At 32.5% G+C, this 72,089-nt stretch overlaps 3 protein-coding genes, 2 long non-coding RNA genes and 1 pseudogene across 5 annotated transcripts; all 6 read right to left on the reverse strand.

Moving 5' to 3' along the window:
* Window positions 1-12,582: 12,582 nt before the first annotated feature.
* On the reverse strand, window positions 12,583-14,022 carry LOC138339086 (uncharacterized). Its single transcript, XM_069290399.1, has one exon. The coding sequence runs from the start codon at window positions 13,663-13,665 to the stop codon at window positions 12,658-12,660; it is 1,008 nt and encodes a 335-aa protein (XP_069146500.1). The 5' UTR covers window positions 13,666-14,022; the 3' UTR covers window positions 12,583-12,657.
* Window positions 14,023-27,676: 13,654 nt separating this feature from the next.
* On the reverse strand, window positions 27,677-28,820 carry LOC101261280 (endochitinase-like; annotated as a pseudogene).
* Window positions 28,821-31,135: 2,315 nt separating this feature from the next.
* LOC138338950 (uncharacterized) lies at window positions 31,136-31,921 on the reverse strand. The gene is made up of 2 exons (XM_069290046.1): window positions 31,628-31,921; window positions 31,136-31,537 (listed from the first exon to the last, which is right to left on the reverse strand). Exons 1-2 carry the CDS (start codon window positions 31,919-31,921, stop codon window positions 31,136-31,138), a joined length of 696 nt encoding a protein of 231 aa, XP_069146147.1.
* Window positions 31,922-36,639: 4,718 nt separating this feature from the next.
* On the reverse strand, window positions 36,640-39,295 carry LOC138339070 (uncharacterized). The gene is made up of 2 exons (XR_011212100.1): window positions 38,277-39,295; window positions 36,640-36,919 (listed from the first exon to the last, which is right to left on the reverse strand). It is a non-coding gene; the product is annotated as an uncharacterized lncRNA (long non-coding RNA).
* A 17,293-nt stretch (window positions 39,296-56,588) lies between these two features.
* On the reverse strand, window positions 56,589-57,047 carry LOC109121300 (uncharacterized mitochondrial protein AtMg00810-like). The gene has a single exon (XM_019215978.2). It carries the CDS (start codon window positions 57,045-57,047, stop codon window positions 56,589-56,591), a length of 459 nt encoding a protein of 152 aa, XP_019071523.2.
* Window positions 57,048-62,728: 5,681 nt separating this feature from the next.
* On the reverse strand, window positions 62,729-63,361 carry LOC104649822 (uncharacterized). The gene is made up of 2 exons (XR_011211926.1): window positions 63,284-63,361; window positions 62,729-63,030 (listed from the first exon to the last, which is right to left on the reverse strand). It is a non-coding gene; the product is annotated as an uncharacterized lncRNA (long non-coding RNA).
* Between the last annotated feature and the right edge of the window lie 8,728 nt (window positions 63,362-72,089).

The raw sequence follows: 72,089 nt of genomic DNA on the forward strand, positions 1-72,089 counted from the left end.
TTAACAGCAACTCAAGCTCAGAATGACAATGAATTTTCCAACTAATGCTACTGGGAGCATATTTTGGCATTAGTAGTATAAAATATACTTCAATCTATTGGTTTTCTCATGCCCAAATCCATTGATCAATCATGTATCTTGGTTCTCATAAATAGATAGAAAATATATATGATTTATCTGTTTGTACAACCTTTGTTGTCAAACTATTAGCCTTCAGTATTTAGATTTCAACAAACTACAGTGAAATACCTACCTAATAATCTTGGAGAGGCTGTAGGAAAAGAAAAGCAAAAAGGATTTACCTCGAACCTGAAAGCGAAACCTTCGAATAAGTCTCTTTCTCCTTCTCCCTCGCCCTTTCATTCTTTCTTCTCTTTCATGGTCCTTCGCTGGAAACAGAAACGCAACAGCTCTATTTTTCTTCTCTCTCTTTTTCAACGCTGAAAGTTACAGCGTGGTTGCCTAGGGCATTTTTCCCAATCCTTTTTTTCCCTTTTAAGCAAATAGCTGATTTAATTCTATTTTTCTTAACCTAATGATATATATACCCTTATTTAATTATAGGGTATTATAATGAAACATGTCCATGTGATCACAAACACACATATTTGATTTTCTCATTAAATCCACACACAAACTATTAATGTATCAACACGGGACCTTGTCCCGATCAAATACTTGATATATAAAGGCTTTGTGGGAATATTATTTTGGATTATTTTTATTTTAAGTGTCCAATCTTGTCGGCTTTGTATGTGTATATGTCTCGAGATACGTTGGATAGCCAGTTTTAACCATTGATTTGTCTTGATGTCCCTATCATTATATCATTCTTACTTTATTTCTTTTCAATTTTATAAAACTAAAATTGTTATTATCTAGAAATATATAAATATGCCAAAATATATATATATATATATATATATATATAGCAAGGAGTGAGACGCTTGCTCAAATAATAATACTTAACCACAACCATTTTAATGAGATACAAGTCAGAAAACATGCTAGTATGATAATCAAATGTTGAAGTAATGCTTTTTAAAAAATCATATTAATATTCATCTCATGTGCCTCATATAAGTAAAATCAATGTAAATACTTAATAGTAAACTTAGAAAACATTTATATATCAAATCTTATGGTTGGGAGGTTTCCAAGGATGAATCATATAATTAGTGTGACTTTTATTTATGAAGCAACCTATAATAGTGAACTCCTCAGAAAAGACTTAAATACTCATATCGGTACATCCCTACTCGAGGGATATTGGTAACGGTAGAATAGTTCTACCTTCCCATTAGCAAGGGCTTTATCAGTAATCGGTGTGTAATTACAAGGTGCACCTCCCAATAATGTTCTTCTTGTGATTCAGTAGAAGCATTTCAAAATCGAAAAAATTATTTAAATCTTACCATATCATATCCTTTCAAAGTTTAACAATCACCTGTCAAACTACTATTTCTCAAATAAGTATAAAATCTTTTCAATAACAGTAATCATATCTTTTATGAATGAGATCATCTCAAATAATCTTCAGTATTATATTCAGTAATAGACTTGTCCCACATGCAAGTTCAAAATAGTCGGTAAGACATTTACTTTATAAACCATATAAAAATCATGACATTTATAAAACATCAACTTTGGTAAGATTACTACTCACAGTACTGGTGCTGAAATACCAAGTTCACAACTCGAGTAATATGAATCTCTTTGGTAAATCTATAATCATATTCATATAAATTTCTAGTTAGATGCTATGTTTAAGATAATTCTGTAACTATTTAAAATACCCAACCCTCAAGTTTCAGGTTTGATTCTCAATGTGTCAAAGTATCTTATTCCGTAACGAATATAACTTCAATTTCAGCAGCAACAATTTAAAAGCTCTAAATATTTATATCTTGTGGTTGCTTATACAATTTTCTTAGATATTACTACGTTTAACAACAACTCAAGGTCAGCATGAATATATAATTTCCAACTAATTCTACTAGGAGCATATTTTGGCATTAGTAGTATAAAATATACTTCAATCTATTGGTTTTCTCATGCCCAAATCCATTGATCAATCATGTATCTTAATACTCATAAATATATAGAAAATATATATGATTTATCTGTTCGTACAACCCTTGTTGCCAACTATTAGCCTTTAGTATTTAAATTTCAAAACCTATAGTGAAATACCTAACTAATAATCTCGGAAAGGCTATAGGATAAGAAAAGCAAAAAGTATTTACCTCGAACCTGAAAGTGAAACCTTTGAATAAGTCTCTTTCTCCTTCTCCCTCGCCCTTTCATTCTTTCCTCTCTTTCCTGGTCCTTCGGTGGAAACAGAAACACAACGGCTCTGTTTTTCTTCTCTTTTTTTTTGACGTTGAAAGTTGCAATGTGGTTGCCTAGGGCTTTTTTCCCAATTCTTTTTTTTCCTTTTAAGCAAATATCTGATTAATTTTCTTTTTCATAACCTAATGATATATATACCCTTGTTTAATTATAGGGTATTACAATGAAACATGTTCACGTAATTACAAACAGACATATTCGATTTTCTCTTGAAACTCACACACAAATTATTAATATATCGACGCGGGACCTTGACCTGATCGAGTACTTGATGTATAAACACTTTGTGAAAATATTATTTTGGAATATTTTTACTTTCAGTTTCCAATCTTGTCGTCTTGGTATGCATATATGCCTCGAGATGCGTTTGATAGCATATATGTAAATTATCTCTTATTGCACGATCATAACACTATACTATTCACTAACCTTCTATCCTTATCATCAAACTTCATTCACATGAAGGGTTAATTGGTAATTTTTTAGCCAATTAGTGGATGAGTTTATTTCCCACAAAAGGATTTGTAAATTATTTATTAGAATATATGTAAATTAAAACCTTGAAAAACGTTGTATGCAATGAGAAATGAAATGATATGATGATTTAATAGTTTTAGTTAATTATTACTCACTTTTATCCTATAACAATCTATTTTATCGTGATTTAAGAGAGGGTCAAAATCTAAAATAGAAAATATATTTTTGAAATCTTATTAGGGCTTCACTATAGCAAAGGATGCTGAGTTTGTGAGGTTTACCATAGCGAACAAATGATTTGCTATGATATAGGATCTTAAATCAAAGAGTGTCTTGAACCAAATCATCATAGTGACAACTATAGTTACCCTATGATTGCAGAACAAATTACTAGCCCATCAAACCATTTTAAGAATCCAAATCATTAAAACCATTTTGGTAACGGTATAATAGTTCTACCTTTCCACTAGCAGGGGCTTTATCAGTAATCAATGTGTGATTACCATTCAAACCATTTTGGTAACGGTATAATATTTCCTTTGATGCAAAAGTATTCCTTCTAAATTTCTTGCAAACTCTATACCAAGGAAATATCTGAGATCTCCTAGGTCGTTGATTTTTGAAATTACTCTTTAGAACCTGTTTGGATTGTCTATTAACCTTTTGCTACTTCCTGTAATCAATATATCATCTACATAAATCAATACTATCACAATTCCTTCTATTGTCCTTTTTGTCATCAATGAGTAATCCAGATAACTTTGATGAAACCCTGCTTTAATCAAAGCATTTATGAGTTTCACATTTTATTGCCTAGAAGCTTGTTTCAATCCATAAAGTGATTTAAGTAGTCTAGAAAATTGTGACCCCTCACTGTTATCACTGTTGAGTCCTAGTGGTAATTGCATATATACTTCTTCCTATAGATCTCCATGTCAAAAAGCATTATTTACATCGATTTGTTGAATGCTCCATCCATTTGTTGCAGCAAAAGAAATTACAGATCTCACAATCACCATTTTTACAACTGGAAAAAACGTTTCTTGATAGTCAAGACCCTCCTTTTGATTGTAACCTTTTGCTACAAATTTGGCTTTAAACCTTTCTATAGCACCATTAGCCTTATAATTTATCTTGAACCCATTTGAAACCAATTTCCTTCTTACCTGGTGGCAAAGGAACTACTTTCCAAGTCCCATTACTTTGTAGAGTTTCAATTTCAAAATTCATTGCTTCAACCCATCTTTTATCCAAAATAGCATGTGCATAAGATTGTGGCTCAATCTCTAGAGGCATTTGAGTTATAAAACTCTGATAGGGGACAACAAGATTATCATAAGTAACATTATCTTCAATGGGTTATAAACAAGAGTTTGCAGACTTGGAACATGGTTTTGTGATGAAATATTTCTGCCAGATAGGTGGTCTACTAACTCTTGTTGATGTTCTCCTTACTAGTGGTTGTCCAACTGGATCTATAGAGCTTGCAGCTTTAATCACTGTCTCAGTTCCAATTGAATCAATAAGTGGTGCAATATCATATTCTCCAAGCCTTGCAATTGGTAACTCTTCAGCAATTTTAGTTGGATAAAAAATAGGCATTAACACAGTATCATCTGCATCTATTTTATTTAGATCATCCATAGTGCATGAATGAAAAGGAAATAGGTTCTCATGGAAACATACATCTCTACTTGTAAATAAGACTTTATTTTGTAGATCATAGAGCCTATAACCTTTTTGAGTAGTTCCATGTCCCATCAATACAGCTTCGATAGCTCTTGCCTCTAATTGTCTTCCTTAACCAAGGTTGTTGCATAATACAAACATCCAATCACTCTCATGTGTGATAAGCTGGCCTGATATCATATCAAAATATATACTAAAATAGAGAGAATTGAAAATTTTTATTTATTGTATAAAACGTGTATTGAACTATGCATAGTACATCTGTATATATACAAGTATTAACTGGGTTAAGCTTAACTAACTAATAATAACAGAATTAGTATCTAGCCACTAACTCTATGACACCTGTACAAAGTGTAACCACTTGGACAGCTCAGCTCATCATCCACTTTTTTCCATATGCTCAATAACCCCCTTCGAGCTAGGTGGTATGAAGATGTTCTTCGTTCCTAGCTTGGATACTAAATAATCATGTTGCATCTTTCTCAGGCCTTTGGTAAGTATGTCTGTAGCTTGTTCAACAGAAGACAAATGCCAAAGTATGTACAAGCCCACTTTGTATCTTCTTCATAATGAAATGATAATCTATGTCAATATGCTTTATTCTCTCGTGGAACACAGGGTTTGCTGCTATTTGTAAAGCAGCCTTACTGTCACAGTATAGTTTCACTGGCAATTTCAGTTCAATACCTAATTCTCTGAACATTCCAATCAACTAAATAACTTCAGCTACTATAGATGCTAATCTTATGTACTCAGCCTCAGTTGAGCTTCTAGACACAGTAGGTTTTTTCTTGGACATCAAAGAAATCAATTAATTAACAAACATAATCATGTTCCAGGTGACGGATCTTCTTGAATTAATACAAGACCCCAATCAGCATCACAAAATTCCTAAAGAGTGTTGGTTGGTTTAGCAGACATCAAGATACCAAAACCACGTGTTTGTTTTACATATCTTACTACTCTAAGAGCTGCCTCCATATGTGATGACTTAGGAGCATGCATAAACTGAGTAAGACTTTGCACAGCAAAGGAAATATCAAGCATGATAATTGTAAGGTACAATAATCCTCCGACAAGTCTTTGATATTCACCTGGATCCAACAGAACATTACCATTATCAAGCTTTAAATTATCATCAAACTCTGAGGTGATCAGTTTCTGGTTGACCTCGACTGGTGTAGCACATGATTTTGATCCATTCATTCCAGAGTCTGATATGAGTTCCATGGCATATTTCCTTTGATGCATAAGTATTCCTTCTGAATTTCTTGCAAACTATATACCAAGGAAATATCTGAGATCTCCTAGGTCTTTGATTTTGAAATTACTCTTCAGAACCTGTTTGGCATTGTCTATTAACCTTTTGCTACTTTATGTAATAAATATATAATCTACATAAATCAATACTATCACAATTCCTTCTACTATCCTTTTTGTCATCAATGAGTTATCCAAATGACTTTGATGAAACCCTGCTTTAATCAAAGCATTTGTGAGTTTCATATTTTATTGCCTAGAAACTGGTTTCAATCCATAAAGTGATTTAAGTAGTCTACAAACTTGTGACCCCTCACAGTTATCACTGTTGACTCCTAGTGGTAATTGCATATATACTTCTTCTTGTAGATATCCCTGTTAAAAACCATTATCTACATCCATTTGTTGAATTCTCCATCTATTTGTTGCAGAAAAAGAAATTACAGATCTCACAGTCACAATTTTTACAACTGGAGAAAAATTTTCTTGATAGTCAAGACCCTCATTTTGATTGTAACCTTTTGTTACCAATTTGGCTATAAACCTTTCTATAGCACCATTAGCCTTATAATTTATCTTGAAGACCCATTTACAACCAATTGCCTTCTAACCTAGTGGCAAAGGAACTACTTTCCTAGTCCCATTACTCTGTAGAGCTTCGATTTCAAAATTCATTGCTTCAACCCATCTTTTATCCAAAATAGCCTGTGTATAAGATTGTGGCTTAGTCTCTAGAGACTTCTGAGCTATAAAACTCTGATAGGGGACAGCCAGATTATCATAAGTAACATTATCTTCAATAGGCTATAAACAAGAGTTTGCAGACTTGGAACATGGTTTTGTTATGAAATCTTTCTGCCAGATAGGTGGTCTACTAACTCTTGTTGATGCTCTCCTTACTGGTAGTTGTCTAACTGATTCTATAGAGCTTACTGTTTCATCTAATGTCTCGGTTCCAATTGAATCAATAAGTGGTGCAATATCACATCCTCCAAGCCTTGCAATTTGAAATTCATCAGCAATTTTAGTTGGATGAAAAATAGGCATTAACACAGTATCATCTGCATCTATTTTATTTAGATCATCCACAGTGCATGAATGAAAAGGAAATAGGTGCTCATGGAAACATACATCTCTACTTGTAAAGAAGACTTTATTTTGTAGATCATAGAGCCTACAACCTTTTTGAGTAGTTCCATATCCCATCAATACAGATTTGATAGCTCTTGCCCCTAACTTGTCTCCCTTAACCAAGTTTGTTGCATAACACAAACATCCAATGACTCTCATGTGTGATAAGATGGCTTGTACTTGATACAACATGAAAAAGGAGTTTTATTCCCTAAAACAGTAGATTGCACTCTGTTAATGATATAGATAGCAGCTGTGATGCATTCACCCCAAAATCTAGTAGGCAAATGACCTTGAAATCGAATAGCCTTGGCAGTTTCAAGAATATGCCTATGCTTCCTTTCCACCACTCCATTTTGTTGTGGAATCTGTGGGCAGGAACTTTGATGACAATACCATCATAATCAAATAACTCCTTACATTAAGTATTAAAGAATTCTCCCCCATTATCAGATTTAAGTACCTTCACTTGCCTTCCAAATTGAGTTTTTATCAAAGTCAAAAAAAATTTAAGTAATGTGCAAACATCAGATTTAAGGTACATCAAGAATGTCCACGTCCATCTAGAATGATCATCAACTAAAGTGAGAAAATATCTCATATTATTATGAGTAGCAACTTTGTAAGGTCCCCAAACATCTATATGGATCAAATATAAAACAAAGAGAAGCTCTAGTGTCACTATTAGGAAAAGGAAGTCTAGCTTGTCTGGACAATGGCCATATATCACAGTGTTGGAAAGAAAATGCTTGTTTATTCTTTACTATGTCTAATCTCCTAATCACAGACATGGGTGCATGACCCATCCTCTTGTGCCACAACTCAGCTGTTTCCTTGCATTCTGCTACATTTAGAGACTTTATTCTTTCAGATTCCTTCTTAATCTTGGTGTTCAGTATGTACAAACCATCCCGTTCCTCACCAATCCCCTTCACTTTCCCATTGAAGAGGTCCTGAATAATGAAGAAATCAGGGAAAAATGAAACACAACATTTTAACTCTTTTGTCAACCTAGCTACAGATAACAGATTGAATTGGAACTCAGGCACACATAATACATCAGTAATCACATCACCTCCTTCAAACTGACATTTCCCAGAGTGAGTTATCATAGCTGACTCACCTGTGGGTATTTAAACCTTCCCTATTCTAGCAAATGTTAATCCAATATTAAAGAATAAGTTGTCATTCACCATATGGTTTATGGATCCACTATCAACTATCCATTGTAAATCTGTAGGATGTGTATGGATTAAACTAGAAGAGCTAGCAAGTATACCTGTCATGTTTGCATTTGCACAAGTCTCATTCAACTAAGGTTTGTTTAAAAACCTCAGAATTTGATTGTATTGATCCATTGTGAAGTGAGGTTGTTGGACATGGTGTGGGTGTGGAGTGATTCCATTGTCTCCAGTGTGTTGATTTTGGACATTAGCTGCAGAGATCTTCTTCTTTCCTTTTAAATCACCAGGGTAACCAATGAGTTTATAACAATTGTCCCTAGTATGACCCCTCATGTTGCAATAGTTGCATTGCATTGCCTTAAAACAAGCTTCCTTAGTATGTCATCTGAAATTACAAATTTCGCAGTAAAGAGAAGGCCTTCTAGACCTAGAGCTACTTGCTCCTGAGCTACCATCTCCTCCACCAGATCCAGAACCACCAAAACCGCTAGATCCAGAACCATTGCCTCCATAATATCCACTATAATATCCAAATCCACTTGTATTACCAACTCCAAACTACTTCTTGTGTTACCTGAATAACCACCTCCTTCTAGGCTTACCAGTTCCTTCAATTTTGTTGGACAGTAAGGTTGTGTGATCAATTGCACTGTTATTACTAAGTTGCTCCCAATATAAAACCTTTTGACTCTCCTCCTGGATGATCATAGCATAACATTGGTTCACAGTAGGAACATGTACCATCATGAGAATTTGGCTACGAGCTTGACTGTACTTATCATTCAATCCCATGAGAAATTGGAGAAGTCGTTGTCTTATCAAACCATCATCATAATCCTTCGATATTGGACACTCACAACAAGGAGGAGGTACAATTGAATCAAATTCATCTCAGAGGTCTTTCAATTTTGAAAAATACACAGCAACAGAAGAAACACCTTGAGTTAAGGTAGTTATTGTTTTGTGAAGATGATATATCCTAGACATGTTAACTTTGTCAAATCATTCCTTTAAGTCTCTCCATACCACACTAGCATTAGAGCATTAAAGGATTCCACTTACAAGTTCCTTGCTGACATTATTGACGATCCATGAAATCACCATTGTGTTACATCGATCCCAATCCTGCTTCTCAGAATTAACTGTACAAGCATCTGGTGTGATTGTACATCGATAAATCCCAATTTGTTTTCTGGTAAGCAAGTTGAATCGCATCGCACAACTCCATAAGGTGTAGTTCTCCATGCCTGTTAACTGAATCCCAATCTGCATCAATCCAGCAACATCTGAAGAAGATAAGAACAAAGGATAATTGTGATCATTCCTTCTCGCCATTGAAATTAATTTTCAGATTTCTGTTTTCTACTTGATGAATCTCTCAATCCTTCATTAATTGCATATGAAGAATTCCTAGATCCAACCAGAAAAACTCTGATACCAGATAAAAATATCTACAAAAACAGAGAGGATTGAAAATTTTTGTTTATTGTTTAAAACGTGTATTGAACTATGCATAGTACATCTGTATATATACAAGTATTAACTGACTTAATCTTAATTAACTAATAATAACAAAATTAGTATCTAGCCACTAACTGTATGACACTTGTACAAACTGTAACAACTTGGACAGCTCAGCTCATTATCCACTTTCTTCCATATGCTCAATACATATACTTACAACAAATTAATCAAATTCTAAAAGTAGAGTTGCAATGTGTTACGCTAGTGGCCTGATCCGCTATAACGGCATCACCATCGTAGTTTCCCCCTCTATAGTGCATGTACAACCTCTATAGCTCCTGCACAGATGTTCTGCTATAGTGGTGTGATGCCCGCTATAGTTGATTGCACAAAATTAGAGACTCGGAAACCTCCCAAAATGCCCTCATTTCGCAACATACCTTCGACCCTTGACGTCCCACAAAAATCCTTTCATGTCAGCATCAGTTTTCAGAGTTTTTATCACGTTAATTCGGTTCTTGAGTTTCTTAATGTTTTAGATGCTTGAAAAAATAAATCAAGCTTTAGACATATTGTCACACTCTTTTTTTATACCACACTTAACACAGTTTAGGAAAAGTTTTTTCTATTAAAATGATGTTTTGATAAGGGATTATTTATTTACAAAGTCGTCATCTGTCACACCTCTTTTTTTACCACCTTACACGGCTTTAAAAAAAATTCAATTAAAGTGATGTATTGATAAGAGATTTTTTTTTACGAAATCATCACTAGAATTCGAGTTTTGATATATTGACTTGTACTTAACTTTTATTATATTATTCAATATTTTATATGTACAGGCCTAATGTGCTACATGTATGTTTATTAATTGTTTTAATATTATTGAACTGTGATATAAATGTTTTTCCTCGTGTAACTCTCTGAGTTTTCAAAAATAGAATTTCAGAAATTGTAATTGTGCCAACACTTCTGTCAAGATTAGCCAGTAGGTCTTTGATCCATGGTAAATGATTATTATTCACACATGTTTTGGATGGAGAGTTTCCACGCACAAAATTGAATAACATTGTTATCGGTACGTCGCTACTCCCTGAATCAAGTTGTTTGCTCGTTTTGCAACAAGTCTAGATATGTTTCTCTGCCAAGTTTAATAATAGTAGAACTAAAATGCAAACATGTATCCCTAGTTGGTTCCCCATTGTTTGCACTTTGCATCACGTGCATTCAATTTAGTCTTGCTCAACACAAAGGACGGGCATATCTAAAACAGAAATCATTTTTCAGACCAAACATGTTCAACACTAAATATTTTTCCATTTATTGGTCAAACATATTTTAAGCGTTATGAATTACGTACACATGATTTTGATCACTTTGATGAAATGCATAGGAATCCTTCCTCGGATTCAGTGATTTTTATTCAAAAATCAAAATAATTTTTATCTTCCTTTTCCAAAATTTTCCAAATTCAAAATTGTTACTGTATATTGTTATTAGGTATGATTGGAACGAGCATATATCCCGATATATAATTATTTAGAAGCCCCATAACCTATTATATGGAAGGTAAGTGAGGCGCAAAACCGTTTGCCATCAGATATTAGCTAGAGCAAAAAGTTATGATCATTTTACCATGGTTAGAGTAGAATCTTTTGGGTTCTGTCTAGTCAGTCTTCTTTTAATTGTGATCAAATGACTTAACTTAGTCGTATAAGCCATTGAGTGCCAATTGTGATCCCTTCATTTGAGGTGTGCCAAATTTATAACGACATCGAGTTATTTTGTAGGTTAGAAATTTTATAAAAATGCATCAAGAAAATAATGAACCATACCAAATAAATATTTATATGTAAAATATATAATATTGTACTATTAAATTTATAATAATGAGATATGAAGGTAAATCCCTTGGAAAGGAAAAAACTTGATTATGATAGATTAGGCAATACATGACATAACACACTTACAAAAGTTGAGAATTCATTTGTAAATCATTTTGTGTTTGAATGAGAATTTTCACAATCATAAGTACAAGCACAAGCAAATTGGCCAGTACCAGAACTGCCTACGCAAAGTCCATTTCCATTGTGTTTTTGAATGCATTGATTTTTGCAATCATCGGGAACACAATTATTTGGATCCAAAATTTCAGTACATCTTCGTTGTGCTTTCACTGGATTGACATCCATCGCAACTGCAATTAAATTCACGAAAATAACATTTCAATATACACAAGCAAAAAAAAGTTAAAAAAAATTAACTCCCTATATCACTTAAAGATGGATACTTGAAAAACAAAGAAATAACCTATTACAATCGATTAAATTACACATATATATCATATAAATAGTCATTACATTATCATATATATGTCACAAAAATGAAGAGGTTAAATTTCAAATTATAAAAAAAAAAAGTGACTGAAGAAGATAATTAAAAGAAAAAAAACCTGAAACAATGAGAAGGAAACCAATTAAAGCAAAGTTCAAAAGCTTGGCCATTTTTATTAAAATAATTTGAATGAGATACTTTGGAGCAAGGTGCAAAGGCTTTTTATAGTGGAAAGTAAAATGAGATTCATTTATTATTTTTTTCCATTTATAAATAGTTTTTTTCCTGGATGAAAAGTTATATATGAAAAAAGGGTTAAAGGTTGACTAAGATGATATCTTATAAAATTTATAAGATAAACGTAATTATTATATTATAATTCAAAGGCATCTATATATAATATTTTGGAATAATATAAAAAATGTGTATGTATACATTTCTTAAACTCTTTAAAACATCCAACCAAAATGAAGTGATGATTTTTTTAATTTTAAAAATTATTTTGTATTTTAGTTTTGTACGACAAATTATTAGTATCTAAAAAATATTGAGAAAGAGATCAATTGTATATCATAAATGTTGTAAACAAATAAATTCAGTAATATTGCAGTATTAATTTACAAAAAATTGCTTTTCATTCACATTAATAATAATATATACAGTGTATTCAACCAGTGAAATCCTGAGAGAGTAGAAGGTACACAAACTTTATCCGAATTCAAAGCTAAAAGAGCAATTTTTTTCTTTCTAAAAACATAAATACTCAACAAATATTTTTACTGCAGCCTGTGTCCAAATACCAAACGTCCTCCACGAGTTTTTCTTCTGCTTGTATTGCCATCAACAAGGTCTCGGTTTCGTTGCTTTCAACAAAATTTGACCTCTCATCCTTGTCACTAGGCAGCCTAGTATAGCAATCGGACTGATAATGACCAAATTTATGACATCGATAGCATTCTACCTTTGATTTGTCAAAATTCTTTCCCCTGCCTTTGCCGTCATCATTGGCTCTAAAATTTCTGCTGCCATATTTGTTGCCTCCGTCTCTATTTCCTCGATCTCCTCTCCCTCTTCCTCTACCTCTACCTCTACCCTTTCCTCTAGTATTGGAAGAAATAAAAGTAGATGTCTTCAAGGCCTGCTCCTCAGAAGTTGAACTGCGGTTCATCTTCTGTTCATGCACCAATAGGGAGCTTTGCAGTTCGTCCAGCGACAACTCATCTATATCTTTTGACTCCTCAATGGAGCAAACGACATAGTCATACTTTGGCGTCAAAAAGCGCAATATTTTCTCAACAATTGTGACATCATTCATCTTCTCTCCATGGAATCGCATTTTGTTGCTGATCTCCATTGTTCTAACACAGTAACTCATTACAGACTCTCCTTCCTTAATTTGCAAAGTCTCAAAATCTCTTCTCAAGGCTTGAAGCTGTGCACGCTTCACTCTGGCAGTTCCCTGATATTTTTTCTTCATGGAGTCCCAAATATCCTTAGAAGTTTCTTTGCAAAGAATAGTTTCTAGGATGGGACGATCGATAGCCTGAAAGAGATAATTCTTCGCCTTTAGATCTTTCAACTTTTTCGCTTCCAATTCTGCCTTTTGAGCATTCGTCAAAATTTCGCCTTCCGCCGGAGTGTTAACGCCGTCCTCCACAATTGGCCAATACTCCTTTGACCGTAAGAAATTCTCCATCAGCATGCTCCAATGGTCGTAGTGACCATCAAAGCGAGGAATTGCTGCTTGTACAAAGTTACTATCTGATGCCATGAGTGGAAAAGAAAAGAGAAGAGAGGTTTAGCTGCTGCTATATTTTTTTTTATTGTACTTTATTTTTCACTCCAGGATCTCACACTGGCTCTGATACCACTGTGAACAGATGCACAAGAAGGAAGAATACGCAGAAAGCAAAAACTGATATAGAGGCAACACGCTTAAAATGGAACTGTTTTTTTTTTTTAAGGAACTGTTATTTAGTACTCTTGGCTGCAGATTTTATAGGTGGAAAGACATAACAATAGTAAGCAAGAAAGTAGGAACCACTAGCTAATATTACTCCTAATAGATAGGAAACAAATCCATGATAAACTATTCTCCTAAAGACTAGGACAAAGCTGGAAAACAGGACTTTATTTGCTAACATGTTAGGCCTCTAAATTTAAGGGACCTCATTTTTTAAAATAATAGGTTATAAGTTGTTATTTTTTAACAAATATTGAATACCATTTGTATAAAAAGTAAAAATTTCATGAAAAAATGCAAGGATTATTAAAAGAAATTTAACATGTTTGTAGTACTATATTTAATGAAAAATAATTTAATATAAGAATGGTTATATTATCAGATGAAAACTATAAGAAATAAGTTATAAAAAGTTATTAACAATTTAAGCTTAAGACTCCATTTGCCACTAACACGTTTGAGCAGCTCCTATATTGCACTTACTTTTTTGTGGCTCATTGTTTTCTCAATGGAATCGTGTTGATTTTGTCCCTTTTTCTGATCACTATCTACATCTACTTGTTTCTGCATCAACTTCTTTCGATGCTCCTTTTCTTTCCTTCTCATTTCAGTTTCATGCCAAAGATACTGTGGAATTAAAAAAAGAATTATTATTATTTTTTCAATCATGGTTTTCGTTGCCTATGCCAAACTTATATTAAGCATTAAAGTAATACAATTACAAATTAAACATTGATACATGAGATCATCAATTCAAAATTTAGTAAACATCACAAAAATTAATTCTCCTACAAAATTAGATCAGGTTTTGAAAGAATGTAACTCACCATCACATATTCACTGTCCTTCATGATAGGGGAAAAATAGATATGAAAACTCACATTTTTTTAAAAAAATTTGACAGAAAGATTGTGTACAAAAGAAATTCTTCTCTCTTTATATATGTGTGTAATTTGTGTAATCTAATTTGGATTTTTTGAATTCTATTTATGAAAAGTCATAATTATTCAGATTTAGAGGTTTTTGTTTCAAACCCTCTCCTTTTTTTAAAAAAAAAATTATTCTTTATTTATTAATAGATTCTACTTTAAGTTTTTTTCCCATATATCAATACGTACGAGACACTTTTGGACATAAAATTATTTACTTTATTTAAAATATTAGTGTTTTTCCATAATGATTATTCACATCTTTTGAAACTTAGTGTTTTTCCCATAAAATCCATAATCCAATTTGAAAACAACTTATGACTGTCCAAAATTGGACAACTATTGACTGTCCTAAATCCAATTTTCAACTCACTTTTGACTGTTCAAAACTGGACAAATATGAACAAAAGCTCAAAAATCAAGTTTTTCCATAATTAAAAAAAAATCATTTGTGGGCGTCTCTATTATCCATTCTAGATTCTGAGTTGTGTTCATTGAGGCAACGGAAAATAGAGTATATGTTTTCTTTGATTATAAGATATCAAAAGCATGAAACGAGATGGAAAAAGATAGTAAATTCCTTTAATATGGAATGCTAGACATGGATATAAAGACGAATCTCAAAGGAATTTTTTTTTATTGCGGTAAAGAGAAACGGGAGATGGGATTACAATGCAGGAAATTGAACCTAATTGATGAAATGTCAGAAAACCAACCAACTGAGCTACAATCGAAGCTTCGAGCCTTCTTCTCCCATTCTACCATTGTGTCTGCATGAGTATATATAACGAATAGAATGTATTGAATTGAAAAGGTAAGCAAGCAACAACGTGAGTGTGTGTGTAAGATAGTGGTGTAATGGCGTGTGTTTCAATATGTATTGTTATTTTGTGTGTTGGAGTGTGTGTATAGTCCAGATGGTGACCATGGCAACAACGTGAGTTCATTAGAAGGAATCTTGTGAAGGTGGCAATGTCTCATTGGTTTATATTTTATTTTATTTTTTGAAAAAGAGTCATTAGGAAATACAAAAAAATAAAGAAAATAGGCATAATACATAATTTTTTGCTTTTAACTTTGCTTTATCTCGTAAGTATATCCTTCAACTTTGGATATAAACCTGTAGACACATCCTACTTGGTGTCCTACGTGTATCATGTCATGTAGGACGTGTGTGTCCATTTATTTAACTTTATACAAACTGAAGTGTGTTTACTTGTAAACAACCAAAGTTAAAGAATATAAATGTGATCTAAGTTCAAGGATTGAGGTACTCCAAAGTGTATTCAATCCATTAATTCCTTTAAAGGAATTCCAAAATTTGAACAAGTAAACACACATGTCCTACTTAATCTCTTATGTGTACCATGTCATGTAGGATATGTATGTCCACTTGTTCAACTTTATGAAGAAGCTTGAGTCTATGAATATGAATATATATTTATGAAATCATGTATATATATTTTCATGAAATCAATGTGTGTGACTTAAGTAAGCTTATAGATAAAGTTATTTATATGTTCACCACAACAAATTCGATTATCAGGGACAAATAATTTCGTCATTTATAAATCATATTTCGTCGGTATTATGTATGTATAGTTACTCTACGTATGTTGAATTACTATTAAGTATGTACATATTTATAGACATGCAGAAGCAAATAGATCGACTTAGTCTATGAAGTTTATCAATCACAAATCAATAGACACGCACAAAAATTAGCACAAAAACTTGAGAATTTTTTTTATGCATGTTTATCAATGAAAGTATATCAAATAAAAAATAAAAGTGCTAAACCAACAATTATTAGTGATCTGGTGGTAGAACTGTGCCCCACACACAATACTTATAACCTAGATTGTATTTTTCAAATGATGCATTTTATAATTATGTAATTAAAAAAAAAATAATGTATTAAACTTTTTTATTTTTACAAAATAGACTGAAACTATAAGAAAAATACCGATTACCTGGGGATTTTCCTAGGGATAATATAGTAAAATCTGCATGTGATTTGATAACCTGCGAATTTTCTCGCAAAATGAAATCCGATGCAAAAACCTTTGTAGGTAACTCTTACTTGCAAATTTAAACAAGCCCTAGGTAATTTACCTTGGGATTAAAATCTGCATGCATTACCTGCGGATTTATCTGCGATAAATATCAAAAATTCTTGCGAATTTTTACCAAAATTTCTTATAAAAACAAAATTTCTTGTGGATTTTCGTAGAAATATTTCGCAAGCAAATCCCTATAAAGATCCCCAAGTAAATCTGTAGGAGTTTGGACACAAAGTTTTGTGAAACAAAAGAAAATTTCTTGGATATATATATGAAAATACTGCCTATAAAAAGAAACTCGCAAGGACTAACAAAAAAAAATACAATTCATGTTATATCACTTCAATTCAACAAATAATAGAATTCACAATTCCTATTAAAAGAAACCTGCAATATCAATAGTTTATGATTCTTAAATGGACAAAAAATAAAATACAATTCAAATTTGAATCCTACATAGTACTGTTAACTATCTCAATCATTATTATAGTCACTCTCATTCACACTATCAGAGTCAAGGGTAGAACCACTATTTACCAACAATTTTCGATGCTCAAAAATTTTCATTTTTCTGAACCAAAAAATAAATATATTTGTGAACACATAAATAATGAAATTTAGATGTTGTGTGGTTCAACAATGGTCCGGGAAAATTACTAGGCAGTTGATTCTAAAAATATGCACATAACAATACAAGAACAAGGACAAAAGAAAGCAACACGATACTTGTCTGAAAAGAAGCTACATGACAAACAAAACATAACTATAATGTACAGGGAACCAATTCTTTTGAACACTTCCCTATATATTTAGAATTTCATACACTTTTAATCATATGAACACAAAGTATATATAGCTAGCCCAAATATATTAATATCCTACCTACTCAAATAATCTCTAAAGCATTCTAATATGAGAACACACAACATATATATGATGTATTAATTGAAGCAAATGTCTAAAAAAAATGAAACTGTAAGCTAATTTTCATAGATGTGTCAACCCAGTACTTTCGACCTTTCGCATTCTACTCATGGTCAATGAGACAACTTGGTTAGGGAACAAAATATAATCACAAAGTGACTTGTATTGAATTAACTTAATTTTTGGTTGTTCCATCAAGTAAAGGAAACAGAATGAGGAACACATCCAACATCAAGCGATCACATCACTAATAATTGGAATATAATTACAAAATGGATCAACAAAACTTGATTAAAAAATGAAAGAACGAAGCATCTTCGTCGCTCTAAGCAAGAGCACCCATATAGAAGGTATCATGCAGATGCTTGGATATCTCAACCATCCCAGATAACAGAAGCTCAAACAATGCTATGAATCAAAACACTATATATATATATATATATATATATATATATATATATATATATATATATATATATATTGTCAATTTTCTTATGCTATGTCCACCATCTTTTTTGGTGATTCAGAAATTTGAGACCATTTTGCTAAAAATTTGCATGGACGTTCCTTAAGATCTAACGTAATGGAGACGATTGGTAACCACCACGGACAAAACGGGTTATTTTCAAGGTCAAACGAGCCCAGAGCAAGTAAAAACCCCCCCCATTTTGACGATTTTCATGTGCTATAGTCCACTATTTTTTTTGGTGATCTTGAATTCCAAGATCATTTTCCCAAATATTTATATGAACGTTCATTAAAACCTTATCTATGGGGCTAGTTGGTCACCACAAAAATGACTCATTTCAAGGTCAAACGAACCCCAGGACAGGTAAACCCTCCATTATGTCGATTTTCGTGTGCTATAGTCCATAGGACTCTTTGTTATCCCAAATGTTTTGCCAAAAATTTACATGGATGTCCGTTAAGACCTTATCTATGGAGTTTGATGGTCACCACGGCCAATAAGGGGTCATTTTCAAGGTCAAACGATCCCTAGAGTAGGTAAACCCCCTATTTTGTTGATTTTCGTGTGCTATAGTCCACTATCATTTTTTATAATCCGGAATTCCGAGTTCATTTTGGCCAAATTGCTCTTATCAGGTATGTTATATATTGATAGAGGTTAATATTGTATAAAGTGAAACTATTGAGCACTTATGTTCCATGTATTAATTGTTCTAATACGAAAAAAAAATTAAACGTCCAAGCGCAAGAGTCTCATTTTTTCAAATTGTTCTCCCTCACTTTGTATTCTTGAATTTTTTTTTTGCAAGTTTAAAGCAAATAGTTTCACATTTTCAGTTCATGAGGAAGAATCAACTACTAAAACACATTTTTTTCTCTATTCCGCCTTAAACTCTCATCTAGAAATCAAAAGTGTCAACAAGATGCCATTATCTTAGAGCTAGCATGAAAAAACAAGGATATCATGATTTCCATTTTAAGTTTTAAGGAACACTCAATTTCAATTCATGGATGGTTTTTTCTAAAAAAAGAAAAAAAAAATATTGAATAGATGAATCACGCTGACCTATATGCGTCAATGAGGGAAACTGCTACTCCAATGAAAATATTGAAGTAGTATTTTCACTGATAAGATTGTTGAACTGGAGGTTGGTCATATTGCTTATGAAAAAAAAAATCAGATATGGCTTTAAACTCTAGAGACTGTTCTTGATAAAGATTGTTGACACTACTATCTCCACTTATTTCATTCTTTTCTTCACTTCCAATGTTAGTGCCTCTGGCTTTTTTCGAGAAAGATTCTAAAATGAATAAAGACAAGAGTGCAGAAATAAAGGAATGGATAATGTTAGTTTCGTGAGAAACCCCAAGGAAATAAACATCTGATGAATTGAAGAGAAAGAATCGATGAGTTTTGAATTGAAGGAGTCTAAAGAGGCAAGTAGTTTTAAATTGAAGAAGGAGTCTCACTTAAAGTAGAACTCTTAAAGTTACTATTGAATTGAAGTGTTGGAGTCGACTACAATACAACAGAATCAGTGAAAGTAATTTGAAGAAGAAGTCCAAAGAAGGTAGGAGTTTGAATTGAATAATGAGTCTTACTTGAAGTAGAACTCTAAGTCAAAAGAATTCAAGTCAATAAGGAGTTTGAAGTGAACAATAACTCTATGATAAATTGTGCTTAAATAGAAGTGAAGTCGTTCAGAATATATGTGTACTTACAGAGCAAAAGAGTGATTGAGAAGTTCACTTCGCAAGTACTACCAACGAATTGAAGGAACACATCGAATAACCTGATCCTTTACAAAGTTTATGTGTTAGGAGTTTTTTCTTTGTGAATGAGTCTTGATGTAATCTTATTTCAGTGAGTTATAAACTGAATTAGGAGTGTTTTCTTTAGGTTGTAATAACCTGAAGAGTTGGGAACACATACCTTGGGAGGTTTGTGTTAAAGGTTAGGAATTAGAGATAGTTCCTAGGATTACAAGAGTTGTAGTCCAAATACATAACTTGAAGTTAAGGTAGGTTGCAAAGTTTGTAATTTATCATTTGTGGAGACTCTTAGTTGATTTAGTGAAGTTGAAGTTAAATTCTGTAAGGGTACAGGTCGTGATTTTTACACCTTTTGAGCCGGGTATTTCCACATAAAAATATTATGTTTTTTTTTACTGTCTATACTGATTTGTTGAAACACGTTAGGCAACCTATTTCACACTTAGGTGAAAAGATAAAATCAATAAATTATTAAGTCGTGCAAAATATCAATATGTTTTTATATAATAAGTAAGTTTGTACTATTTATCAAAGAATACACGTATAACACATAATAAAAATGATTAAACTTAGACTACCAAATCAGAGTAACTTTGAAAAATATGTGTCGATTAAATAATGACCTGCAAGACTTGTGTCATATAAACAAGTAACTTAGAAGGTCTTCAATTTGCGAACAAATAACCTACGACACGTGGGATGAATAGTTTCTAACGCATAAGCACATAATTTTATTTTATTTTTTACAAAATTATTATTAGGAGAGTGATTTTTTTTTTATTGGATTAACGACATCAAATTTGTTAGAAGAACCTTTTGGTTACATGAGTGGGAGTAAGTCTTGCTTTTCTTATTTAAATGAAGGCTTTCGTTCTAAAGATAGTTTTGGTGATTGTTCTACTGTGGATGCAATGGGAAAGGGGGATATTAAAATTAAAGCCAAGAATGGTTTTGAAGAAGTAATATCAAATGTGCTTTATGTTCCTGCATTAAAAAGCAACTTATTGAGTGTTGGACAATTGCAAGAAAAGGGGTATTTTATTCTCATTGGGAAAGGTGTTTGTGAGATTTATAGTCCTACTAGAGGAGCTATTGCCGCTGTGAAAATGAATTCGAAGAGGTTATTTGCCTTGAATATTGAGAGTATTCAATCTTGTTTAAAGACGGAAGTAAAAGATCCTTCATGGTTGTGGCATTTTAGATATGGTCATTTGGGCTTTGGTGGATTAAAAACTCTCCAACAGAAAAATATGGTGATAGGTCTTCCCGAAATTATCATCCCTTCCCAAGTTTGTGAAGAATGTGTTGTTGGCAAACAACATCGTTCTCAATTTCCAAAAGGAAAGTCATGGAGAGCAAAGGGTATTTTGGAGCTGGTGCATTCAGATATTTGTGGCCCAATTAAACCGGTTTCTAATGGAGGTAAAAGGTATTTTATTACCTTTACGGATGACTATTCTCGAAAGACGTTGGTTTATTTTTTACAGGAAAAATCAGAAGCTTTTGGAGCCTTTAAAAGCTTCAAAGCTCAAGTAGAAAATGAAACTGGAAGGGCCATAAAGACTCTTCGAACTGATCGTGGTGGCGAGTATTGCTCAAAAGTCTTTGAAGATTTTTGTGAATCTAATGGAATTAGAAGAGAGCTCACCACCGCTTATACACCACAACAAAATGGTGTATCGGAGAGGAAGAATAGAACCATTCTCAATATGGTGCGGAGTTTGCTAGCAAGAGGAAGAATGGAGAAGACTTTCTGGCCGGAAGCGATAAATTGGAGCATTCATGTATTGAATAGAAGTCCAACATTTGCTGTTCAAAACATGACTCCAGAGGAGGCTTGGAGTGGAAGAAAACCAACAGTAAATCACTTCCGAATTTTTGGTTGCATTGCTTATGCACATGTTCCAGACGAGAAGAGGAAGAAGCTTGATGACAAAAGTGAAAAGTGTATCTTTCTCGGTGTAAGTGAAGCATCCAAGGCATATAAATTGCTTAATCCACTGACAAAGAAGATTGTAATTAGTAGAGATGTCATTTTTTATGAAGAAAACACTTGGAACTGGAGTATGCAGCAGTCTACTCCAATCGTGTTTGATACGGGAGCAGATGAAACTGCTGCGATGCCCGAAAGTGCAGAGAATTCAGCTCCCACAGCTGCTGAAATTCTACCAGCTATTGCTGAAATTTCACCAACTGCTGAAACTGTACCAGCAGCTTTAGAAGAAACTGATGCAGCAGCTCAGTCTCTTCGTCGTGCTCGCAGAAAGCCTGCGTGGATGGTGGACTATAAGGTAACCGGAATTAATGCTAAAGATGATGCCGTCAATCATTTTACATTGTTTGCAGACTGTGACCCAATAATGTTTGAGAGTGCTGTTAGAGAAGAAAAATGGAGAAAGGCGATGGATGCTGAAATTGAAGCTATTGAAAGGAATGATACTTGGGAGGTTATTGATCTTCCTGAGAAGCACAAAATTATTGGTGTCAAGTGGGTCTATAAGACGAAATTGAAAGAAAATGGTGAAATTGACAAGTATAAGGCGCGATTGGTTGCCAAGGGATACAAGCAGGAGTATGGTGTGGACTATACTGAAGTTTTTGCTCCAGTTGCAAGGCATGACACTATCAGAATGCTACTTGCCTTGGCAGCTCAAAATTCGTGGCCGATCTTCCAGTTGGATGTCAAATCAGCTTTCCTACATGGATACTTGGAGGAAGAGGTATTTATCGAACAACCCCCTGGTTATATTAAGATTGGAAATGAGCATAAGGTTTATCGATTAAAGAAAGCTCTTTATGGACTAAAGCAAGCCCCGCGAGCTTGGTATAGTCGCATTGAGACTTATTTTCAAAAAATGGGTTTTCAAAAGTGTCCATATGAGCATACACTTTTTGTGAAAATTGGGAGAATGGGAAAATGCTCATTGTGTGCTTATATGTTGACGATCTCATATTCACGGGGAATAGTAGTATCATGTTTGCTGAATTCAAAAAATGTATGATGAATGAATTCGAGATGTCTGATCTTGGTAAAATGCATTATTTTCTTGGTTTGGAAGTGGTGCAATCTGATGATGGGATATTTGTTTCTCAAAAGAAGTATGTGCGAGAAATTTTAATTAGGTTTAAGATGCAGAATTGCAATCCAACCAACATTCCAGTTGAGTTTGGCTTGAAACTAAACAAAGTTGGGAGCGGAAAGAAGGTGGATAACACGTTTTACAAGCAAATTGTCGGTAGTTTAATGTATCTAACGGCTACAAGACCAGACATCATGTATGTTGTCAGTCTTGTAAGTAGATATATGGAGTGCCCTACTGAAATGCATCTTTTAGCTGCGAAGAGAATTCTTCGATACCTACAAGGAACCAAGGATTTTGGAATTTTCTACAAAAAGGGAGAAAAGTCAGATTTGACTGGCTTTACTGACAGCGATTATGCAGGAGATCAAGACGATAGAAAGAGCACTTCAGGTTATGTCTTTCTGCTAGGCACAGGGGCTGTTTCATGGTCCTCCAAAAAGCAAACAATTGTCACATTATCAAGTACAGAAGCAGAATTTATTGCTGCTACAGCTTGTGCTTGTCAAGCTGTTTGGCTTAGGAGAATCCTCGAAGAGCTTCAGTTCAAAATGGGAAGAGGCACTATAATATTTTGCGACAATAATTCTGCCATAAAGTTGTCAAAGAATCCTGTGAACCATGGAAGAAGCAAGCACATTGATGTGAGGTATTATTTCCTGCGAGACCTCAATAATGAAGGAACGGTAGAGCTGCAGTATTGCCGAAGTGAAGATCAGTTGGCGGACATTTTAACTAAACCTCTCAGGTTTCTCCCTTTCCAGAAGCTGAGAAGGTTAATGGGTATTGGCACGATGGAAGAGTTCAAGTAGCTAAAGTTAACCTGAAGCTTGAGAGCTTTCAGTTTAAGGGAGAATGTTAGCAAATAAAGTCCTGTTTTCCAGCTTTGTCCTAGTCTTTAGGAGAATAGTTTATCATGGATTTGTTTCCTATCTATTAGGAGTAATATTAGCTAGTGGTTCCTACTTTCTTGCTTACTATTGTTATGTCTTTCCACCTATAAAATCTGCAGCCAAGAGTACTAAATAACAGTTCCTTAAAAAAAAAAAAAAGTTCCATTTTAAGCGTGTTGCCTCTATATCAGTTTTTGCTTTCTGCGTATTCTTCCTTCTTGTGCATCTGTTTACATAACACACATGTCTTTTTTTACTGTCGAGTCACCCTAAATCTGAATACCCTTTAAATTTCACACAATCTCCCCTTGGGTATTAGTTGGTGTTGTGATGTTACCGAATACAGTTTCATAATTAAGACTCTACTCATTTCAATTTCACGTTTGAGAACTTTGTTATTAAGTTTCGTATCTGTTTTGTGATAATCTTTTATCAAATCTTATGCATAATGGAGTTATCGATCTCTTCATAATTTTGCGTTACATATATTGCTACCTTTGAGATTACAAACGTTGCATAAGCAACCCTTTTTTGCTGTGGAAAAGAAAATTACAAATTTATTTTCTTCTGTCAAGAAGTAAAAGCAGATAATTAACTCTTTCAAGACAAAACTATTCTTACCAAATTTTTGTGTTTACCAAACTGTTACTTGCTAATATATTACCCATTTATCTCTAAAAATATTAAACAACCATCTTGCCTTTTCCTTTTTTTTGTTTTTACTGTCTCTTCTTCCTCTCATAGAAAATATTTTTTTTTAGTTTTAAGATTGGTCAAAAGAAATGTGTTTATCAAACACTTTAACGTACTTTTTGAAAAGCTAGTATAAAAGTGATTAAAATAAGCAATTATAGTATATACGGTCAAACATGAGCAAAGTTGAATTTTCTTACCATTAAAAATCGAATGACTTATTTTTACCTTTACAAGCCAAAGTAATGGTCCATAACATAGCAATAACCGTTAGAAGTGTGTGATTATCTTATCTAAAAACTTAAGTTATTAAAGAGAACAGAACACAATTTTATCATTTAATGATATTTTCAACGACTACAACTACTGCAGGAACACTCCTTTTTCTATTCATTTACTTAAACTTTCAAAAAAATTTAATATCGTTTAATTAAAGACACGTGAAGATCCACGAGGATTGTTAACATAAACTACTAGTTAATTTGAAGACAATTTCAGTTAGGTGTTGCTAACTGAAATTTCGATTGGCTCAATTAGTGATTTGATACTTTCATAATCTGCATATATAACGTACGAAAATTTACAAAATAAGGGGTTTACCTGCTTTAGGGCTCGTTTGACCTTGAAAATAGATCGTTTTGACCGTAGTGACCAACCGGCTCCACAGATAAGGTCTTGACAGTCATCCATGTAAATTTTCATCAAAAAAATGACATTGGGATTTTGATCACTGAAAATCTTATGGACTTGTAGCACACGAAAATAACACAAAATGGGAGATTTAAATGCTTTGGGCTCATTTGACCTTGAAAATGGACTGTTTTGGCTGTAGAGACCAACCAATTCCATAGATAATGTCTTAACTTACATCCATGTAAATTTTTGGCAAAACTGATCTCGAAATTCTGAATCACTAAAAAGATAGTGGACTATAGCACATAAAAATCGACAAATTGGGGTCTTACTTGCTTTAGGGTCATTTGACATTGAAAATGGATTATTTTGACAGTGGTGACCAATCAACTCTATAGATAAGGTCTTAACGAACGTCCATGCAATTTTTTGGCAAAAATGATCTCAGAATTCCAGATCATAAAAAATGATAGTGGACTATAGTACACAAAAATCAACAAAATAGGGGGTTTACCTGCTCTACTCTAGGGATTGTTTGACCTTGGAAATGACCCCTTTTTGGCCGTGGTGACCATCTAGCTCCATAGATAAGGTCTTAACGGACATCCATGTAAATTTTTAGCTAAAAATTTCGGATAACAAAAAATTCTATGGACTATATAGCACACGAAAATCGACACAATGGGGGGTTTACCTGCTGTAGGACTCGTTTGACATTGAAAATGAGTCATTTTTGTGGTGACCAACCAGCTCCATAGATAAGGTTTTAATTGACGTTCATGTAAATATTTGGGAAAAATGATCTCGGAATTCAAGATAACAAAAAATAAATGGTGGACTATAGCACACGAAAATCGTCAAAATGGGGTGGAGTTTACTTGCTCGGCGGCTTGTTTGACCTTTAAAATGACCCATTTTGTCCGTGGTTGTGACCAATTGTCTCCATAGATCAGGTCTTAACGGACTTCCATGCTAATTTTTGACAAAAATAATCTCAAAATTCTGAATTATCAAAAAAAATGGTGGACATTTCATATATATATATATATATATATATATATATATATATATATGAACCTGAGCTTTTTTAAAGAGACTATAATAATAGCTTCATCAAATGAACCAAAAAGTAATGGAGACAGATTTGACATTATTGACCTTAGTCTTTTGGTGCCATTGTTCTTTGTTCATGGGCTTGGGAGAGGTTGTACCTTTGCAGCCAGATCAGGCTCGCAATAACAATATGGTTAATGGGGTGAGAATACGACGATGGCACAATATGAAACAACTATGTGTAATTAATGTCAGAACTGAGGACTACTATTGATTTCTCTGGAGAGACGTTTCAGTGGAGGCCATACGCCTTGGATGTGGAAGATTTATTAATTCCCAATTCTTACAAGGGAAAAAAAGAGTGGACAATAGTTGAAGGGCAAACTTTGGATCAGAAATGGAATTTGTTTTTTGATGCTTGAGGGCATATGATCGACCAAATCGGATAGCAATGCAATTTGGATATGATCAAGGCTTACCTAAATGGAATCCTCAATCGCCTTTAAGTCCAGAACTTAGCCGGCCTATTGATTCTAAGTTGAGGTTATACTATCCGTCTAGGCTGTGTGAACCGGATGTAACTACATATTATTTGAAATGGTGGAGAAAAGACAATTATTTTTAAACGATGATTGAAAGGATTGTCTCTAATACAGAGCGAATTAATCACTGGAAGTCAAGTGAGAATAAGGGGACGACTTTTCCTAGATTTCATTAAATAAATTAATGAGTGATACTTCTCGATTATATTTGTACGATGTGTCTTTTCTAGATTTACCCATAGCTACGAATTCCCTCATTTGGACAAAATAACTCGTTCCCTTCATTTCACTAACTTCCCTATTTACTCATTAATTAGGGGAGCGGTGTTAATCATCATTTTAAACCTTTAATATAATGCTCCAAGAAATATATATATATATATATATATATATATATATATATATTAATCACTTCTATAGAGAAGCTAGCTTTGTTACTGGTAAACTAGCTAGCATTAGAGAGGAACCTTCTTGGAGGCTAAGGTTTATCTAATCTTTTGTGTTATGATATAGCATTGATTTGGTTCTTGAAGTTGTACAAGTGCACATTGATTTGGTTTTTGAAGTTGGAACATAATTTGAAGGGAAAGTGTAATGCTTGTGGACTTTATTGAGATATATGTATCCTAGATAAAAAATCTTTATTTATTATTGAACACGACTATATATATAGCCGTGGTACTAATAAAACTACAATCATATTATTATAACTTGATTTTATCGTTGATCCTTGCATTGTGCGAGAATACAACAAAACATATAATGAAAAGTTATTCCATAGAATTAGCTGCCAAAAGGCCTTTGGTTGCCGCAATCTAGATTGTCACCAGGACTAACTCCAAGAATTCCGCAATACCTCCTGTAAAACTCAATTCGATCTTGTACCCTGTTATCATTACCACGACCACATTCTAGGCCACCATTGATGATGTTTGTGATGACACCAAATCCAGGAAGACGATTGGCTGATCGGTCACCGGCAGATGGGTTCCATCTTCCAATAATGACATCGTGGCAATAAGGCTTTGGTGATTGAGGGGTCATCCAGAACCAGATAGCTGTCTTGAATGAGATGACTGGGTCTGTGGCTACTAAATCAGGATTGTTTAAAAGGTCCACTCCGATGGCTCTTCCACATGGCCCATAGTTGTAGTTGCTGTTTTTAAATGTCAAAATACACGTAATTAGACACTACAAGTTCATCAAATTTTACCATATATAGATTTATGTAGCTTACTGTGAAATTTGGATTGGGCCTCGTCCGAAATATTTCCTTCCAGGTGCACAAGGCCATTGACTACTTGGTGAACAGTAGTCACCGGGGTTACCTCGTTCTCTAAGGAAACAGTAACCCCATGCGAATGGTCCATCAGGTGCGGAAGGCCATCCTCCTACATATATAATCAATTACTAAATAAAATAAAATGAAATTATATTTTAATGGTTCGATCTGAATGGTTATACACATACCAGTAGTTTCATGGGAGGTTAGGGCAAAGAAAGCAGCAATTTCCCTTTTACGGGCATTGATATCACCACTTGTACCAAAGCCAGGAAAAGACCTAGCAGCAGTGATAAAGGCATTGTAGCTTTAGAAATTATTCTTTCCTTGACAAGAATTTTAGTTACGATGCTTAAGCATTTGATCAAACATGGAATTGGAGATGACGCTTCCGAGGTCCCCACCAGTAACAGGACCAGGACCAGGGCCGCCACCTGGACACTGACTTTGACAATTGCCAGATCCACAATGGTCATTAGTGTTACCACACCACCCAAATTTGCTGCAACATTGTCCTGACGCACAAACTTTGCCTCCGCCCTGTGAACCACAATTCTGCGCCGAGGCAGCACTCAACAAAACCAGAGAGAACAGTAAAGAAAAAGTAGTGAATTTAGAAGTTTGCCTCATTTTGAATGTTATGGCAAACATGTCGCAAACTGAAACCTATTTATAGGCAACTGCTTGTGAGGAATCAGTGATTTTTGTGACAAAATTGATAGTCCGTCCTGTCTTATCCAGAATTTAATTCAATGATAAGTACATTGAAAATTAAACGTATATTGAATGACAGCTTTACTTTCCTAATATTTACATGGGTATAAATCATTTGAAAGTAAAAGAGACGGGAGGCTTTGGACGTTATTCCAGACTTTTCTCTACATAATTTGGACTGGAGACTATAGTTGCTGGATATTTTTTATTTACTCTTATTAAATTTACCTATTAAATAAAAACTGTACTACAAATTATAATATTCATAGTTAGAGTAAATTAAATTTGTAGCGGAAAACTATGTAACTCGTTGAATATCAATATCTCTCAAGTAATGTTCAATCACCTCTTAGACTAATGTCATGTGGATCTTAAATAAATTATTGTTGAGATTTATTTTAAATCTCACTTAACAAAAGAGCCAAAAATGGTAAAAGTAAAGCTAAAGGTTGGACTGGTTTCTATGTAGGTTGTAGTTAGTTCGGCTGGAATGAAAATAATAATCGTTTTCTTACTAGTTTTGCCTTGTTTATTTTGTTGCTTGTTGAGAACTGTGTTGTTTGGTAATCATTCCTTGCTTACACTTGCATAGGTTCGAGTCTGAGTCTATTTGCTCTATTTGAGAAACAAAGACATCGACATAAATACTTTGACTAAATTTTGCATGATTATTGATGACATTTTCAAATTAAAGTAATTATATAAGGTAGTAGCTGGTGCTAGAAGAAATAGGGCAGGCTGGGTCAAAGTTACATAATTTGAAAGTGTATACTTTGGGCTGCTAATTCTACTCTTCCCCTTTAACTCCATACTTAATTTGATAAGATTTTCTTACATGAGTCCAAATCATACAAATTAGGAGTATTTACAAATTAGGTCATTCCTGGGATTGTGGTTGATTTTGTTCTCGAGTTATCATGAAAGTACAATGAATTTGTTTAAATGAAATTAATAACTCAATAAAAATTACTAAGATAGAGAAATTTTGAAATATATGAACTATTAATTTATATGTATTCAGACTTCAAAGATTTCTTAATACGGATAAAGAATTTTGACAAAATTTAATACTATATTGTGATTTCTGAGTGATACTAGTGGGGAGTCGCTCGTGCGCCCAATATTTATTTTGTTGTGATGAACTTTAATTTCTCAGTGAACTACAAAATAGTGGTAACGTGCAATTAAATTGAATTTGTGTGGCTAATTCATATAACATAGCCACCAAGTTGAGCATAAAATCCATCAGAACACATTAATGAAGACATTGGCTGTGTTTGGTATGTAGGAAAATATTTTCTAAAATAACTAGATTTTGATTTATTTTCTCATATTTGGTTGGTGAATAGAAATTTTTTCCGGAACAGAGTGTTTGGTTTTTGAATAAGTAAAAAAATGTCTTTGAGATATATCTTTTATTTTTACTAGAGTAGAAAATAAAATTTTGAAATTGAAAATATTTTTTAAAAACAGACTTAAATTTTTTTTGGGGGGTGGGGGTAGGGTGGTGTTTGGGGAGGGGGGGGGGGTAAGGGTGAAATGAAATTTTGAAGTAGAAAATATTTTTTAATAACAAACTTAAAAAAAAATTGGGGTGGGAGTGTGGGTGGGGGGTCGAGGTTAGGGGTGAAAAAATGAATTTTTGAAGTTGAAAATACTTTTCAAAAACAAACTTAAACTTCTTTTTTTTGGCGGGAGGGTGGGGTGGTCGAGGGTAGGGGTGGAAAAAAATGAAATTTTGAAGTTGAAAATATTTTTAAAAGTAAACTTTAATTTATTTTTTTTTGGGGGGGGGGGGAGGGGTTGGTAGAGGGCGGGTAAGGGTGCAGGAGCGGGGTCGAGGGTAGGCATGAAAAAAATATATTTTTGAAGTTGAATTTTTTTAAAAAAAAATAAATTAATTTTTTTGGGGGGTTGAGGGTGGGTGGGGTATGGAGGTCGGAAGAGAGTTTTGGAAAATGTTTTCCTTAATTTTTGAAGATAAGTCATTTTCCTTAAATTTGAGGAAAATGATTGATTTGAAAAACATTTAACTCAATCAAGCATGAGAAAATTGGAAAACATTTTCCTACGTACCAAAAACACTCTTCCAAGTACACTTAAGTAGCTGAAAGAGCAGAAAACCCGTTCTTAACGAGTAGTGCAGCAGAAACTAAATTCTTCCTAATAGTAGGAACGTGCAGAACGTTGCTCAAAGTCAACACCTTGCCGAATATCATTTTCAATATTACTTATCCAGTTCCTACAATCTTTGTTGTTGTCGTATTCCCAATGAATAAATCTTCATCGAACTCAGCAAGAGCGTACATCGTAAAGGCTTCTTTCGCTGAGCAAATATGCTGAGTGACACTTGAGTCGAGAAACCACTCCTTGGGATTTCCAACTAACTGGCACTTTGAGATCATTGCAAAAAGGTCATTTGAATCTTCCATCTTTTCAACAATGTTTATATGACTTTTGACTTTGGCTTTATCTGTCTTTGTCTTTGTATTTATCCTTTTTTGGAGCACGACAGCCAGAAGACTTGTGATCACTCTTACCGCAGTTGTAACAGTTGCCTTTGAATTTCTTCTTGGTCTGTTCTGACTTTTGTCCATTGGACTTCTTTCTCTTCTTCCCTTTGGTAGGAGCTTCTTCAACAATAATAACTCATATTATTGTCAAACTCTTACGAGACTTCTTTTCTGTGGTCTTATTATCTTCCTCAATCTTGAGCCAATCACAAGATCTTCAAGCTTCATTTTCTTACATTTGTGCTTTACATAATTCTTGAAGTCATTCCATGAAGGAGGTAACTTCTCAATCGTTGCAGTTACTTGAAGCGCTTCATTAACTACCATATCTTCAATTATCAGATAATGGAAAATAAATTGAAGTTCTTGCTCTTGTGATCCAATGACTTTACTATATGACATTTTGTAGTCTAAAAACTTTGCGACCACAAACTTTTTCAAGCATGCATCTTTTGTATTATATTTCTTCTCAAGTGCATCCCACAACTCTTTTGAAGTTGTCATTACACTACAGACATTATATAGGTCATCCTCTAAAGCACTTAGAATTTAGCTTTTACATAGGAAGTCTACCCGTTTTCATGCTTCAATGACCATGAACTTTTTATGTCTGACATATCAGTAGTAGGCACTGGATTTTCTTCATTGATAAATTTCTGCAGACCAAGAGAGGTAAGCTAGAAAAATACCCGTTGTTGCCATCAATTCACATCAGAGAATTTTCTCGATTTCATTGGTGGTACAACAGTTCGGGATGGTGCAGCAACAGTGACCGTCACATTATTGTTTGCCATTTCAAAATCTGTAAAAAACAGAAATTAATACAGATGGCTCAGTAAGTGAAAACTTAAATTGTAAACTTACTAGGAATATAAAACCACGAAGGTTTTTGTCTCAACCAGAAACACAAATTTAACAAAAAAAATATTAATTTCCTTAAGATTATTATCAATCAGTGTTTAAAACAAAAATACTGATTACCAGAAACTTTGCATAAACATGAAGTTACCAAAGTTTTCAATGAATAGAAGAATAGATAAAATTTGTAAAACATACCAACCCCTTATGGAAACTATTCCCCTCTAGTATCCAAGGTTTGATTTGGAATATGTCCTCCCAAGATATAAATATCTCAATCACCAGTGTATTGATATCCAAAACCTTGGTGTCAACGAGTCACTCAACCGCAGTAACATACACGAAAAAACTTTGTGCAGAAGAAGAAGAAATCAAAAATTTTCGTAAGTAAAAAGTCTGAAGATCAACTGGTATTTATAGCAAAATGTAATTGGTTCCAAAAGGTTGCAACCTTTCAGTTTCCACACAACCATTTAAATTTGTAACCTTAAACGGTCATGGTTGTTCCTGAAAGTTTCAACCTTTTATAATAATCTCCAACGGCGAGAAATTCAAATAAATAGCAAAGAATTTTAAATAAAATGGATTTGCACGTGGATCTGAATTGGATCGGTCAATTAACTAAATAATTGAAACTTTTTGTTCAATTAACTAAACAATTGAAATGGTTTGGTCATTTAATTTAATTTAATAAATTAATTTAATTTACCTAAATAATTAAAACAAAACTTTGTCCAAAAAATAATTTGTCGATCATTTTCCGAAGCCAAAATCGAGTCGAGCGAGCGACGATGGCGTGAGGGGAAGTCCCTCTTTTCAACCCTTTTTAAAAATTAATAGAAGTGTTTCTCTATTTAAACTTATCTACTTTTCTTTCCACCGTTGATGAGGGAGAAAACTTTTTTTACTGAATCATAAGAGGACTTTTCAAGTTCCCAACTTTCAAAATTCCTCTCTTCATCTTCCCTCCATTTCCCATTATCTCTTGCTATATACCCAACACTATAATGGAGGTGTGTGAGGCAAGGAGTGGCAAGAGTTAGTAGTCTTGTATTTGGGGGAAATCTCTATGTGATAGAAGGGATCTAATATTAGAGGGATGAATCTTTGATGTATAGTACTCATATAGGTTTTGTAGAAATATTATTTTGGATTATCTTATACAAAAATGAATAAAAATAATCACATAGATTGGGACGTGCAAGTATATAACTACACTGAATTATGTGGTAGGTTTAAAATAAATAAAAGTAATCACCCCATACCAAAGAAATGTATTTATATAGTAAATTATATTTTAATATTGAGTTTAAATAAAGACACATTTAGATATTTCTCTTAGGCTTGGATTCGTTAAAAAGACTACAAATCAATTTTAGGTTTAGAAATTAATTTTATATAACAATTTAGTGAACTTTCATATACTCATCAGAGGCGTATCACAACGTTTGATGGAAATGTGCCTCACAATAGTCGAGGATCTACTTTCGTATAAGGGTTCAAGAAAGGAAAAAAACTTGTTCCTCATATATATGATACAACACGTCGACATAAAATACTTATATAATTTGAACAGAAGTTAGATCTACCTTTGAAATGGAGATTCTTTACTTGAAAAGTACATGTTTTGCTCCTTTAAGGATTCTACATGGTATAAATTCAGTTTGGTTGGATTATTAGGTTTGATATCCAGATGGTTAAATAAAAACACAAACAAATAATTGTTAGAAAAGGATTTTAAAAAAATCATTCTCTTATATAAAAACAACCTTCAAATAGACCACTTGTAAATCATTAATGTGTTTGAAATAAAAATTAATTTAGAGAATTTAATTCATCAAGGTTACAATTGTGTTTCTTAAAGCATTATTTTTTGCAATCATAAAAAATACATTCTTTTAGATTTAGAACTTCAGTACATTTGCATTGTTCATTCGCTTGATTAATATCTAATGCTACTGGAATCAAATTCATGAAAAACAACATTACGAAATATTCCTCACATTATTAGTATATAAAAATTGATATAAAAAAGTTTAAATATCATATATGTCATTAAAATGAAGAGGTTAAATCTCAAATTTAAAAATTACTAAAGAGTATACAAGACAAACCTGAAATAATGAGAAGGAAACAAAGAACAAAGCTCAAGAACTTGGTCATTCTTATACAAAATTAATCTCTTGTTAATTTCAATGTTACTTTGGTGCAAAGTGCAAGAGGCTATTTATAGTGTGTTTTTACCAGATTTTGATAATTAAAATGGAGAATAAAATCAAACTTATTTATTTTTTTGTCCATATATAATTTGTGTCCTTGTTGAAAAATTATGGAAAGTTAGATAAAAAGTTTGAAAATTTACAAGGTAACAAATAATTATATTTTATTTTTGAATCATATATATGTTCTATATATAATATGTTAGAATAATATGGTAAAGGTATATATATTTTTCCTACACTAATTAAAAGATCAAACATAAAAGAATTGATGATTCTTCAATCTTAAAAATTATTTTTTTCCATTTTTATACAACTAATAGTTAGTACCTAAAAAATATTTAGAAAGAGATAAATTGTAATATAGTAAGTATTTTAAACAAAGATAAATAGTTAATATTCTAGTATTATTTTTTTAAATTAAAATTGTAATCACATTCGAGGTTACAACAACAATAACATACCAACTGTAATCCACAAGTGAGATCTTGACAAAGTAGAAGGTACACATTATTTATTCTTACCTTAATGGGGTAAATAGGTCATTTTTAAGAAACCTCAGTTTAAATAAAAGTATTCGAAGAAGGATTAAGGCAAATAAATAATTAAAATAGCAAGATATAAAATAAATGAGCAATTAATCATAGTAATCATCATATCATATTATATTATATTAAAGGGAGGAAGATTTTAGATTTGAAGTTTGATAACAAAAATGCCCTTCACCAATATTTTTAATTCAAAAATGGCTTTGAGTAACTTCTAAAATTAATCAATATATATAATTAAACTACACTTAATACATAATTAGATATTAAAACTTACTATTTTCTATTTCTCAACGAGCTTTATTGTTAATCCAAAATACCCTTTAAAAGTTGAACAACAAAGTTATATTTTATTTTAGGAATAATGCACAAGTATCTCTCAACCTATATCCGAAATTTCAGAGACACATTTATATTATAATAAGGTCCTATTACCCCCTGAACTTATTTATTAATAATATTTCTAGCCCTTATCGTCCTACGTGGCACTATCTTGTGGGTCCAATGCTGGTTGATTTTTTTTCAAGCTAGCGCCATGTAGGCCCAAAAGGGATAGAAAATTACTTATAAAATAAGTTCAGGGGGTAATAGGACCTTAGTACAGTATAAGTGTGTCTCTAGAATTTTGGGCATAGGTTGATGGAGTACTTGTGCATTTTTCCTTCACTTTAAAGTAAAATGTCTACATATTTTCCCCATAGATTGATGTGCATTTTTCCTTTACTTTAAAGTAAAATGTCTACATATTTTCCCCCGATCAATTAATTAAGAATTTTTTCTTAGTGTAGACTACCATGGTCACTTTAAATTTGTGCTTAGGAGAACATTTCAATTTGAGTTAATGAATTTCTACTAAAATGTCAAACAAAATGTTATACATTAATGATGAGTTACTTGAACGGCTTTTTAAATTCTACATTGCAAAATTAGACTACTTGCTTTTATATAAATGGACTTATACGTCAAGAATATGATCATCACTAGAAAATATAATAGGAGCAATGAAAATGAACCATGTATGTTCATTTTGCTGTTAAACTATTTTTAATACAAGTCTACTAATAGATTTATAATATTAAAAATTAAAATATATTATACGATCCTCCAAAGAAATTAGAATGGATTGAAATTGTAATCTATTTTTACAATTTAATGTGTGGGTGTATGTATAATGTATATGTGTATTCCTTGATGGTAAGTTTTTTTCCGCATTTCATCAATTTTATATCACTTTTTTAATTTATAATTTGTTTTATTAATATATTGATTTGTTTAACTTTTTTCATTTTAAATGATAGGGTGACATGTATACTTTATTACTTTTCACGTTAATTGATTTGATATAACATATTTTTTTTCTTTAACATTACTCATATATTAGACAACATATCGACATAAAACACTTATATAATTTGAACAGAAGTTACTTAAGTTCGAATAATTAGATCTACCTTTAAAATGGAGATTTTTTACTTGGAAAGTATATGTTTTACTACTTTAAGGAGTTTACATAGTACGAATTCAGTTCAGTTGCATAATTAGGTTTCATAATCAGAATTTTAAATTAAAACATTATAAAATAAATGCTAGAAAAGAATTAAAAATTCATTTTCTTATATAAAGAACAACCTTCAAGTAGACTACTTATAAATCATTTTTGAAATAAAAATTAATTTAGAGAATTTAACTAATCAAGGTTACAATTGTAAACACAAGTACAAACATATTGTCTAATAGTACCACCACTTGAGCAAAGACCATTTTCATTGTATTTCTGAAAGCATTCTTTTTTTGCAATCAGAAAGAACACATCCTTTAGTGATTCAGAATTTTCGTACATCTGTGTTGTGCATTCACTTGATTAATATCCAATGCAACTGCAATCAAAGTCATGAAAAACAATATTCACTACACACATGTAATAAAAAAAGACTTGAATTGTTTATTTTCATCATCAGTTTGTTTGTGCCTTCTATTAACATAGAGATTTTTATATATTCTGTGAAGTTGACCTATAACATAAGATAATTAACTGTCTATATAAACTACACACATGTAATAAAAAAAGACTTGAATTGTTTATTTTCATCATCAGTTTGTTTGTGCCTTCTATTAACATAGAGATTTTTATATATTCTATGAAATTGACCTATAACATAAGATAATTAACTCTCTATATAAACACAAAGATGATTACTTGAAAAACAAAGAAACAACCTATTAGAACCAATGATATTATACATATATATCATGAAACATTCCTCACATTATCAATATATAAAATTTATGCCTCAGAACTTTAAATAGAATATATTTCATAAAAATGAACAGGCAAAATATCAAAAAACAAAAAGGTACAAAAGACAAACCTGAAATGATGAGAAGGAAACAAAGAGCAAAGTTAAAAAATTTGCCCATTGTTAATCAAAATTATTCTCAAGTTAATTTCAATGATCTACTTTTGTATAAAATGCAAGAGACTATTTATAGTGTGTTTGTGCAACATGTTGATAAATAAAAATGGATAATAAATCAAACTAATTTATTTTTTGTCCATTTATAATTCATTTCCTTGTTGAGAAGTTATGGAAGGTTGTTCAAATTTTTGACTAGGATAAGATCTTTGAGAACTTATAAGGTAACTTAATTATCATATTCTAATTCATAATCATATATATGTTCTATGTATAATATGTTAAAATAAAATGACAAATGTACATACATTTTTCTAAACTGATTAAAAGATCCTACCTAAAAGAATTGATGATTTTTCAATCTTAAAAATTATTTTTTTTTACATTTTTATACAACTAATAGAAAAATATTTGAGAAAGAGATAAATTGTATTTTATAAGTGTTGCAAGCAATATCAATAATTAATATTGTAGTATCATTTTATGAAAATTAAAATTATATTCACGTGGTTAACACAACAATAAGATACCAAGTGTAATTCACAACTGATATCTTGAGAGAATATAAAGTAGCCAAATACACACGTTTTATCCTTACCTTAATGGGTAAAAATGTCCTTTTTGAAAAAACTCAGCTCAAAATATAAGTATTCAATGAACGATTAAATAAAATAGCAAAATACAAAATGAATGACTAATATATCATAGCAATACACATAATGATGAGAAATTAACTGATATCACTAAATGAAGAAGAAAGGAGGAGGCTAGGCCTCTACTTCTCTCATTGCACGATCATAACACTATATTATTCACTAACCTTCTATCCTTATCATCAAACTTCATTTACATGAAGGGTTAATTGGTAATTTTTTTAGCCAATTAGTGGATGAGTTTATTTCCCTCAAAAGGATTTATAAATTATTTATTAGAATATATGTCAATTGAAAACTTGAAAAAGTTGTATGCAATGAGAAATGAAATGATATGATGATTTAATAGTTTTAGTTAATTATTACTCCCTTTTATCCTATAACAATCTATTTTATCGTGATTTAAGAGAGGGTCAAAATCTAAAATAGAAAATATATTTTTGAAATCTTATTAGACACTATAGCAAAGGATTCTGAGTTTGTGAGGTTTACCATAGAGAACAAATTATTTGCTATGATATAGGATCTTAAATCAAAGAGTGTCTTGACCCAAATCATCATGAGTGACACCTATAGTTACCCTATGATTGCAGAACAAATTACTTGCCCATCAAACCATCTTAAGAATCCAAATCATAAAAAAAACTAAAAAAAAAAAACTAAGCAGTTTAAAATAAATATTGCATCGAGTTCTCCTAAACTCAATCTCTTGTCAAAAACATTTCAAAATTAAAACCCTTGAAATCTGAAAGTCATTATACCAAAACTGTAGACAATCATTAATGGAGATGCAACCCTAAAAAATATAAAGTGTAAAGCTAATTGGCTAAAGTGTTTGAATCTGAAGAGATTGACAAACAAAGATATATATATGGTAGCGCAGAATGGTAACTCAACCTTGGATCAAACATTCAAGTGTCTATCAACTGATGTCTCGAATACGTCGCTTGAATATATTTTGTACTCTACAAGGAAAGAACAAGTGCAATTTCATTACATATACATTGTGTACCAGTAGACCATACAGCCAATTCCAAAACACAAATGTGAACATGTAACTGCAACGTAGTACTATATAAATATACCAACACATGCATATATATATCAACATTTACAACATGTTACAGATTACCAATTACAATCCTTATACTAATGCTTGAAAGTTAGGACTCAATTTAGAATTGTGACCGGCGCTAAGGAGAAGAGTTCCTAAGCAAGCCTTAACCAGAAATCTACAGAAAATCGGACAGAGGAAGTTTCCTTTGATTTTTGGGCCTATTCTGAAATTACCTATAACACAAATCGATAATGCAGCCAACCAATCTCATCTTTTTCCCACCTTATTCATCAATAAACTATTCGAAGAGTAAAAATACTAATTCCAACTCCAAAACATAAGTCTCATACTAGACACCAGTTTACAATACGAAAAAAATACTCATAACTTATAATAAAAGAAATGACTATGGAGCTACTATAAGAATTCCAACAAATGTCTATAACAACTAATAAGATTGTAATCCACGTGAACAAGGGCTCACTGGAAATTATCAAATCGAAAGCTCTAGAACCTTACCAATGTCACTTGTATTCTCTATAAATAAATAAATATATATATATATATATATATATATATATATATATATATATATATATATATATATATATATATATATATCAAGGAGTGAGACGCTTTCTCAATAAATAATAATACTTAACTACAACCATTTTACTGAGATACAAGTCAGAAAACATGCTAGTATGATAATCAAATGGTGAAGTAATGCTTTTTCAGAAATCATATTATTATTCATCTCATGTGCCTCATATAAGCAAAATCAATGTAAATACTTAATAGTAAACTTAGAAAACATTTATATATCAAACCTTATACTTGGGAGGTTTTCAAGGATGAATCATGTAATTAGTGTCGCTTTTCTTTACGAAGCAACATATAACAGTGAATTCCTCATAAATGACATAAATACTCATATCGTTACATCCCTACTCGAGGGATATTGGTAACGGTATAATAGTTCTACCTTTCCACTAGAAAGGGCTTTATCAGTAATTAGTGTGTAATTACAAGGTGTACCTCCCAATTATGTTCTTTTGATTCAGTAGAAGCATTTCAAAATCGAACAAATTATTTAAATCTTACCATATCATATCCTTTCAAAGTTTAACAATCAGCTGTCAAACTACTATTTCTCAAATAAGTGTAAAATCTTTTCAATAACAGTAATCATATCTTGTAGGAATGAGATCATCTCAAATAATCTTCAGTATGATATTCAGTAATAGACTTGTCCCACATGCAAGTTCAAAACAATCGGTAAAAAATTTACTTTATAAACCATATCAAAATCATGACATTTATTAAACATCAACTTTGGTAAGTTTACTACTCACAGTACTGGTGCTGAAATACCAAGTTCACAATTCGAGTAATAGGAATCTCTTTGGTCAATCTATAATCATATTAATATAAATTTCTAGCTAGGTTCTATGTTTAAGCTAATTCTGTAACTATTTAAAATAGCCCACCCTCAAGTTTCAGGTTTGATTCTCAATGTGTCAAAGTATCTTATTCCGTAACGAATATAACTTTAATTTTAGCAGCAACAAGTTAAAAGCTCTAAATATTCATATCTTGTGGTTACTTAAACAATTTTCTTAGATATTACTACAATTAACAACAACTCAAGGTCAGCATGACAATGAATTTTCCAACTAATGCTATTGGGAGCATATTTTGGCATTAGTAGTATAAAATATACTTCAATCTATTGGTTTTCTCATGCCGAAATCCTTTGATCAATCATGTATCTTGATTCTCATAAATAGATATAAAATATATATGATTCATCTGTTTGTACAACCCTTGTTGCCAAACTATTAGCCTTTAGTATTTAGATTTCAACACCTACAATGAAATACCTAACTAATAATCTCGGAGAGGCTGTAGGAGAAGAAAAATAAAAAGGATTTACCTCGAACCTGAAAGCGAAACCTTAGAATAAGTCTCTTTCTCCTTCTCCCTCGCCCTTTCATTCTTTAGTCTCTTTCATGGTCCTTCGATGGAAATGGAAACACAACAGCTGTGTTTTTCTTCTCTCTTTTTTTTTTAACGCTGAAAGTTGCAGCGTGGTTGCCTAGGGCTTTTTTCCCAATCCTTTTTTTTCTTTTAAGCAAATAGCTGATTTAATTCTATTTTAATTAACCTAATGATATATATACCCTTATTTAATTATAGGGTATTATAATGAAACATGTCCACGTGATCACAAACACACATATTTGATTTTCTCATTAAATCCACACACAAACTATTAATGTATCGACACGGAACCTTGTCCCGAACGAATACTTAATGTATAAGGGCTTTGTGGAAATATTATTTTGGATTACTTTTATTTTAAGTTTCCAATCTTGTCGTCTTAGTATGTATATATGTCTCGAGATGCGTTGGATAGCCAGTTTTACCCATTGATTTTTTCTTGATGTCCCTATAATTATATCATTCTTAATTTATTTCTTTTCATTTTTATACAACTAATTGTTATTACCTAAAAGATATTGAGAAATAGATAAATTAAACTCACCTGGTTCAAGTACATATACATACAACAAATTATTCAAATTCTAGAAATAGAGTTGCTATGTGTTACACTAGCGGCCTGATCTGCTATAACGGCGTCGCCATAATAGTTTCCCCCTTAATAGTACATGTACAACCTCTATAGCGATGTCCTTCTATAGTGGTGTGATGCCCGCTATAGTTGTGTAACGACCTGTTTAGTCGTTTTGAGCAGGTAGAATTACTTTTGTTAATAATTGATAGTGTCGACGGATCACATGACAGACTGTCATGGTCACGACGGACTGTCGAGGGTCTTCGTGCCAAAATACTTAAACTCTGAAATTTGGGTACGGGGAATCAACTCTCTGAACTTTGTGACGGAAGAGCAGCACGGGCCGTCGTAGGCACGACGGACCGTCACAGAGCTCTTTAATGAATTTGACTCTCTGAACTCTGTGACGACCCTGCAGGACGGACCGTTGCAAGCACGACGGGCCATCACGAGCTGCGTAACCTTGACTGGGTCGGATTTCTGCTAAAGTTTTAAAGGGGTATTTCGGACTATTTATGTCAAACTGTATGAAATTAGTTGGTAAGTGTAATAACTTATTTACTTGGAGGTTAAAGGAGATAACCTTCAAATAAATAGTGGGTTTCTTTTATCATCTTTGATACTTGAATTATATGATAATTAGGGTAAAAATAAAAGGAAAAAGGGAGAACGAACGAGGGAGAGAAGAGAGAAACGAAGAGTAAAAGCAAAGGCATTAGGAAGTAGCTTGTTTGATCACGATTCTTCGGTGGAGGTAGGTTATGGTTTATGCTATTTCATAGTAAACTCTAAATAGCGATTGATATGTATTGGGTGGTATTGTAAAGTCTTCTATATGCTTAATTGTGTTTTTGCATGTTGTGATTATTTAAATGGTGATGGATTATAATGATGATACTGTGGAATCTTAAAAACCTTAAATCCACTCTTTTAGTGATGATGCCTTGATATAAAAGAAGGCTTGATGAACTAAAAGAATGAGGTTAATGGATCGGGTGTCACGAACTGACACATAGTATTAGGGGATCGGGTGTCACGAACCGACACGTAGTATTAGGGGATCGGGTGTCACGAACTGACACGTAGTATTAGGGGATCGGGTGTCACAAACCGACACGTAGTATTAGGGGATCGGGTGTCACGAACCGATACGTAGTATTAGGGGATCGGGTGTCACGAACCGACACGTAGTATTAGGGGATCGGAGTGTCACGTTCCGACACAAGAGGAATAAAGGGATTGAATCTGGAATTTTGTAAATGTAATTAAATTCAAAGAACCTATCTCCCAAATGAGTATGGTGTGGAGGATTGAGTCCTCATGGGTGCGCTTGGTGTTGTTATCAATGATTCTTGTACTTGTTGTCATCACTTGTTAAGTATTATGGTTGATTTTATGCTATTATTTGATATATATTGTTCTCTATTTTGAGTTGGCCGATGATACCTACTCAGTACTTGTGCCTTGTACTGACCCCTACTTGTATGTTTCTCTTTGTTATTTGTGGAGTGCAGCAAACATACCATCGACTTCGACTCGTTCGCAACTCTAGCCAGTCTTCAGTATATCAGAATTCAGGGTGAGCTACTGTTTCTAGCTCGGACTGGACTCTCTCCTTCACGTCCTGATGTCTTGAAGTTCGGACATGGACCATCTCTTTTACTTGTTTTAGTTTCTTGAATACTCTTAGAATTAGAAACTTGAGGATAGATGTTCTTGGTGTGATGACTTCCAGATTTTGGGGATAATAATAAGTATTGAGTTTTAGAAGTTATTTAATCGATGTTCATTAATGAGTTTTAAGTCTTTCGCATTATATTCTGTTTATATTGTATTGAAATGTTGGGGTTTAGATTGGTTGGTTCTCTCACATAGTAGGATAAGTGTGGGTGCCACTCGCGGCTCGTTTTGGGTCGTGACAAGTTAATTGCATAAAATTGGAGACTCGGAAACCTCCCTAAATGCCCTTATTTTGCAACATACCTTCGTCCCTTTATGTCCCATACAAATCCTTTCATGCCAACATCAATTTTGAGAGTTTTACTCACCTTAATTCGATACTTGAGTTTCTTAATATCTTAGATGCTTGAAAAAATAAATCAAGCTTGGACATATTGTCACACTCTTTTTTTTTTTTGCACCACACTTTAACACAGTTTAAAAAAAGTTTTTTCAATTAATATGATGTTTTGATAAGGGATTACTTATTTACAAAGTCGTCATCTGTCACACCTCTTTTTTTTCCACATTAGACGGCTTTTTATAAAAAAAAGTGATAATGCACAAGTACCCCCTCAACCTATGCCCGATATCTCAGAGACATACTTATACTGTACTAAGGTAAAAAATTTACTTTATAAACCATATCAAAATCATGACATTTATTAAACATCAACTTTGGTAAGTTTACTACTCACAGTACTGGTGCTGAAGTACCAAGTTCACAACTCGAGTAACATGAATCTCTTTGGTCAATCTATAATCAAATTCATACAAATTTCAAGTGAGGTTCTATGTTTAAGCTAATTCTGTAACTATTTAAATTACCCAACCCTCAAGTTTTAGGTTTGATTATCAATGTGTCAAAGTATCTTATTCTGTAACGAATATAACTTCAATTTCAGCAGCAACAAGTTAAAAGCTCTAAATATTCATATCTTGTGGTTGCTTAAACAATTTTCTTAGATATTACTACAATTAAAAGCAACTCAAGGTCAGCATGACAATGTAATTTCCAACTAATGCTACTGGGAGCACACTTTGGCATTAGTAGTATAAAATATACTTCAATCTATTGGTTTCCTCTAGCCCAAATCCATTGATCAATCATGTATCTTGATACTCATAAATAGAAAGAAAATATATATGATTTATCTGTTTGTACAACCCTTGTTGCCAACTATTAGCCTTTAGTATTTAGATTTCAAACACCTATAGTGAAATACCTAACTAATAATCTCGGAGAGGCTGTAGGATAAGAAAAGCAAAAAGGATTTACCTGGAAGCGAAACCTTCGAATAGGTCTCTTTCTCGTTCTCCCTCACCCTTTCATTCTTTCCTCTCTTTCCTGGTCCTTCGCTGGAAATAGAAACACAACAGCTCTGTTTTTCTTCTCTTTTTTTATTTAAACGTTGAAAGTTGCAACGTGGTTGCCTAGAGCTTTTTTCCCAATTCTTTTTTTTCCTTTTAAGCAAATAGATGATTAATTCTCTTTTTCTTAAACTAATGATATATATATACTTGTTTAATTATAGGGTATTACAATGAAACATGTTCACGTAATTTCAAACACACATATTCGATTTTCACATGAAACCCACACACAAACTATTAATATATCGACGCGGGACCTTGACCAGATCGAGTACTTGATGTATAAAGACTTTGTGAAAATATTATTTTGGATTATTTTTACTTTAAGTTTCAAATCTTGTCGGCTTGGTATGCATATATGCCTCGAGATGCGTTGGATAGCCAGTTTTACCCATTGATTTTGTCTTGATGTCCCTATCATTATATCATTCTTACTTTATTTCTTTTAATTTTTATACAACTAAAATTGTTATTACCTAAAAGATATTGAGAAATAGATAAATTGAACTCACCCGGTTCAAGTTTATATACTTATAACAAATTATTCAAATTCTAGAAGTAGAGTTGCAATGTGTTACACTAGTGGCCTGATCCGCTATAACGGCGTCGCCATAGTAGTTTCCCCCTCTATAGTACATGTACAAATTCTACAGCTCCTGCACAGATGTCCTGCTATAGTGGTGTGATGTCCGCTATAGTTGATTGCACAAAATTGGAGACTCGAAAACCTCCCAAAATACCCTTATTTTGCAACATACCTTCGACCCTTGGTGTCCCATACAAATCCTTTCATGCCAACATCAATTTTGAGAGTTTTACTCACCTTAACTTGATACTTGAGTTTCTTAATATCTTAGATGCTTGAAAAAATAAATCAAGCTTGGACATATTGTCACACTCTTTTTTTTACACCACATTTAACACAATTTAAAAAAAGTCAATTAATATGATATTTTGATATGGGATTATTTATTTACAAAGTCGTCATCTGTCACACCTCTTTTTTTACCACCTTACACAGCTTTTTATAAAAAAAAAAAGGATAATGCACAAGTACCCCTTCAACCTATGCCCGATATCTCAGAGACATACTTATACTGTACTAAGGTTCTATTACCCCCCCCCCCTAAACTTATTTTATAAATAATTTTCTACCCCTTTTTAGCCTACGTGGCACTATTTTTTCTGGGCCCAATGCTGGTTGACTTTGTCTTCAAGCTAGTGCCACGTAGGTTGAAAAGGGGTAGAAAATTACATATAGAATAAGTTCAGGGGGTAATAGGACCTTGGTATAGTATAAATGTGTCTTTGAGATTTCGGACATAGATTAATGGAGTACTTGTGCATTTTCCCTTTACCTTAAAGTAAAATGTCTACACATTTTCCCCCGATGAATTAATTAAGAATTTTTTTCTTAGTGTAGACTACTATGGTCACTTTAAATTTGTGCTTGGGAAAACATTTCAATTTGAGTTAATGAATTTCTATTAAAATGTCAAACAAAATGTTGTACATTAATGATGAGTTACTTGAACGGCTTTTTAAATTCTACATTGCAAAATTAGACTATTTGCTTTTATATAAATGGACTTATAAGTCAAGAATATGATCAACACAAAAAAATATAATAAGAGCAATGAAAATGAACCGTGTATGTTCATTTTTCTGTTAACTATTTTTAATACAAGTCTACTAATAGATTTATAATATTAAAAATTAAAATATATTATAAGATCCTCCAATGAAATTAGAATGGATTGATATTGTAATCTATCTTTACAATTTGATGTGTGGGTGTATGTATAATGTATATGTGTGTTCCTTGTTGGTAAGTTTTCTTTCTCATTTCATCAATATTATATCACTGTTTTATTTTATAATTTATTTTATTAATATATTGATTTGTTTAACTTTTTTCATTTTATATGATAGGGTGACATGTACATTTTATTACTTTTCATGTTAATTGATTTGATATAACATATATTTTTTCTTTAACATTTTCTCATATATTAGATAACATATCAACATAAAACACTTATATAATTTGAACAGAAGTTACTTCAGTTCGAATAATTAGATCTACCTTTGAAATGGAGATTTTTTACTTGGAAAGTATATGTTTTGCTACTTTAAGGAGTCTACGTAGTACGAATTCAGTTCAGTTGCATAATTAGGTTTTATAATCAGAATTTTAAATTAAAACATAATAAAATAAATGTTAGAAAAGGATTAAAAATTCATTCTCTTATATAAAGAACAACCTTCAAGTAGACTACTTATAAATAGTTTTTGAAATAAAAATTAATTTACAGAATTTAACTAATCAAGGTTACAATTGTAAACATAAGTACAAACATATTGTACAATAGTACCACTACTTGAGCAAAGACCATTTCCATTGTATTTCTGAAAGCATTCTTTTTTGCAATCAGAAAGAACACATCATTTTGGATTCAGAATTTTCGTACATCTGTGTTGTGCATTCACTTGACTAATATCCAATGCAACTGCAATCAAAGTCATTAAAAATAATATTCACTACACACATGTAATAAAAAAAAAGACTTGAATTGTTTATTTTCATCATAAGTTTGATTGTGCCTTCTATTAACATAGAGAATTTTTATATATTCATGTGAAGTTGACCTATAACATAAGATAATTAACTCTCTATATGAACTCAAAGATGATTACTTGAAAAACAAAGAAACAACCTATTAGAACCAATGATATTATACATATATATCATGAAACATTCCTCACATTATCAAAATATAAAATTTATCCTCAGCACTTTAAGTAGAATATATTTCATAAAAATGAATAGGTAAAATCTCAAAAAAAAAAAAAAAGACAAAAGACAAACCTGAAATTATGAGAAGGAAACAAAGAGCAAAGTTAAAAAATTTGGCCATTCTTAATCAAAATTATTCTCAAGTTAATTTCAATAATATACTTTTTTATAAAGTGCAAGAGACTATTTATAGTGTATTTTTGCAACATATTGATAAATATAAATGGATAATAAATCAAACTAATTTATTTTTCGTCCATTTATAATTCATTTTCTTATTGAGAAGTTATGAAAGGTTGTTCAAATTTTTGACTAGGATAAGATCTTTGAGAACTTATAAGGTAACATAACTATTATATTCTAATTCATAATCATATATATGTTCTATGTCTAATATGTTAGGATAAAATGACACATGTATATATTTTTCTTAAAATGATTAAAAGATCCTACCAAAAAGAATTGATGATTTTTCAATCTTAAAAATTATTTTTCCTTTCATTTTTTATACAACTAATAGGTAGTATCAAAAAAATTTGAGAAAGAGATAAATTGTATATTATATCAATAATTAATATTGTAGTATCGTTTTATGAAAATTAAAATTATATTCACGTGGTTAACACAACAATAAGATACCAAGTGTGATTCACAACTCATATCTTGAGAGAATACAAAGTAGCCAAATACACACGTTTTATCCTTACCTTAATGGGTAAAAATGTAATTTTTGAAAAAACTCAGCTCAAATTATAAGTATTCAATGAACGATTAAATAAAATAGCAAAATACAAAATGAATGACCAATATATCATAGCAATACACATAATGATGAAAAATTAACCAATATCACTAAATGAAGAAGAAAGGAGGAGGCTAGGCCCCTACTTCTCTCATTGCACGATCATAACACTATATTATTCACTAATATTCTATCCTTATCATCAAACTTCATTCACATAAAGGGTTAATTGGTAATTTTTTTGCCAATTAGTGGATAAGTTTATTTCCCTCTAAAGGATTTATAAATTATTTATTAGAATGCCAACCTTCTATCCTTATCATCAAACTTCATTCACATAAAGGGTTAATTGGTAATTTTTTTGCCAATTAGTGGATAAGTTTATTTCCCTCAAAAGGAAAAGTACTATTATAGAATGTGGACTGAAATTTGAGAATGCCAAAGCATATGGGAATTAGCTGATATATTATTGACTTGAATTCCTTGTGTGATTGTGTTTTATTTATTTCACCCGTATAGTTGAGATAATTGAGGTGGTTATGTATTATATTCATATTGATTGATTGAGATGCGTCATCATTCCCTCTATTGAAACAATATTGTGCACATGCATAGAGATGAGACTGAGTATAAGTTGGGCACGTGGAGATCGTCCGTGCTGGGGATGGTGAGATGTTAAGATTGTAATTTGGGCACGTGGAGACCGTCCGTGCGAAAATTGTTTGATATTATGATAGTGCGTTGAGATCGTTCGCACAGACACGTGGAGATCGTCCGTGTCGGTATATGGACCTCGCGAGTCCCCCATGGGTCATGAACTCTCGATGTATTTCCGAGGAGTATCATGTATATACGGTTGAGTGAGTACTGGGTATTCTGAGACATATCATTACATGGTATCATATTGCATTGCATTTCATCCCATCATTCATTCTTGATGATTTTATGTTTCGTTTGGTGTTTGGAAAATACTTAATGTTGATTTCCTTTATTGATGAAACTTAAATAGTAAGTGTAATATATATATATATATATATATATATATATATATATATATATATATATATATATATATATATATATATATATATATATATATATACACTTGTATAATCTAAGAATTTATTTTCTTATATAACTCCTGTCACTACTTCTTCGTTGTCGGTCAATGAGACATACTGGGTACACGTGGTTTCGTACTCATACTACACTTGCTACACTTTTTGTGGTGCATATTGAGTGATTGACTTTCAATTTGTGAACGTTCTTCGAGATTGGATATGAGTTTGAATTATCTTGGAGTTGTGGTGTGCTGTTTGGGATATTCTGCGGCCCACACCTTCAGTCTACCTCTATTTATTAGGTTATTTTGTTATGCTGATAGGATAATTCTTATGTTTAGATTTTTATATTAGTTTGGAATTGTATCATATTGTAGAAGCTCTTGTACTTATGACACTAAATCTTGGGGTAGTTTTATTTATATTCCGCATTTATTTGAATACTTAGTATGTTAGATATTAGTTTGATACTTATCTTTCTCACGTTTAAGTTGAATTGGTGATACTTGTTGGGTTGGCTTACCTATCGGTTGGGAACATAGGTGTCATCACGACTCGTGATTTTTGGGTCGTGACAATATACTTATAACAAATTATTAAAATTCTAGAAAAGGAGTTGCACTGTGTTACTCTAGCGGCCTGATCCGCTATAACGGCGTCGCCATAATAGTTTCCCCCTCTGTAGTACATGTACAACCTCTATAGCGATGTCCTTCTATAGTGGTGTGATGCCCGCTATAGTTGATTACATAAAATTGGAGACTCGGAAGCCTCCCTAAATGCCCTTATTTTGCAACATACCTTCGTCCCTTGATGTCCCATACAAATCCTTTCATGCCAACATCAATTTTGAGAGTTTTACTCACCTTAATTTGATACTTGAGTTTCTTAATATCTTAGATGCTTGAAAACATAAATCAAGCTTGGACATATTGTCATACCCTTTTTTTTACCCCACCCTTTAACACAGTTTAAAAAGAGTTTTTTCAATTAATATGATGTTTTGATAAGGTATTACTTATTTACAAAGTCGTCATCTTTCACAACTCTTTTTATACCACCTTAGACGACTTTTTATATATAAAAAAAAGTGATAACGCACAAGCACCCTCTCAACCTATGCCCGATATCTCAGAGACATACTTATACTGTACTAAGGTTCTATTACCCCCCTGAACTTATTTTATTAATAATTTTCTACCCCTTTTTAGCCTACGTGGCACTATTTTGTAGGCCCAATGCTGGTTGACTTTTTCTTCAAGCTAGTGCCACGTAGGTTGAAAAGGGGTAAAAAATTACTTATAAAATAAGTTCTGGGGGTAAAAGGACCTTGGTATAGTATAAATCTGTCTTTGGGATTTCATACATAGATTAATGGAGTAATTGTGCATTTTCTCTTTACCTTAAAGTAAAATGTCTATATATTTTCCCCCGATGAATTAATTAAGAATTTTTTCTTAGTGTAGACTACCATGGTCACTTTGATTTGTGCTTAGGAAAATATTTCAATTTGAGTTAATGAATTTCTATTAAAATGTCAAACAAAATGTTGTACATTAATGATGAGTTACTTGAACGGCTTTTTAAATTCTACATTGCAAAATTATACTATTTGCTTTTATATAAATGGACTTATACGTCAAGAATATGATCATCACTAGAAAATATAATAGGAGCAATGAAAATGAATCATGTATGTTCATTTTTCTGTTAAACTATTTTTACTACAAGTCTACTAATAGATTTATAATATTAAAAATTAAAATATATTATAAGATCCTCCAAAGAAATTCGAATGGATTGAAATTGTAATCTATCTTTACAATTTGATATGTGTGTATTTATAATGTATATGTGTGTTCCTTGTTGTTAAGTTTTCTTTCTCATTTTATCAATATTATATCACTTTTTTAACTTATAATTTATTTTATTAATATATTGATTTGTTTAACTTTTTTCATTTTTTATGATAGGGTGACATGTACATTTTATTACTTTTCATGTTAATTGGTTTGATATAACATATAATTTTTCTTTAACATTCCTCATATATAAGACAACATATCGACATAAAACACTTATATAATTTGAACAGAAGTTACTTAAGTTCGAATAAATAGATCTACCTTTGAAATGGAGATTTTTTATTTGGAAAGTATATGTTTTGCTACTTTATGGAGTCTACGTAGTACGAATTCAGTTCAGTTACATAATAAGGTTTCATAATCAGAATTTTAAATTAAAACTTAATAAAGTAAATGTTAGAAAAGAATTAAAAATTCATTCTCTTATATAAAGAACAACCTTCAAGTAGACTACTTATAAATCATTTTTGAAATAAAAATTAATTTAGAGAATTTAACTAATAAAGGTTACAATTGTAAACACAAGTACAAACATATTGTCCAATAGTACCACTACTTGAGCAAAGACCATTTCCATTGTATTTTTGAAAGCATTCTTTTTTACAATCAGAAAGAACACATCCTTTTGGATTCAGAATTTTCGTACATCTGTGTTGTGCATTCACTTGACTAATATCCAATGCAACTGCAATCAAAGTCATGAAAAACAATATTCACTACACACATGTAATAAAAAAAGACTTGAATTGTTTATTTTCATCATAAGTTTGATTGTGCCTTCTATTAACATAGAGAATTTTTATATATTCATGTGAAGTTGACCTATAACATAAGATACTTAACTCTCTATATAAACTCAAAGATGATTACTTGAAAAACAAAGAAACAACCTATTAGAACCAATGATATTATACATATATATCATGAAACATTCCTCACATTATCAATATATAAAATTTATGCCTCAGAACTTTAAATAGCATATATTTCATAAAAATGAACAAGCAAAATCTCAAAAAAAAAATACAAAAGACAAACCGGAAATGATGAGAAGGAAACAAAGAGCAAAGTTAAAAAATTTGGCCATTCTTAATCAAAATTATTCTCAAAGTTAATTTCAATGATATACTTTTGTATAAAGTGCAAGAGACTATTTATAATGTGTTTTTGCAACATGTTGATAAATAAAAATGAATAATAAATGAAACTAATTTATTTTTTGTCCATTTATAATTCATTTCCTTGTTGAGAAGCTATGGAAGGTAGTTCAAATTTTTGACTAGGATAAGATCTTTGAGAACTTATAAGGTAACATAATTATTATATTCTAATTCATAATCATATGGATGTTCTATGTCTAACATGTTAGAATAAAATGACAAATGTGTATATATTTTTCCTAAACTGATTAAAAGATCCTACCTAAAACTAAAAGAATTGATGATTTTTCAATCTTAAAAAAAAAATCATTTTTATACAATTAATAGGTAGTACCAAAAAATATTTGAGAAAGAGATAAATTGTATATTATAAGTGTTGTAAGCAATATCAATAATTAATATTGTAGTATCGTTTTATGAAAATTAAAATTATATTCACGTGGTTAACACAACAATAAGATACCAAGTGTAATTCACAACTGATATCTTGAGAAAATACAAAGTAGCTTAATACACAGGTTTTATCCTTACCTTAATGGGTAAAAATGTCATTTTTGAAAAAACTCAGTTCAAAATATAAGTATTCAATGAACGGTTAAATAAATTAGCAAAATACAAAATGAATGACTAATATATTATAGCAATACACATAATGATGAGAAATTAACTGATATCACTAAATGAAGAAGAAAGGAGGAGGCTAGGCCCCTACTTCTCTCATAGCACGATCATAACACTATATTATTCACTAATCTTCTATCCTTATCATCAAACTTCATTCACATGAAGGGTTAATTGGTAATTTTTTAGCCAATTAGTGGATGATTTTATTTCCCTCAAAAGGATTTATAAATTATTTATTAGAATATATGTCAATTAAAACCTTGAAAAACGTTGTTTGCAATGAGAAATGACATGATATGATTATTTAATAGTTTTAGTTAATTATTACTCCCTTTTATCCTATAACAATCTATTTTATCGTGATTTAAGAGAGGGTAAAAATCTAAAATAGAAAATATATTTTTGGGCCTCTTTTGGAATTACCTGTAACAGAAATCAATAACGCAGCCAACCAATATCATCTTTTTCCTACCTTATTCATCAATAAACTATTCGAAGAGTAAAAATACTAATTCCAATTCCAAAACATAAGTCTCATACTAGACACCAGTTTACAATACGAAAAAATACTCATAACTTGTAATAAAAGTAATGACTATGGAGCGACTCTAAGAATTCCAACAAATGTCTATAACAACTAATAAGATTGTTATCCACGTGAACAAGGGCTCACCGGAAATTGTCAAATCGAAAGCTCTAGACCTTACCAATGTCAATTGTATTCTCTGTAAAAAAAATAAATATATAGCAAGGAGTGAGACGTTTGCTCAATCAATAATAATACTTAACCACAACCATTTTAATGAGATACAAGTCAGAAAACATGCTAGTATGATAATCAAATGGTGTAGTAATGCTTTTTCAGAAATCATATTAATATTCATCTCATGTGCCTCATATAAGCAAAATCAATGTAAATACTTAATAGTAAACTTAGAAAACATTTATATATCAAACCTTATACTTGGGAGGTTTTCAAGGATGAATCATGCAATTAGTGTCGCTTTTCTTTAAGAAGCAACCTATAACAGTGAATTCCTCATAAATGACTTAAATACTCATATCGTTACATCCCTACTCGAGGGATATTGGTAACGGTATAATAGTTCTACCTTTCCACTAGAAAGGGCTTTATCGGTAATTAGTGTGTAATTACAAGGTGTACCTCCCAATTATGTTCTTTTGATTCAGTAGAAGCATTTCAAAATCGAACAAATTATTTAAATCTTACCATATCATATCCTTTCAAAGTTTAACAATCAGCTGTCAAACTACTATTTCTCAAATAAGTGTAAAAATTTTTCAATAACAGTAATCATATCTTGTAGGAATGAGATCATCTCAAATAATCTTCAGTATGATATTCAGTAATAGACTTGTCCCACATGCAAGTTCAAAACAATCGGTAAAAAATTTACTTTATAAACCATATCAAAATCATGACATTTATTAAACATCAACTTTGGTAAGTTTACTACTCACAGTACTGGTGCTGAAATACCAAGTTCACAACTCGAGTAATAGGAATCTCTTTGGTCAATCTATAATCATATTAATATAAATTTCTAGCTAGGTTCTATGTTTAAGCTAATTCTGTAACTATTTAAAATACCCCACCCTCAAGTTTCAGGTTTGATTCTCAATGTGTCAAAGTATCTTATTCCGTAACGAATATAACTTTAATTTTAGCAGCAACAAGTTAAAAGCTCTAAATATTCATATCTTCTGGTTACTTAAACAATTTTCTTAGATATTACTATAATTAACAACAACTCAAGGTCAGCATGACAATGAATTTTCCAACTAATGCTATTGGGAGCATATTTTGGCATTAGTAGTATAAAATATACTTCAATCTATTGGTTTTCTCATGCCGAAATCCTTTGATCAATCATGTATCTTGATTCTCATAAATAGATATAAAATATATATGATTCATCTGTTTGTACAACCCTTGTTGCCAAACTATTAGCCTTTAGTATTTAGATTTCAACACCTACAATGAAATACCTAACTAATAATCTCGGAGAGGCTGTAGGAGAAGAAAAATAAAAAGGATTTACCTCGAACCTGAAAGCGAAACCTTAGAATAAGTCTCTTTCTCCTTCTCCCTCGCCCTTTCATTCTTTAGTCTCTTTCATGGTCCTTCGATGGAAATGGAAACACAACAGCTGTGTTTTTCTTCTCTCTTTTTTTTTTAACGCTGAAAGTTGCAGCGTGGTTGCCTAGGGATTTTTTCCTAATCCTTTTTTTTCCTTTTAAGAAAATATCTGATTTAATTCTCTTTTTCCTAACCTAATGATATATATACCCTTATTTAATTATAGGGTATTATAATGAAACAAGTCCACGTGATCACAAACATACATATTTGATTTTCTCATTAAATCCACACACAAACTATTAATGTATCGACACGGGACCTTGTCCCGATCGAATACTTGATGTATAAAGGCTTTGTGGAAATATTATTTTGGATTGTTTTTATTTTAAGTTTCCAATCTTGTCGGCTTAGTATGTATATATGTCTCGAGATGCGTTGGATAGCCACTTTTACCCATTGATTTTGTCTTGATGTCCCTATCATTATATCATTCTTACTTTTTTTCTTTTCATTTTTATACAACTAATTGTTATTACCTAAAAGATATTGAGAAATAGATAAATTAAACTCACCCGGTTCAAGTTCATATTATCAAAATATCTACTAAAATAGAGAGAATTGAAAATTTTTGTATATTGTTTAAAACGTGTATTGAACTATGCCTAGTATATCTGTATATCTACAATTAATAACTGACTTAAGCTTAACTAACTAATAATAACAGAATTAGTATCTAGCCACTAACTCTATGACACTTGTACAAACTGTAACTACTTGGAAATTTCAGCTCTTCATCCACTTTCTTCCATATGCTCAATACCCCCTTTCAAGCTAGGTGGTATGAAGATGTTCTTCATTCCTAACTTGGATACTAAATGATCATGTTGCAACTTTCTCAGGCCTTTGGTAAGTATGTCTGCAGCTTGTTCAACAGAAGACAAATGTCAAAGTATGTACAAGCCTACTTTGTATCTTCTCCCTAATAAAATGACAATCTATGTCAATATGCTTTGTTCTCTCGTGGAACACAGGGTTTGCTGCTATTTGTAAAGAAGCCTTACTGTCACAGTATAGTTTCACTGGTAATTTCATTTCAATACCTAATTCTCTTAACATTCCAATCAACCAAATAACTTCAGCTACTATAGATGCCAAGCTTCTGTACTCAGCCGCTGTTGAGCTTCTAGACACAGTAGGCTGTTTCTTGGACTTCCAAGAAATCAATTAATTACCAAACATAATCATGTACCCAGTGATGAATCTTCTTGAATTAATACAAGACCCCCAATCAGCATCACAAAATCCCTGAAGAGTGTTGGTTGGTTTAGCAAACATCAAGATACCAAAACCAGGAGCTTGTTTTACATATCTTACTACTCGAAGAGCTGCCTCCATATGTCATGACTTAGGAGCATGCATAAACTGAGTAAGACTTTGCACAGCAAAGGCAATATAAGGCATGGTAATTGTAAGGTACAATAATCTTCCAACAAGTCTTTGATATTCACCTGGATCCAACAGAACATTACCATTATCAAGCTTGAAATGATCATCAAACTCTGAGGTTGTCAGTTTCTGGTTGACCTCGACTGGTGTATCGCATGGTTTTGATCCACTCATTCCAGAGTCTGATATCAGTTCCATGGCATATTTCCTTTGATGCATAAGTTTTCCTTCTGAATTTCTTGCAAACTCTATACCAAGGAAATATTTGAGATCTCCTAGGTCTTTGATTTTGAAATTACTCTTCAAAACCTGTTTGGCATTGTCCATTAACCTTTTGCTACTTGCTGTAATCAATAGATCATCTACATAAATCAATACTATCACAATTCCTTCTACTGTCCTTTTTGTCATCAATGAGTAATCCAAATGACTTTGATGAAACCCTGCTTTAATCAAAGCATTTGAGAGTTTCACATTTTATTGCCTAGAAGCTTGTTTCAATCCATAAAGTGATTTAAGTAGTCTACAAACTTGTGACCCCTTACTGTTATCACTGTTGAGTCCTAGTGGTAATTGCATATATACTTTTCCTGTAGATCTCCATGTCAAAAAGCATTATCTACATCCATTTGTTGAATTCTCCATCTATTTGTTGCAGCAAAAGAAATTACAGATCTCACAGTCACCATTTTTACAACTGGAAAAAACGTTTCTTGATAGTCAAGACCCTCCTTTTGATTGTAACCTTTTTCTACCAATTTGGCTTTAAACCTTTCTATAGCACCATTAGCCTTATAATTTATCTTGAAGACCCATTTGCAACCAATTGCCTTCTTACCTGGTGGCAAAGGAACTACCTTCCAAGTCCCATTACTCTGTAGAGCTTCAATTTCAAAATTCATTGCTTCAACCCATATTTTATCCAAAATAGCCTGTGCATTAGACTGTGGCTTAGTCTCTAGAAACTTCTGAGCTATAAAAATCTGATAGGGGAAAGCTAGATTATCATAAGTAACATTATCTTCAATGGTTTATAAACAAGAGTTTGCAGACTTGGAACATGGTTTTGTGATGAAATCTTTTGCCAGATAGGTGGTCTACTAACTCTTGTTGATGTTCTCCTTACTGGTAATTGTCCAACTGGATCTATAAATCTTGCAGCTTCAACCACTGTCTCAGTTCCAATTGAATCAATAAGTAGTGCAATATCACACCCTCCAAGCCTTGCAACTGGAAACTCTTCACCAATTTTAGTTGGATGAAAAATAGACATTAACACAGTATCATCTGCATCTATTTTATTTAGATCATCCATAGTGCATGAATGAAAAGGAAATACGTGCTCATGGAAACATACATCTCTACTTGTAAAGAAGACTTTATTTTGTAGATCATAGAGCCTATAACCTTTTTGAGTAGTTCCATATCCCATCAATACAGATTTGATAGCTCTTGCCCTAACTTGTCTCCCTTAACCAAGTTTGTTGCATAACACAAACATCCAATGACTCTCATGTGTGATAAGATGGCCTGTACTTGATACAACATGAAAAAAGGAGTTTTATTCCTTAAAACAGTATATGGCACTCTGTTAATGATATAGACAGCAGCTGTGATGCATTCACCCCAAAATCTAGAAGGCAAATGACCTTGAAATCGAATAGCCTTGGCAGTTTCAAGGATATGCCTATGCTTCCTTTCCACCACTCCATTTTGTTGTGGAATGTGTGGGCAGGAACTTTGATGACAATACCATCATAATCAAATAACTCCTTACATTGAGTATTAAAGAATTATCCCCCATTATCAGATCTAAGTACCTTAACTTGCCTTCCAAATTGAGTTTTTATCAAAGTCAGAAAACTTTTAAGTAATGTGCAAACATCAGATTTAAGGTGCATCAAGAATGTCCAAGTCCATCTAGAATGATCATCAACTAAAGTGAGAAAATATATCATATTATTATGAGTAGCAACTTTGTAAGGTCCCCAAACATCTATATGGATCAAATATAAAACAATGAGAAGCTCTAGTGTCACTATTAGGAAAAGGAAGTCTAACTTGTCTAGCCATTGGATAAATATCACAGTGTTGGAAAGAAAATGCTTGTTTATTCTTTACTATGTCTAATCTCCTAATCACAGACATGGGTGCATGACCCATCCTCTTGTGCCACAACTCAGTTGTTTCCTTTCATTCTGCTACATTCATAGACTTTATTCTTTCAGATTCCTCCTTAATCTTGGTGTTCAATATGAACAAACCATCCCGTTCCTCACCAATCCCCTTCACTTTCCCATTGAAGAGGTCCTGAATAATGAAGAAATCAGAGAAAAATGAAACACAACATTGTAACTCTTTTGTCAACCTAGCTACAGATAACACATTGAACTGGAACTCAGGCACACGTAATACATCAGTAATCACATCACCTCCTTCTAACTAACATTTCCCAGAGTGAGTTATCATGGCTGACTCACCTGTGGGTATTTGAATCTTCCCTATTCTAGTAACTGTTAATCCAGTATTAAAGAATGAATTGTCATTCACCATATGGTTTGTAGATCCACTATCAACTATCCATTGTGAATCTGTAGGATGTGTATGGATTAAACTAAAAGACATAGCAAGTATACCTGTCATGTTTGCATTTGCATAAGTCTCATTCAACTGAGGTTTGTTTAACAACCTCAGAATTTGATTGTATTGATCCATTGTGAAGTGAGGTTGTTGGACATGGTGTGGGTGTGGAGTGATTCCATTGTCTCCAGTGTGTTGATTTTAGACATTAGATGCAGAGATCTTCTTCTTTCCTTTGAAATCAGCAGGGTAACCTATGAGTTTATAACAGTTGTCCCTAGTATGACCCCTCATGTTGCAATAGTTGCATTGCATTGCATTGCCTTAAAACAAGCTTCCTTAGTATGTCCTCTGAAATTACAAATTTCGCAGTAAGGAGAAGGCCTTCTAGACATAGAACTACTTGCTCCTGAGCTATCAGCTCCTCCACCAGATCCGGAACCACCAAAACCGCCAGATCTAGAACCATTGCCTCCATAATATCCACTATAATATCCAAATCATATTGTATTACCACCTCCAGAACTACTTCTTGTGTTACATGCATAACCACCTCCTCTAGGCTTACCAGTTCCTTCAATTTTGTTGGATAGTAAGGTTGTGTGATCAATTGCACTGTTATTACAAAATTGCTCCCTATATAAAACCTTTTGAATCTCATCCTGGATGATCATAGCATAACATTGGTTCACAGTAGGAACATGTATCATCATGAGAATTCGGCTACAAGCTTGACTGTAGTTATTATTCAATCCCATGAGAAATTGGAGAAGTCGTTGTCTTATCAAACCATCATCATAATCCTTCGATGTTGGACACTCACAACAAGGAGGAGGTACAATTGAATCAAATTCATCCCAGAGGTTTTTCAATTTTGAAAAATACACAGCAACAGAAGAAACACCTTGAGTTAAGGTAGTTATTGCTTTGTGAAGATGATATATCCTAGACATGTTAACTTTGTCAAATCATTCCTTTAAGTCTCTCCATACCACACTAGCATTAGAGCATAAAAGGATTCCACTTACAAGTTCCTTGCTGACATTATTGACGATCCATGAAATCACCATTGTGTTACATCGATCCCAATCCTGCTTCTCAGAATCAACTGTAAAAGCATCTCGTGTGATTGTACCATCGATAAATCCCAAATTGTTTCTTGTAATCAAGTTGAATCGCATCGCACGACTCCATAAGGTGTAGTTCTCCATGTCTGTTAACTGAATCCCAATCTGCATCGATCCAGCAACATCTAAAGAAGATAAGAACAAAGGATAATTGTGACCATTCCTTCTCGCCATTGAAATTAATTTTCAGATTTCTGTTTTCCACTTGATGAATCTCTCAATCCTTCAATAATTGCATATGAAGAATTCCTAGATCCAACCAGAAAAGCTCTAATACCATATCAAAATATCTACTAAAACAGAGAGAATTGAAAATTTTTGTTTATTGTTTAAAACGTGTATTGAACTATGCATAGTACATCTGTATATATACAAGTATTAACTGATTTAAGCTTAACTAACTAATAATAATAGAATTAGTATCTAGCCACTAACTCTATAACACCTGTACAAACTATAACAACTTGGACAGCTCAGCTCATTATCCATTTTCTTCCATATTCTCAATACATATACTTACAATAAATTATTCAAATTCTAAAAATAGAGTTGCAATGTGTTACACTAGTGGCCTGATCCGCTATAACGGCATCGCCATAGTAGTTTCCCCCTCTATAGTGCATGTACAACCTCTATAGCTCCTGCACAGATGTCCTGCTATAGTGGTGTGATGCCCGCTATAGTTGATTGCACAAATTAGAGACTCGGAAACCTCCCAAAATGCCCTCATTTCGCAACATACCTTCGACCCTTGACGTCCCACACAAATCCTTTCATGTCAGCATCAATTTACAGAGTTTTAATCGACTTAATTCGGTTCTTGAGTTTCTTAATGTTTTAGATGCTTGAAAAAATAAATCAAGCTTTAGACATATTGTCACACTCTTTTTTTTTCATACCACACTTAACACAATTTAGAAAATGTTTTTTTCTATTAAAATGATGTTTTGATAAGGGATTATTTATTTACAAAGTCGCCATTTGTCACACTTTTTTTTTAACCACCTTACACGGCTTTTAAAAAAAAACTCAATTAAAGTGATGTGTTGATAAGAGTTTTTTTTTACGAAATCATCACTAGAATTTGAGTTTTGATATATTGACTTGTACTTAACTTTTATTATATTATTCAATATTTTATATGTACAGGCCTAATGTGCTACATGTATGTTTATTAATTGTTTTAATATTATTGAACTGTGATATAAATGTTTTTCCACGTGCACCTCTCTGAGTTTTAAAAAATAGAATTTCAGAAATTGTAATTGTTCCCCCACTTCTGTCAAGATTAGCCAGTAGGTCTTTGATCAATGGTAAATGATTATTATTCACACATGTTTAGGATGGAGAGCTTCCACGCACAAAACCGAATAACATTGTTATCGGTACGTCGCTACTCCCTGAATCAAGTTGTTTGCTCGTTTTGCAACAAGTCTAGATATCTTTCTCTGCCAAGTTTAATCATCGTAGAACTAAAATGCAAACATGTATCCCTAGTTGGTTCCCCATTGTTTGCACTTTGCATCACGTGCATTCAATTTAGTCTTGCTCAACACAAAGGACGGGCATATCTATAATAGAAATCATTTTTCAGACCAAACATGTTCATGAGTATGTACATTTTTTGTATATCTAATGGAAAGCTTGGTTTGAATGTTGATTGTCTTTTAAGGTAGATTATGTTAATGAATAAATAAAATCTTCCCATGTTTTTTTAACTAATTACACTTATTTAAGTTTAGATAAATCTCAAATAGTACGGTTCTTATCATTTTGCAATAATATACTTTAACACTAAATATTTTTTCCATTTATTGGTCAAACATATTTTAAGCGTTATGAATTACGTACACCTTATTTTGATCACTTTGATGAAATGCATAGGAATCCTTCCTCGGATTCAGTGATTTTTATTCAAAAATCAAAATAATTTTTATCTTCCTTCTCCAAAATTTTCCAAATTCAAAATTGTTATTGTATATTGTTATTAGGTATGACTGGAACGAGCATATATCCCGATATATAATTATTTAGAAGCCCCATAACCTATTATATGGAAGGTAAGCGAGGCGCAAACCGTTTGTCATCAGATATTAGCTAGAGTAAAAAGTTATGATCATTTTGCCATGATTAGGATAGAATCTTTTGGGTTCTGTCTAGTCAGTCTTCTTTTAATTATGATCAAATGACTAAACTTAGTCGTATAAGCCATTGAGTGCCAATTGTGATCCCTTCATTTGAGGTGTGCCAAATTTATAACGACATCGAGTTATTTTGTAGGTTATAAATTTTATAAAAATGCATCAAGAAAATAATGAACCATACCAAATAAATATTTATATGTAAAATATATAATATTGTACTATTAAATTTATAATAATGAGATATGAAGGTATTTCCCTTGGAAAGGAAAAAACTTGATTTTGATAGATAAGACAATACATGACATAACACACGTACAAAAGTTGAGAATTCACTTGTAAATCATTTTGTGTTTAAATGAGAATTTAGACAATCATAAGTACAAGCACAAGCAAATTGGCCGGTACCAGAACTGCCTACGCAAAGTCCATTTCCATTGTGTTTTTGAATGCATTGATTTTTGCAATCATCGGGAACACAATTATTTGGATCCAAAATTTCAGTACATCTTCGTTGTGCATTCACTGGATTGACATTCATCACAACTGCAATTAAATTCACGAAAATAACATTTCAATATACACAGACAAAAAAAAGTTAAAAAAAATTAACTCCCTATATCACTTGATGGTTACTTGAAAAACAAAGAAATAACCTATTACAATCGATTAAATTACGCATATATATCATATAAATAGTCGTTACATTATCATATATATGTCACAAAAATGAAGAGGTTAAATTTCAAATTATAAAAAAAAAAAAAGTGACTGAAGAAGATAATTAAAGAAAAAAAACCTGAAACAATGAGAAGGAAACCAATTAAAGCAAACTTCAAAAGCTTGGCCATTTTTATTAAAATAATTTGAATGAGATACTTTGGAGCAAGGTGCAAAAGGCTTTTTATAGTGGAAAGTAAAATGAGATTCATTTATTATTTTTTTCCATTTATAATTAGTTTTTTTCCTGGTTGAAAAGTTATATATGAAAAAAGAGTTAAAGGTTGACTAAGATGATATCTTACAAAATTGGTAAGATAAACGTAATTATTATATTATAATTCAAAAGCATCAATATATAATATTTTGGAATAATATAAAAAATGTGTTATGTATACATTTCTTAAACTCATTAAAACATCAAACCAAAATGAAGTGATGATTTTTTTAATTTTAAAAATTATTTTTTATTTTAGTTTTGTACGACTAATTATTAGTACCTAAAAAATATTGAGAAAGAGATCAATTGTATATCATAAATGTTGTAAACAAATAAATTCAGTAATATTGCAGTATCATTTTACAAAAATTGAAATTGTATTCACATTAACAATAATATATTCAGTGTATTCTACCAATGAAATCCTGAGAAAGTAAAAGATACACAGACTTTTCTCAATTTAAGCAATTTTTTTCTTTCTAAAAACATAAACAATATAACAAATATTTTTTTAACCTAAAAGGTCCTTTTACCAAATTTGATGTCGTTAATCCGTTAAAAAATAAAAATCAGTGTCCTAATAATGATTTTGTAAAAAAAATAAAAAATTACGTGCTTATGCGTTAGAAACTATTCATCCCACGTGTCGTAGGTTATTTGTTCGCAAATTGTAGTTTATATGACACAACCCTTGTTGGTCATTATTTAATCGACACATATTTTTCAAAGTTACTGTGATTTGGTATTCTAAGTTTAATCATTTTTATTATGTGTTATACGTGTATCTCAGATTAATAGTACAAACTTACTAATTCTATAAATATATATTGATATTTTATATGATTTAATAATTTATTGATTTTAATTTTTCATTTAAGTGTGAAACGGGTTGTTTAACGTGTTCCAATAAAGCAGTAAAGACAAAAAGTAAAAATACAATATTTTTACGTGGAAACACCCGACTCAAAAGGTGTAAAAAACACGACATGTACTCTTACAGGAATTAACTCCAACTTCACTAAATCAACTACAAGCCTCCACAAAAGATAAATTACAAACTTTGCAACCTACTTTAACTTCAAGTTATGAATTTGGACTACAACTCTTATAATCCTAGGAACTAAGTCTAATTTCTAACCTTCAACACAAAGCTCCCAAGGTATGTGTTTCCAACTCTTCAACTTATTACAACCTGAAGACAATACTCCTAATTCAATTTATAACTCACTGAAATAAGATTACATCAAGACTCATTCACAAAGAAAAAATTCCTAACACATAACTCTGTAAAGGATCAAGTTATTCGATATGTTTCCTTCAGTTCGCTGGTAGCACTTGTGAAGTGAATTTCTCAATCGCTCTTTTGCTCTGTAAATGCACACATATTCTGAACTACTTCACTTATATTTAAGCACAATTTATCATAGAGTTATTGTTCACTTCAAACTCCGTATTACTTGAACTCTCTTGACTTAGAGTTCTACTTCAAGTAAGACTCCTTCTTCAATTCAAACTCCTACCTTCTTTGGACTTTTTCTTCAAATTACATTCATTGATTTGTCGTATTGTAGTCGAACTCCAACACTTCAATTCAACGATAACTTTTAGATTTCTACTTTAAGTGAGGCTCCTTCTTCAATTAAAACTACTTGCCTCTTTAGACTTTTTCTTCAAATCAAACTCAATGATTTTTCTCTTCAATTCATCAGATGTTTATTTCCTTGGGGTTTCTCACGAAATTAACATTATCCATTCCTTTATTTCTGCACTCTTGTTTTTATTCATTTTAGAAGCTTGAATTCAATAGCTCGTGACAGTGTACCTTTGGACCGTGTTGGCTGACATATTTCTTCTTTCTTTGTCAATCATCAAAACTGCATAAATCCCATAAAATTCCCTCTTTTTGATGATGACAAACCTCTTTTCTTTATGCATTCAAACAGTTTATCTGTAGACACTGAAGTATGAAATACTAACATGATTAAGTTAGTCAATGAGTTCTAAACACTTCACAACTCTTATCTTCCTCTTTTTGGCATCATTGAAAAGCTATGTCAATCCTATAATATACGAGCAAGATTGATCAGTTAAACTCTTCATGGCCACTGGCTATCACCAAGACAACCAGATAACGACTTCATGCAACATTATAATGTATTATAGAGAGCAAGAACATGATCCATTAAAGAAATCAATAATCAATCCATTAAACTACCAGATAATGTTTTATTTAAGAGCGAAGTCATACTGAATGAAGCAAAAACTATTGAGCAATAATAAAAAAAAACAAAGGCTTGACATGAGTAGAATAAAGCTAGAGGCACTAACATTGGAAGTGAAGAAAAGAATGAAATAAGTGGAGATAGTAGTGTCAACAATCTTTATCAAGAACAGTCTCCAGAGCTTAAAGTCATCTCTGATTATTTTTTCATAAGAAATATGACCAACCTCCAGTTCAACAATCTTATCAGTGAAAATATAACTTCAACCTTTTCATTGGAGTAGCAGTTTTCCTCATTGACGCATATAGGTGTTCATCTATTCAATAATTTTTTTTCTTTTTTTTAAAACCCATACATGAATTGGAATTGAGTATTTCTTAAAACTTACAATGGAAATCATGTTATCCTTATTTTTTCATGCTAGCTCTAAGATAATGGCATCTTGTTGACACTTTTAATTTCTAGATGAGAGTCCAAGGTGGAATAGAGAAAAATATGTGTTTTAGGAGTTGATTCTTCCTCATGAACTGAAAATGAGAAACTATCTGCTTTAAGCTTGCAAAAAAATGCAAGAAGAAAAAGTGGAGAGAACAATTTGAAAGAATGAGACTCTTGCGCTTGGACGGTTATTTTTTTTTTAGAACAATTAATACATGGAACATGAGTACTCAACTGTTTCACTTTATACAATATTAACCTCTATCAATATATAACATACCTGATAAGAGTAATTTTGCGATCATCATCGCTTGTTTTTAACATTTTTCTGCACAATCTAATACAAAATTAGGTTAAAACAAGTCAAGGATCTGAAATAGGGACACACAACTGAATGTGTAAGACTGAATTTAATAACATTTTATCTCATAAAATTAGGAGAACAATTATTCTAGCCAATCATTGAGCGAAGTTCATGCAATCTTAATCATCCTCAAGTCTAACTTATTCTTTTCATAATACTCCCTACTTGGTGTTACAATTCATCAATTGTCGTTTGAAAAAGAACAACGTGATCCAACAATCACATACTTTTGCAGACAGATCGGTTTCAAGATTCATTATTCCCTCTATCAATATGCTCTTAGTCCGTTCAACAAATGAAATATGCGGTACAACGTGTTCCAATGCACTATCATTAGTTTCACTTTTTTTTTCTTTTTCTATTTTTTTGCTTCCCATTTACACATGCATTACCTCCTATTTTTCTTTCTTTTTTTAAATGACACATTCCCCCTTTTGTGAAGTGAGCGAAAGTAATTTTTGTTTGTCTTCATTGATATCTCTTAAGCAAGCAATATTTATGAATTGCATCACTTGCTTCCTTTCTGTTTCACCTGCAAAATAGCTTAGAGGTTAATCTTAGGAACTCAGACAAGCTTGGGTCCTTTCTTACGATCAAAAGGGTGAATCAAATTTCTTCTCGTCCATCTAGGCGACAGGCTAGTGGACCTATTTCTGCCAACGGAAATAAATTTGTTTCCATTTGCAAACTTAGTATTTCTTTTTCTAAAATCATTAGCAGCTGGACACTCAGTAGTTGGATGACCAATTTTTTCAAAAATATAACATAAATATTCAGAGATAATTTTTTTTTATGGAATGTTATGCCAGCTTTCTCATTGTGCACCCTATCACTCAATTTGTTAACGATTCTAGATGAGTGAGTCCATCTATTTGCCTTCTCAAGCTTTACTTTTATTTGAGAGAATTCAATGTTTAATTTCCTCACCAATTCTTTTTCAAAAAAAATAGTCATTTTTGCATTTTTTTCAACTCTTTTTTCAGCTTTTCATCAGTTTCACTCATTTTTCCTTTTCCTTTTTCAGTATTTGTCATCCTTAAAATTTCAGACTTTAGATCTAGGTTAGATGACTCAAGTTTTTCAACATGTTTCTTCAGACAATTATTTTGTTTATCAGTTATAGTTTTGTAATATTTGAGATCCATGTATTCAAACTTTTGGTCTGCATTGGCTTTAAACAACTGATCTCTTTCACATGTTAATTCTTCAAATTCATCGATTAACCCATTCAACAATTCAATTAATTTACGTTTTGAAAATAGATGCAATTTTTCTTTAAGATCAATGATACTAACCTCAGAGTTTTCTTCTTCTTCTTCCACGTCTGAATCTCCAATAGCCATGAGAGCAATCTCATCTATCTTTTCATCACCAGTGTGTTCTGATCCTATGTCTTCATGTGCGTCCACGAGAGTATCCCAAATTTTTTTTGCAGTTATGCAACTAGATATTCAACGATACTTATCTGGTCTAATGCCACAAATAAGAATAAACTTAGCTTTTGCATTCTTTTCAAAAATCTTATAATCACCCTCATCGTATGCACTCTTTTCCTATAGTATATTATTATTTTTAGCATCCTTTCCAAAGTTCATAATTCTTAGCTTGAATAAAAGTTTTCGTCGTTGCTTTCCACCAAGAGTAATACTGACCATTGAATAACGGAGGCTTGTTGATATCTTGTCCTTCACAATATCCGAGTGGAGGTGCAGAATTCATCTAGATCTATTCTTAAGTGGTTAAACTTTTAAAGAAAATTTGCTCTGATACCAATTGATATTCTACACGATCTAATGATTTATTGATTTTAACTTTTCACCTAAATGTAAAACAGATTGCCTACCGTGTTCCAACAAAGCAGTAAAAAACAGTAAGTAAAAACACAATATTTTTACGTGTAAACACCCGACTCAAAAGGTGTAAAAACCACGACATGTACCCTTACAAGATTTAACTCCAACTTCACTAAATCAGCTACGAGCCTCCACAAAAGATAAATTACAAACTTTGCAACATACCTTAACTTCAAGTTATGGATTTGGAATACAACTCTTGTAATCGTAGGAACTAAGTCTAATTTCTAACGTTCAACACAAACCTCCCAAGGTATGTGTTCTCAACTCTTCAAGTTATTACAACCTGAACACAATACTCCTAATTCAGTTTATAACTCACTGAAATAAGATTACATCAAGACTCATTCACAAAGAAAAAACTCCTAACACATAAACTCTGTAAAAGATCAAATTATTTGATGTGTTCCTTCAGTTCGATGGTAGCACTTGTGAAGTGAATTTCTCAATCGCTTTTTTGCTCTGTAAGTGCACACATATTCTGAATGGCTTCACTTATATTTAAGCACAATTTATCATAGAGTTATTGTTCACTTCAAACTCCTTATTGACTTGAACTCTCTTGACTTAGAGTTCTACTTCAAGTAAGACTTCTTCTTCAATTCAAACTCCTACCTTCTGTGGACTTCTTCTTCAAATTACATTCATTGATTCTGTTGTATTGTAGTCGAAATCCAACACTTCAATTCAACAGTAACATTAAGAGTTCTACTTTAAGTAAGGTTGCTTCTTCAATTAAAACTACATTCCTCTTTAGACTCCTTCAAATCAAACTCATTGATTCTTTCTCTTCAATTCATCAGATGTTTATTTCCTTGGGGTCTCTCACGAAATTAATATTATCCATTCTTTTATTTATGCAGTCTTGTCTTTATTCATTTTAGAAGCTTTCTCAAATTCAATAGCTCGTGATAGTGTACCTTTGGATCATGTTGACTGACATGTTTCTTCTTTCTTTGTCAAAACTGTTAGGTTGTGAAGCCTGATTAATATATATAATTGTTTACGCGGTTTAACCTCCGCGGTGAGGTTGTCAGGGGGTTAGGCTTTCCTATTTATTCTCTATTTATTCTCTGTAACCAAAAATACTCTGATTTGTTAATATAAATATACCTCACCGGTGGCGTTCAACATCGTGAAGGAGAAGACTACGTCCGATCTGTTGAAGGCACTATCAAACATGTATGAAAAACCATCGGTGATGAACAAGGTATATTTGATGCGTAGATTGTTCAATTTACAGACGTCTGAAAATGGATCCGTTTCTGATCATATAAACGAGTTCAATATGATTGTGAATCAACTCAATTCTGTGGATATTAATTTCGAAGATGAAATTAAGGCGTTGATTTTGATGTCATCTCTTCCCGAGTCTTGGGATACTGTTGTTGCTGCGATTAGCAGTTCCCGTGGATCTTAGAAACTAAAGTTTGATGAAATCCGTGATGTTGTTCTTAGCGAAAGTATTCGCAAACGAGAAGTGGGAGATTCATCGGGCAGTGCTCTCAGCGTTGATCGAAGGGGGAGAAGTAAGACGAAAGGCCAAAATCAACATGGTCGATCAAAATCAAAGAATCGAGGAAAATCCCTGAACAGATCAAACGTGACTTATTGGAACTGTGGAGAAAAAGGGCACTTTCGGACGAACTGTACAAAGCCAAAGAAGAAACAGAATCAGAAATTTGGAGATGACAATGATTCTGTAAATTCAGCAGAGGACATTGGGGATGCTCTAATCCTTAGTGTGAACAGCCCGGTTGAATCATGGATTTTGGATTCTGGTACATCTTTCCATTCGTCTCCAAGCAAGGAGTTGTTCCAAAATTTCAAATCTGGAAATTTTGGAAAAGTATATCTTGCTGACAATAAAGCCTTAGAGATTGAAGGAAATGGCGATGTTTGCATAAAGACCACCTCGGGAAACCAGTGGACATTGGAGGATGTCAAATATATTCCTGGGATCAAGAAAAATCTGATCTCTGTTGGTCAGCTGGATAGCACGGGTATGCATTAGAGTTTGGGAAAGGTTCGTGGAAGATCATGAAAGGTGCTATGGTAGTAACTCGTGGCACCAAATCTAGAACCTTGTACACCACTGCAGGGTGTACAAACATGGTCGTTGTTGCTGAAGGTGCTTCCGGTTCATGTCTGTGGCACAACAGACTTGGACACATAAGTACTAAAGGAATGAAGATGTTGGTTGCAAAAGGAGCAGAAGTCTGTTGATATGGGTCTTTGCGAGAGCTGTGTTATGGGCAAACAGAAAAGAGTAAGCTTCACAAAGACTCCTAGAGATCCAAAGAAAGTGCGGTTGGAAATGGTCCATACAGATGTTTGGGGACCATCTCCATTATCATCACTTGGAGGATCCAGATTCTATGTTACCTTCATTGATGATTTCAGCAGGAAGGTATGGGTTTACTTCTTGAAGCATAAGTCGGATGTGTTTGAAACTTTCAAGAAGTGGAAAGCTGAAGTTGAGAATCAGACCGGTTTGAAAGTCAAATGCCTAAGGTCAGACAATTGAGGAGAGTATGACAAATCAGAGTTCAAGGCATTCTGTGCAGCTGAGGGAATCAGATTGATGAGAACAGTTCGTGGTAAGGCAAGGCAAAATGGAATTGCTGAGAGGATGAACAGAACATTGAATGAGCGTGCAAGGAGTATGAGGATACACTGTGGGCTACCCAAAACACTTTGGGCGGATGCTGTGAGCACAGTTGCATACTTGATCAACAGGGGACCATCAGTTCTTTAGGGTTCAAGATTCCAGAGGAGGTGTGGACATGAAAAGAACTCAAGTACTCACACTTGAGGACTTTTGGCTGCACTGCTTATGTTCATGTTGATCCAGAAAAGAGAGACAAGCTTGATTTGCCAAGGCTGTGAAGTGTTACTTCATAGGCTATGGTTCTGATTTGTTTGGTTACAGGTTTTGGGATGACAAGAACAGAAAGATCTTGAGACATTGTGATGTGACATTTGATGAGTCTGTCATGTACAAGGACAAAGAGCAGAAGGTTCTAGAGATTACGAAGCAAGTGGGAGTTGAGGTTTAGTTGGATAAGAGTAACCCTAGAGATGTCGAAGCAGATACTCAACCAACTCCTACTGAAGAATCTGAAGTGGAGCAAGTTACACCTGAGCAGGTGTTTAGGAGATCATTCAGATCCATCAGGGCACCAGATAGGTATTCACCTTCATTACACTATTTATTACTGACTGATGAGGGGGAACCAGAGTCTTTTGATGAGGCCCTACAGGTGGAGGATTCGATCAAGTGGGAGCAAGCCATGGATGATGAGATGAGGTCACTTGAGAAGAACGACACATGGGTGTTGACTGAGTTACCTGCAGGGAAGAGAGCTTTGCTGAACAAGTGGGTGTTCAGAATCAAGACTTAACCAGATGGCAAAAGAAGGTTCAAGGTTCGTTTAGTGGTTAAAGGATATTCACAAAGGAAAGGTATTGATTATGCTGAAATATTCTCTCCTGTTGTGAAGTTAAACTCTATTCGAATTATGTTGAGTGTTGTTGCATCGGAGAATTTGCACCTAGAGCAAATGGATGTAAAAATAGCGTTTTTACATGGAGATCTGGACAAAAAGATCTATATGCAGCAACCGGAAGGATTTGTGGTTCCAAGCAAGGAACACATGGTGTGCAAGCTCACCAGGAGCTTGTATGGACTAAAGCAAGCACCAAGGCAGTGGTACAAGAAATTTGACTCCTTCATGACCAAGAGTGGATTTTGCAAAGCTGAAAAGGATCCTTGTTGTTACTTCAAG

This window comes from Solanum lycopersicum, chromosome 10 (assembly GCF_036512215.1).
Source record: "Solanum lycopersicum chromosome 10, SLM_r2.1".
NCBI lineage: Eukaryota > Viridiplantae > Streptophyta > Magnoliopsida > Solanales > Solanaceae > Solanum > Solanum lycopersicum.

Excerpts from the sequence above, each read along its gene's own strand:
- LOC109121300 (XM_019215978.2), bottom strand. The coding sequence starts at position 57,047 with ATGACAAAAAGGACAGTAGAAGGAATTGTGATAGTATTGATTTATGTA.
- LOC138338950 (XM_069290046.1), bottom strand. The coding sequence starts at position 31,921 with ATGACAACTTCAAAAGAGTTGTGGGATGCACTTGAGAAGAAATATAAT. Across the intron at positions 31,538-31,627 it reads AAATGAAGCTTGAAGATCTT|AAGCTCCTACCAAAGGGAAG; the intron begins GTGATTGGCTCA and ends TTATTGTTGAAG.
- LOC138339086 (XM_069290399.1), bottom strand. The coding sequence starts at position 13,665 with ATGGCATCAGATAGTAACTTTGTACAAGCAGCAATTCCTCGCTTTGAT.